Below are 72,089 nucleotides of genomic sequence, written 5' to 3' on the forward strand. Positions count from 1 at the left end.
CGAAACATATATCATTTGGTCATTCAAATGTATCAAATAGATGACAGTTCATCATTAACATTAACATGTTACTTGGTACTTTCAATTATTTGATACATTTGAATGCCTAAACAATATCTAATTCACTACTACAAAAGGGACTTATAGTGTCAGTGGGTGGTGTCGGTTTAATATAATGTAGTGGCGCATAAGAGAGTTGCGACACTAATTGAACATGACGTCGGATTTAGTGTCGCTTATAAGCGAGATTAAATGTCTACATCGCTTTTAAACCGACGTAAACATTTAATGTCGCTTATAACCGACATATAATTTAATAATTTTAAATATTGGTGTCGCTTTAAATAAAACAGTGTCGCTTTTAAGCGACATAAAGTATTGGTGTCGCTTCTAGGTGACACTAATTAATTTAATAATTTTATAACCCTAAAAAAATACTATAATGATTATATATATTAATTTAACAATTTTATACCCCTAAAAATTATAATAATTATATATATATTAAATTAAATACTAAAAATTGGTGACCATTGGATCGGCTTAAATATACATATCATTCAAGTTGATGAGATATGAATTCTACGAAACTAATTTCAACAATCAAACTGTCAAACTTGTTTGTATATGCTTCGAGATTGCATCAGCCAAAAATCGAAAAAAAAAAAAAACATTCAGAGATCAAGTAACGAGACAAAACTTTTCGACGGTTATCAACGAAAAATCACGATTTAATGGCTATTTTAACTTCGATTTTGATGATTTTTTACAGCTACACTCCTTGACCTTATATGAATATAATGAATCAACTCGATCTTCAATTTCAAATATATACACCAGTGGATACCAATAAATCTTATGTTATACTTAATAAAAGTATGAATAAACTCTTAAGTGTTAGTGAATCTATTGTTTTGATGGGATATGCATTCTACGAATCTAGTTTCAACGATCCAACCGTCAAACATATTTGTATATATTTTAAGATCGCATACGCAAAAAATTACAAAAAACAAACATTCAGAGATCAAGTAACGGGATAAAACTTTTTGACGATTATCAACGAAAAATCATGATTTAACGGTTATTTTAACTCCGATTTGATGATTTTTTTACAGCTACACTCCTTGACCATATATGAATACAATGAATTAACTCGATCTTCAATTTCAAATATTTACACTAGTAGATACCAATAAATCTTATGTTATACTTAATAAAAGTATGAATAAACTCTTAAGTGTTAGTGAATCTATTGTTTTGATGGGATACGCATTTTACGAAACTAGTTTCAACGATCCAACCGTCAAACATATTTGTATATACTTCAAGATCGCATACGCCAAAAAATTACAAAAAACAAACATTTAGAGATCAAAGTAACTGGATAAAACTTTTCGACGATTATCAACGAAAAATCATAATTTAACGGTTATTTTAACTCCGATTTTGATAATTTTTTTACAGCTACACTCCTTGACTATATATGAATACAATGAATTAACTCGATCTTCAATTTCAAATATTTACACTAGTGGATACCAATAAATCTTATGTTATACTTAATGAAAGTATGAATAAACTCTTAAGTGTTAGTGAATCTATTGTTTTGATGGGATACGCATTCTACGAAACTAATTTCAACGATCAAACTGTCAAACTTGTTTGTATATGCTTCGAGATTGCATCAGCCAAAAATCGAAAAAAAAAAAAACATTCAGAGATCAAGTAACGGGACAAAACTTTTCGACGGTTATCAACGAAAAATCACGATTTAATGGCTATTTTAACTTCGATTTTGATGATTTTTTACAGCTACACTCCTTGACCTTATATGAATATAATGAATTAACTCGATCTTCAATTTCAAATATTTACACCAGTGGATACCAATAAATCTTATGTTATACTTAATAAAAGTATGAATAAACTCTTAAGTGTTAGTGAATCTATTGTTTTGATGGGATATGCATTCTACGAATCTAGTTTCAACGATCCAACCATCAAACATATTTGTATATACTTTAAGATCGCATACGCAAAAAATTACAAAAAACAAACATTCAGAGATCAAGTAACGGGATAAAACTTTTCGACGATTATCAACGAAAAATCATGATTTAACGGTTATTTTAACTCCGATTTGATGATTTTTTACAGCTACACTCCTTGACCATATATGAATACAATGAATTAACTCGATCTTCAATTTCAAATATTTACACTAGTAGATACCAATAAATCTTATGTTATACTTAATAAAAGTATGAATAAACTCTTAAGTGTTAGTGAATCTATTGTTTTGATGGGATACGCATTTTACGAAACTAGTTTCAACGATCAAACCGTCAAACATATTTGTATATACTTCAAGATCGCATACGCCAAAAAATTACAAAAAACAAACATTTAGAGATCAAAGTAACTAGATAAAACTTTTCGACGATTATCAACGAAAAATCATAATTTAACGGTTATTTTAACTCCGATTTTGATGATTTTTTACAGCTACACTCCTTGACCATATATGAATACAATGAATTAACTCGATCTTCAATTTCAAATATTTACACTAGTGGATACCAATAAATCTTATGTTATACTTAATGAAAGTATGAATAAACTCTTAAGTGTTAGTGAATCTATTGTTTTGATGGGATACGCATTCTACGAAACTAATTTCAACGATCAAACTGTCAAACTTGTTTGTATATGCTTCGAGATTGCATCAGCCAAAAATCGAAAAAAAAAAAAACATTCAGAGATCAAGTAACGGGACAAAACTTTTCGACGGTTATCAACGAAAAATCACGATTTAATGGCTATTTTAACTTCGATTTTGATGATTTTTTACAGCTACACTCCTTGACCTTATATGAATATAATGAATTAACTCGATCTTCAATTTCAAATATTTACACCAGTGGATACCAATAAATCTTATGTTATACTTAATAAAAGTATGAATAAACTCTTAAGTGTTAGTGAATCTATTGTTTTGATGGGATATGCATTCTACGAATCTAGTTTCAACGATCCAACCGTCAAACATATTTGTATATACTTTAAGATCGCATACGCAAAAAATTACAAAAAACAAACATTCAGAGATCAAGTAACGGGATAAAACTTTTCGACGATTATCAACGAAAAATCATGATTTAACGGTTATTTTAACTCCGATTTGATGATTTTTTTACAGCTACACTCCTTGACCATATATGAATACAATGAATTAACTCGATCTTCAATTTCAAATATTTACACTAGTAGATACCAATAAATCTTATGTTATACTTAATAAAAGTATGAATAAACTCTTAAGTGTTAGTGAATCTATTGTTTTGATGGGATACGCATTTTACGAAACTAGTTTCAACGATCCAACCGTCAAACATATTTGTATATACTTCAAGATCGCATACGCCAAAAAATTACAAAAAACAAACATTTAGAGATCAAAGTAACTGGATAAAACTTTTCGACGATTATCAACGAAAAATCATAATTTAACGGTTATTTTAACTCCGATTTTGATGATTTTTTACAACTACACTCCTTGACCATATATGAATACAATGAATTAACTCGATCTTCAATTTCAAATATTTACACTAGTGGATACCAATAAATCTTATGTTATACTTAATGAAAGTATGAATAAACTCTTAAGTGTTAGTGAATCTATTGTTTTGATGGGATATGCATTCTACGAAACTAATTTCAACGATCAAACTGTCAAACTTGTTTGTATATGCTTCGAGATTGCATCAGCCAAAAATCGAAAAAAAAAAAAACATTCAGAGATCAAGTAACGGGACAAAACTTTTCGACGGTTATCAACGAAAAATCACGATTTAATGGCTATTTTAACTTCGATTTTGATGATTTTTTACAGCTACACTCCTTGACCTTATATGAATATAATGAATTAACTCGATCTTCAATTTCAAATATTTACACCAGTGGATACCAATAAATCTTATGTTATACTTAATAAAAGTATGAATAAACTCTTAAGTGTTAGTGAATCTATTGTTTTGATGGGATATGCATTCTACGAATCTAGTTTCAACGATCCAACCGTCAAACATATTTGTATATACTTTAAGATCGCATACGCAAAAAATTACAAAAAACAAACATTCAGAGATCAAGTAACGGGATAAAACTTTTCGACGATTATCAATGAAAAATCATGATTTAACGGTTATTTTAACTCCGATTTGATGATTTTTTTACAGCTACACTCCTTGACTATATATGAATACAATGAATTAACTCGATCTTCCATTTCAAATATTTACACTAGTAGATACCAATAAATCTTATGTTATACTTAATAAAAGTATGAATAAACTCTTAAGTGTTAGTGAATCTATTGTTTTGATAGGATACGCATTTTACGAAACTTGTTTCAACGATCCAACCGTCAAACATATTTGTATATACTTAAAGATCGCATACGCCAAAAAATTACAAAAAACAAACATTTAGAGATCAAAGTAACTGGATAAAACTTTTCGACGATTATCAACGAAAAATCATAATTTAACTGTTATTTTAACTCCGATTTTGATGATTTTTTACAGCTACACTCCTTGACCATATATGAATACAATGAATTAACTCGATCTTCAATTTCAAATATTTACACTAGTGGATACCAATAAATCTTATGTTATACTTAATGAAAGTATGAATAAACTCTTAAGTGTTAGTGAATCTATTGTTTTGATGGGATACGCATTCTACGAAACTAGTTTCAACGATCCAACCGTCAAACATGTTTGTATAAACTTCGAGATCGCATACGCCAGAAATTACAAAAAACAAACATTCAGAGATCAAGTAACGGGATAAAACTTTTCGACGGTTATCAATGAAAAATCACGATTTAACGGTTATTTTAACTCCGATTTTGATGATTTTTTACAGCTACACTCCTTGACCCTATATGAATACAATGAATGAATTCGATCTTCAATTTAAAATATTTACACAAGTGGATACCAATAAATCTTATGTTATACTTAATGAAAATATGAATAAATTCTAAAGTGTTAGTGAATCTATTGTTTTGATGGGATACGCATTCTATGAAACTAGTTTCAACGATCCAACCGTCAAACATGTTTGTATATACTTCGAGATCGCATACGCCAAAAATTACAAAAAACAAACATTCAGAGATCAAGTAATGAGATAAAACTTTTCGATGGTTATCAACGAAAAATCATGATTTAATGGTTATTTTAACTTCGATTTTGATGATTTTTTACAGCTACACTCCTTGACCCTATATGAATACAATGAATGAATTTGATCTTCAATTTAAAATATTTACACTAGTGGGTATGAAGGAGCAAAGACTGCCGTAAGAACTCATGAAGGACAAACCAAAAGTTTTCCCATAACTGTAGGATTACATCAAGGCTCATCCTTAAGTCCTTACCTTTTTGCGTTGGTAATGGATGAGTTAATAGGACATATTCAAGATGATATTCCTTGGTGTATGCTTTTCGCAGATGATATAATGTTGATAGATGAAACTCAGGAAGGGGTAAATGCAAAGCTTAACCTTTGGAGAGATTTGTTGGAATCTAAAGGTCTTCGCCTAAGCCGATCAAAGACAGAATATATGGAGTGCAAGTTCAGTGCAAATGGAGGCCAAAACGAGTTAGGGGTGAGGATCGGAGATCAAGAAATACCAAAGAGCGACTATTTTCGTTACCTAGGATCTATCTTGCAAAAGAACGGAGAATTAGATGAAGATCTCAACCATAGAATACAAGCTGGATGGATGAAGTGGAAGAGTGCATCCGGCGTGTTGTGTGACCGCCGTATGCCACTGAAGCTCAAGGGAAAATTTTATAGGACGACAATAAGGCCGGCGATGCTGTATGGCACAGAATGTTGGGCGGTGAAGCATCAACACGTACACAAAATGGGTGTAGCGGAGATGAGGATGCTTTGTTAGATGTGTGGGCACACGAGAAAGGATAAGATTAGGAATGAGGATATCCGGGGTAAAGTAGGAGTAGCCGAAATTAAAGGAAAGATGAGAGAAAATCGGTTACAGTGGTTTGGACATGTGCAAAGAAGGCCTACTGACGCTCCGATTAGAAGATGCGACTATAGGACAGAGGTTTTGGGCCGAAGGGGTAGAGGAAGACCTAGGAAAACTTTGGAAGAGACCCTAAGAAAAGACTTAGAGTACTTGGATCTAACGGAGGACATGACACATGACAGAACACAATGGCGTTCTAAGATTCATATAGCCGATCCCACTCAGTGACTTGGATTTTCCAAGTCTCCAACCGAGAAGTTTTCCTCACTCGGGAAATTAAGGGAACACTACCTCAACCTACATGCTCCACTCACAAAGCTTCAACATACAAGCTTCAACAAAAGAAAATTCAAAGAATTTAGCGAAGAAGGCTTTGGTGTATTTAACACAATACGTTGAAATGAAGGAAAGCTTATTTATTGATATCCCCGATAAGTTACAAATATGTACATATACTTGAGTCAAAATAAACAAATAAGAGGGAGTCATCACAAAGGTTGCTTAGGAGAAGTCTCAGCAGTCGGTAGAGCCTCAGAAAGAGAAGGCACCGGAGGGGGATCATTCGGAGCCTCAGTACTGGACAAAACCCTAGAAGGATGAGGCATCAGAGGTTGATCATTTGGAGCTTCATTACGCGGTACAGCCCCAGAAGACGAAGGCAATAAATGCCTTTGGAACAAACCCACAAATCTCTGATGATCAAGTAAAACCTGACCATCAGATTCCTTCATCTGGTCAAGCTTCCTCTTCATGTTTGTAGCATAGTCATGTGCGAGCCGGTGCAACTGTTTATTCTCATGCTTGAGCCCTCTAATCTCTTGTTTGAGACTCATCACTTCAGCCGCCAATGATTCAACTTGGCGGGTTCGAGCAAATAGGCGTTGGGCCATATTAGACACAGAACCTGCACACTGAACACTGAGAGCCAGAGAATCCTTAACAGCCAACTCATCAGACCGTTTGGAAAGTAGTCTGTTATCTTTGGGAGTGAGAAGGTTCCTGGCCACTACCGCAGCGGTCGTATCATTTTTCATCACGGAATCCCCAACGGTAAGAGGACCAGTAGGGGAGACGAAGGATGGGCGCCATATGTTGTCTGGAGAAGGCGGGGCTGCCTCTTCAACAAGGTTCAAGTCAAAACGACGGTCGGAGGGGCCAGACATTTTCAAAGGTGTTGAAGAGAGAAGAGGTCGGACAAATCAAGATCTTAGAAGTGCAAGAATGGAGCTTCTACTGGTGGATATTCAAGTGTGCTTTGGAACTTAATGTCAGCCCCTATAAAAATCTGCACTTGACGAAGCTTCAGAAATCGAAGAGGCGCCTGCTCAGAAATCAAAGAGGCGTTTGCTTTCTCAAAAGCTGGGCTGCTCAGAGACCACGAGGGTCGATCTCAGAAATCGAAGAGGCGTTTGCTTTCTCAAAAGCTGGGCTGCTCAAAGACCACGAAGGCCGATCTCAGAAATCGAAGAGGCTTGCTTTCTCAAAAGCTGGGCTGCTAAGAGACCACGAGGGCCGATCTCAGAAATCGAAGAGGCACCTACTTTTCAAGCCTTGTCAGCACCTGTCACACGCACACTCAACTTTGCGGAAATTATGGGCATTCTGTCGCAGATTTCTAGCGAAGTAGAAAGCACATGAATTGTACTGTTCAATCACCCACTTCCCACACGCAACAGTAACTCATGGGTACCACAGATAACTTTGCCAAAGTTCTCTGACAAAGTTGAGACACGTGAAGCTTGCAGCTCCCGCTACATCGCTCTGACCAAGAAGGGTAAAAGAATTGCAAAGAAACAACACTAACAAAGTTTAGACACATAAATTTTGAAGGTCTAGCTACCATATTATTACCCACAAGGGTAAAGGAACAGTACCACTGCTGGATAATTGGAAAGTCCCGGTGTGTCAACCTCTGTGCTTCGTGGCAAGGTAGACTAGCAAACATGCCCAACCTTTACTCACATTCGAGAAAACACTCCCAACATGATTGATTGCTCCAAAATCGAAGAGGCACCGCCCTCCGAATCTCGAAAGCCAGACTCCCAACATGATTACTTTCTCAAAAATCGAAGAGAGGGTAAAGGAACAGTACCACTGCTGGATAATTGGAAAGTCCCTGTGTGTCAACCTTTGTGCTTCGTGGCAAGGTAGACTAGCAAACATGCCCAACCTTTACTCACATTCGAGAAAACACTCCCAACAAGATTGCTTGCTCCAAAATCGAAGAGGCACCGCCCTCCGAATCTCGAGAGCCAGACTCCCAACATGATTACTTTCTCAAAAATCGAAGAGAGGGTAAAGGAACAGTACCACTGCTGGATAATTGGAAAGTCCCTGTGTGTCAACCTCTGTGCTTCGTGGCAAGGTAGAATAGCAAACATGCCCAACCTTTACTCACATTCGAGAAAACACTCCCAACAAGATTGCTTGTTCCAAAATCGAAGAGGCACCGCCCTCCGAATCTCGAGAGCCAGACTCCCAACATGATTACTTTCTCAAAAATCGAAGAGACACCGCTCTCCGAATCTCGAGAGCCAGACCCCCAGCAGGATTGCTTTCTTAAAAATCGAAGAGGCATCGTTATCCGAATCTCGAGAGCCAGATCCCCGACATGATTGCTTGTTCGAAAACCGAAGAGGCACCACTTTCCCAACTTCAAGAGCTGGATCTCCTTGGATAAATCTTGTCTGTAATCTTCACACGCAACATCAGCTTTCCAGATACCACATACCACTTTTCCAAAGTGCTCCGACAGAGTTAAAACATGTGAAGCTGGCAGCTCCCACTACCGTGCTTTGACCAAGCAGGGTAAAGGAATAGCATTATTACTTGATGTTAGGGAGACTCCTATATATGTCGACCTCCATCCCTAACGGACAGGCAGACCTGCAAAAATGCTCAACCCTTTCTCTTATCTGAGAGGGCACTCCCAACGAAGCCTTTCGAAATATTCAGCTTTCTTTCCCCCCGATAATACCTCTGTAAACAAGCTATACTAGAGCAAGAATATCTCATATCATCAGGGTTAAAAGCAAGAGTATCCCATATCATGCTTTTTCCCTGTCTTTTCCTTTGGCCTTGTTCTTACCTGCAAGACAAGGAGAAAGAGAGCAATCAGTCAGCACTTGGAATCAAGCTTCCAACCAGGAACTGACTGCCTGGAACCCCTTACCTGATTACTTACCTGGCATTGCTCTCGAGTACTCATCTTCAACATCTTATGCTTCCAAGGAAGATACCGCATCTACCTGAGGAACAGATAGGGCAAGTGAGAAGGATACAAGGAAGCATGTGGAGACAAGCGTAACAGCACACGTGCCGATACATCCACTACTCTGTCAAAAGCAAAAGTATCCCATATCAGCAGGGTCGAACGTACTCTAGATTTGATGGACTTGTTTTGACCCTCAAATTCTTCAGTCGGCCTTTACTCTGGAGGAAACCAGAAAACCCTCCAGCCCGGTTCAAGAATAAGCCTGTGGAAAGTTACTTCTGCAAAAGCAAAAGTATCCCATATCATCTCTTCTCATTTTTCTTCTCTTTATCCTTCATGCTGCCTGCAAGATAGGGAGAATGTGAACAATCAGCCGGAGCTCTGATTGCTTACCTTGTCTGTCACCTCTTTCAGCAAATCCCCTAGCCCGGCGACTTGGGGGACTCCTACTACATGGTTTGTATCGCGCTTGACCAAGCCTGAAACTACAAGTAAGCTTCAAGTGAAATTGATACATTACCTTGTGCATCTCCACCAGTTACAGATACCACCCCTAGATGGAGGAAAAGTACTTCCAGAGAAGATGCCACATCTACCTATGAGACAGATAAGGCAAGTCAAGACGATACCATACTCCGGTACTTAGAAGTTTCGTGGTTACGAGATCATTCTCCCACAATATTTCCTAATGTCATTTATACTAAATCATTCACTTGTACTCACTAAATGAGAGCTTGAACCTATGTACTTGTGTAAACCCTTCACAATTAATGAGAACTCCTCTATTCCGTGGACGTAGCCAATCTGGGTGAACCACGTACATCTTGTGTTTGCTTTCCTATCTCTATCCATTTATATACTTATCCACACTAATGACCGGAGCAATCTAGCGAAGATCACAAAAAGTGACCGTTTTCGCTACCTAGGATCTATCTTGCAAGAGAACGGAGAATTAGATGGAGATCTCAACCATAGAATACAAGCTGGATGGATGAAGTGTAAGAGTGCATCTGGCGTGTTGTGTGACCGTCGTAGGCCACTGAAGCTCAAGGGAAAATTTTATAGGACGGCAATAAGGCCAGCGATGTTGTATGGCACAGAATGTTGGGCGGTGAAGCATCAACACGTACACAAAATGGGTGTAGCGGAGATGAGGATGCTTTGTGGGATGTATGGGCACACGATAAAGGATAAGATTGGGAATGAGGATATCCGAGGTAAAGTAGGAGTAGCCAAAATTGAAGGAAATATGAGAGAAAATCGGTTCCGGTGGTTTGGACATGTGCAAAGAAGGCCTACTGACGCTCCGGTTCGAAAATGTGACTACAGGACAGAGGTTCAGGGCCGAAGGGGTAGAGGAAGACCTAGGAAAACTTTGGAAGAGACCCTAAGAAAAGACTTGAGTACTTGGATCTAACGGAGGACATGACACAAAACCGAGCGCAATGGCGTTCTAGGATTCATATAGCCGACCCCACTTAGTGGGAAAAGGCTTTGTTGTTGTTGTTGTTGTAGTGGATAAACGATAGATTCACTAACACTTAGAGTTTATTTATACTTTCATTAAGTATAACAAATATTTTGTGGTATCCACTAGTGTAAATATTTTAAATTGAAGATCGAATTCATTCATTGTATTCATATAGGGTAAAGGAGTGTAGCTGTAAAAAATAATCAAAATCGGAGTTAAAATAACCGTTAAATCGTGATTTTTCATTTTATAACCGTCGGAAAGTTTTGTCCCGAAACTCGTTATTTTTTTTGTATGGTGACATTTTTTTTTTTACAAAACTATTTTTCTGTCAGCTAATTTGAAATACGGTAGGCGGGAACTTTCCCGCTTGTTCTGATATGGTGTCAGTTTGAATCGACACAAGGGTTAACTAAACTGACGTCATTTGAATTAAAAAAAACTATGTCAGAAAGTGGTTGTTTGATTTAATGTATCAATAAAGTGTGTCAGTGGTGGTATCGGTTTAAACCGACACCAACTTTAACGAAACCGACGCTACGTTTGGTCCAATAAATGTTGTCATAAAGTGGGTGGATTTAATTGGACGTAATGCATGTCAGAAGTGGGTGGCGGTTTTAACCGACACTAAGCCTCACTTATTGCAACGCCAGTGTATTTTAATACGACGTTAGGAACTTAATGTCGATTTAAACCGACGCTAACTCAGCATCCCTAATTAAACCCCTTTTTCCCCCATTTCATCCGAGCTTTCATTTTTTTTCCCTAATTTCAATCTCTCATTCTCCTTCCCAATTTCGTCCGTACTTCCATTTCATCTCTCTTTCACTTTTTAGTTTTGTTCTTCTTCTTGCAGATTGTTTTGCTATGGATCATATGAAAATGAGCATGCTGACGAAATCCAATTCGAAGAGGAAGAAGTCGAAGGTGGTCGATTTTTAATTTATTATGGTTATTAGTTGAGTAATCAAACTATAAGATTGAGAGTTCTTTTTTCTCTTGCATTAGAGTGAACGAATAGTGGTTTTGTAATTTTACTTTCGTTGTTGTTGTTGTTCTGTTGACCTGAAATTTTACTGCTCATGTTCTTTGACAAAGCGGCGGTGGAGGTACAAGGTGACCAGATAAAGAACTCGAAAAGCCCATGGAAACTCAGTACAGTTACCCAAGTAGAGGAGCTAAAATCAATCATAAGGCTGCTTCCCATATGGGCCACTGGTATCATCTTTGTTGTAGTCTACAGTCAGAGAAGCAACTTCTTTGTGTTGCAAGGCACCCTCATGGATATTCATGTCGGCCGCTCTATCTTTGAAATCCCGGCAGCATCTCTTTAAATCTTTGACACCCTAAGTGTCATTTTTTGGGTCCCAATATACGATTGAATCATTGTGCTAGCAGCTAGAAAATACACCGATCACAAGAATGGCCTAACTACACTCCAAAGGATGGGCATTGGCCTCTTCATCTCCATATTTTCCATGGTCTGTGCTGCAATTTTGGAACTCATCATGATGGTGCAAAAGAAAAATTCCACACAACTAGTGCAAAACCACACAACTATAAAAATATTGTTGAAATTATTTTTATATAATTTTTTTAAATATTATTAACTAAAAACTGAGGAAGTTTTATTAGAATTTATTATTTTTAATATATCTGGTGTCGCTTATGGACGACATTAGTGTAATTATTTAATATTGAAGACATTAGTTAATGTCGGTTAAGACCGACAGTAGCTTGAGTATTTTATTTATTTAACGTACTTGATGTCGGTTTGGACCGACAGAAAGTGTGATATTTTATTGTTTATTTCTTACATAATGTCGGTTTTAAGCGACAGAAAGTGTGATATTTTTATTGTTTATTTCTTATGTAATGTCGGTCTTCATGTCGCTTATAAGCGACGTAAGAGCCAATGTCCCTTTTAAGCAACGCTGTTGTTCATTTATATTTTATATTACTTTGCTTCTTGGTGGCGGATTAAGGGGGTTAAGCGACGCCATTACCCTTTTGTGACGGTAGTATTGATGTCGGTTTTTCTATGCGACATTGCACGATTTAATGTTGGATTTTTACCAAAAATCCGACATTAATGGGTGTTTCTTGTCGGTTTTTCACCGCCACTAATGTGCCATTTTGTAGTAGTGATTCGAATGATTTTTTGTTGGTACGATCTCCATTGAAGATTAAGAAATAGAATTTGTTCCGAACAATAGAGTAGTGTTTTATTCATGATCAACATAAACAATTACAAGCGTCAATTGGGCACATTGTTACAGTGATCAATAAATTGATTTGGAGTGAATTTGCATAGACAAACAAATCGAGTAAAACTCTTATATGACAATCACAAGCACAACCCATACAATTGGCACCACTACAAATTTTGTCACAAATTGTAGACACACATCGGTCATCGCTGAATAGCGAGGCTACATAAAGCAAGACAACACACAATCATCGCAAAAAAGCTAGACCATATACAATCATTGCAAAAGCATGACAATACAAATAAAACTACATTAATCTGAGAACGGAACCACTGGGTGGCTAATCATTGTGGAGGACACCTTATCCAACACCATTTGCAACTACATGGCTCTGAAGGCATCCATAGCTTCTACGAGTCAAGGTGGACCCATCATTTCTAGGTCGTGGAGACACAATAACTTGACGCATAAGGCAGCAGCTGGAACCATTACATCTGTGCACATCAGTCAGAACAGCCATAAAATTATTGGAGAAATGTATCACCACCATGGATTCAAGCTGGCGTATATGGATCTGACCCACCAACAACCATGAATCTCACCCACACCCTCAAATCTAATGTTAAATCTAAAGAAAGACCTTGAGATGAGGCATGGCTCAAGTCTGGGTATGAGGCACCAAAGCCAAAAGATAAGTTACTCGCAAAATGGTGGGACATAAGCAATTAATATATGAGAGGAGAAGGGGGCGCGACCGTGCAAGCCAAGATAGGGGTGGCAGCGGAGCGGAGGGGATGTGGTATGAGAAGAAAAGAAAGGAAAGTACGCAGTGGGGGATGGGGAGGAAGACGGACTAGAAGGGAGAGGTTTGTCGCCGACCGCAAGCTGAAGAAAAGGGCCAACGACTAAAAATTGGGGAATTTAGGGTTTTTGGGTTTTGGGAGAGATAGTTGGGGAGAGAGAAAGTTAAGATTATGATTTTTTTATATTTTTATAATGAACATACTTTATTTGTAAATAAGGTAATGAGCTCATTAAAAAAAAGGTGCTGAATATTTGTAGCATTACCTTTTTCTTGTACCATACACAACACAATAAATTTGGGCAAAGCCACAGAATGTTTGGCCACGCCTAGTAATTCGCTTCTTTTACTTACTAGCCATGGACACGGTCCTCGCCTCACTACCCAATTACAAACGTCAATTGGGCACATTGCTACAGTGATCAATAAATTGATTTGGAGTGAATTTGCATAGACAAACAAATTGAGTAAAACTCTTATATGACAACCACAAACACAACCATATAATTGGCACCACTACATATTTCATCACAAATTGTAGACACACATCAGTCATTGTTGAATAGTGAGGCTACATATAGCGAGACAACACACAATCATCACAAAAAAGCTAGACCACATCCAATCATTAGAAAAGTATGACAATACAACTAAAACTACATTAATTTGAGAACGGAACCATCGGGCGGCTAATCATTGTGGAGGACACCCTATCCAACACCACTTGTAACTACATAGCTCTAATGACATTGTTGACCCTAAAAACTATCAAGCCTACGTGGCGTGCAAGTCAAGTAGCTAATGAGCTAACTATATCCTTCGGTTGATGTGGGGTGTGCCAACTCGTGTGCCGAGCTCGGTCGAGGATTAAAATGTGTTGATGTTGCGTTGAGTGCGCGACTAACTTCTCGATCTTGCGACTGCGGCCGAGGAAGGAACACATCTCGTCCTTTGGGTTTTAGAGCTTGAAGACAAGGCTGCTAACTTTGTGAAGTTCACAAATTGTCGGCACCGGATTCGGTCACAGTGATTATATTTGTAAGGGTATAAGCACGTCAAATTGACACCAAAGTATATGGGCACAGATACTTAAAATATATATATGTCTTGATGGTAAATATGGTTCGGCGCCAAACTCTAAAGCTTACCTGTGAGTATCCAATCATAAAACAACTTGGCATTCAATGTGCCGAGCCCTAGTAAGCTGTAACACCTCACCTCGTCGAAAAGGCTAATGAGATGACCTCTGCCAATAAAGACCCGAAAGTCTTTCTCGACCGAGACTTGGATAGATAACCAGTCGACCTTAAAGCAATGTTGTTTATCCAAACTGAAGATGTGTTGGCGAAAAAGAAAAAAAAATCTCAAGGTTGTTGAGAGGTTTCGCGTAGAACGAGGGTTTGCACAGAGCAGTTTGTACGTTGAATTGGAGGGGGCTTGAGTGATGCACTCCACCCTTTATTTACAGTAGCAAACTTGCTTCTGATCGAACCAAAACTATACTTGGATTAGGACTCCTTACCTCGATCCAATCTTATCTCGGCCAGTCCTACTCCTATTAGGACTTTGAACTCAACCCCTTATCAAGCTGTATTCATTCCCAAGTTTTAGCATCCTTATCCTGCCGGGACTCCTTATTGTATCAGGATTCAACTACCCCATCCTGATAGGACACGACCGGCCCCTGAGCAACATTTTTGGGCCGAGAACAATTTTAAACTCGGCCCAAACCAATATTTTGGGCCCAAACAGACATCTATAGCTTCTGCGAGTCAAGGCGGAAACACAATAACTTGACGCATAAGGCAGCGGTTAGAGCCATTAGATTTGTACACATCAGTGAGAACAACCATAAAATTGTTGGAGGAATGTAACACCACCATGGATTTAAGCAGACGTATGTGGATCTGACCCACCAACAACCATGAATCTCACCCAAACCCTCAGATCTAACGTTAAATCTAGAGAAAGACCTTGAGATGAGGCATGGCTCAGGTCTGGGTATGAGGCACCAAAGCCAAAGGATAGGTTACTCACAAAATGGTGGGAGATAAGCAATGAATGGATGAGAGGAGAAGGGGGCGCGGCCATGTAAGCCAAGAGAGGGGTGGCAGGGGAGCGGAGGGGACATGGTATGAGAAGAAAAGAATGGGGGAGGGGGAGGAAGACGGACTATAAGGGAAAGGTTTGTCGCCGACCCCTAGCTGGAGAAAATGGCTAGAGGCTAAAATTGCGGAATTTAAGGTTTCTGGGTTTTGGGAGAGATAGTTGGGGAGAGAGAAAGTTAAGATTATGATTTTTTTTTAATGAAGATACGTTTTTTTGTAAATAGGATAATGAGCTCATCCCAAACAAAAAAAAATGCTAATTATTTGTATCATTACCATTTTCTTGTACCATACATACACACCACAATAAATTTGGGCAAAGCCACGAAATGTTTGGTAACGCCTAGTAACTTGCTTCTTTTACTTACTAGCCACGGCCTCGGGCGACGCATCACTACCCAAAAAAATGTTTTATTCTGTTACAAAATAATTAATCCACGAAAAAAAATACCAAGACATATATGCACTTGGTACAACTACAAAATACCAAGTACCTCTTGTTATTCGTAAATATTATTATTCCTCTTGGCATATAATTAACTTTTTTTTGGTAAAGGGCATATAATTAACTAGGACCCAAGCTTTATATAGCTATAAAGGAATTAGAGGGACTTCATCATCACAGGCAGTAATTTCTTGAGCCCTTGACCTTTCTTGGACACAAATTTGACTGCATTAGCATGTTGAGCAGCAGTTTTTTCACTTGGATATGAAGATGGACTTGGAGAAGGAGAAAAAGCGGGAGCAATATAAAGAGCAATCTTTTGACCTTTGGTGCAGTGGCCGGCGAAGGTGCAGGTCAAATAATATGTGTCCGACTGAACAAACTGAAACTCTCCGCCTTCTTGGAATACAAATAAGGGGTTGTCCGTGTTGCAGGCGTCGTAATCCTCCTTGGTTACTATAGCCAAGTCTTGTTCTCCAACTTTAAAGTTGAAGTCTGCACAAGCAAATCATATCATCAATATCATCATCATGCATGATCATTATCATCATAGCCGTCATCATGATGATCAGTTACGGACCGGTTTGATAACAATATTTGTGAAAAATAAAGACTGAAATTAGTTACTAAATAAGTTTTCAATTTAAAAAAAAAATACATAAAATTAAAACTGAAAATGAAATGATTATCAAACGGCTCCTAAAATTAAATAATAAGTGGAAAGTAAAGAGAAGCTCACTTATAAAATCAGTAACGGACAATCTATGCTTGGCAGCCCATGCTTCGTACGTAGCAGCGCCACCAGGAGGAATAGTCCAACCCAACTCATCTCCCACTGTATATTCTCCAGCTTCTGCTCCAAGTAGCGATGTTGTGGTAATCACTGCTAGAACAAGGACAACCACATTACTCACATTCATGATTTTAACCATCTTTTAATTCTCGTGTTCGTGTTGTTTCTTGTACGAAGGAATTTAGCAGTGTGGTATTGGGATGTTGGAGGTCTGAATTTATACTGGGGACACTTCTCGGATTTTAGGAAGCGGTTGAGGGCGGCCGGCCAAAATGCATTGTATATGACATCCGGAAATTGCAAGCTAGCTACCCTATGTGAGGTGCAGTACAAATCACTAATTAACTGGTACGTACGTCCGAAGATCCGTATAGGGATATTTCAATGAGCAGGCGTCGATGTTAATTATGTTTGGACTAGAAACATTTTTTGTGAATTTTGAGTTCTATATAAAACACAAACCTGCAGGCCATGGCATTGCTGATTCCCTTGCACAGAATTGTGACAAATATAACATTGGCCACCTCATTCAATTAAGAAATAGGGCATTTTAAATGGTAATTCTGGGTCAGTTGTCGACCCTCTATGTTCCCAATTTTATAAGTTCAGGTCCAATAACTTTTAAAAATGAGGTTGAAATAGAAAAGTTGAACCCTAACGCATAAGCTAATCAAAGTTCGAAGAGTACTTCTTTTAAATTAACTCCAAATTAATTACCACAATTTACATGTAAATGTCCATTTTCATCATAAAAGTTTAGGCCAAAGTTCTAAAAGACGTTAGGCGCTAGTCGGGCGGCGAGCTGGGGCCTAGTGCCTAGGCGGACTAGGCGGATTTAAGTAAATCTATTATATTTTGTGTAAATAAGTGTCTGTTTATACTTAAAATATATATAATTACTTCATAAATTACAAAATTGAATGACATATATATTATGAAGTATTGAAACATAATGAAAACATGGGGAACAAGCATATAATGTGTGTTCATTTAAGTATTCAACAACTCTCTTACAATTTATAAAAAAAAAAAATAATGCAAGATGAAAGTTATCTATTTTTTGTTTAAGTGAGTCGCAACCTAGGCGGGTCTGGACGGGCTAGGCGAGCGCCTTAACAGGTCTAGGCACCCTTTCTAAATTTTCAACGCCTAGGCATTAATTGGGACGGTGGTTAACCGCCTAGAGCCTAGGCGGGGCCTAAGAGGCGCTAAGTGGGGCCTAGACGGCGCTAGTCGGGGATTTTTAGAATAGTGGTTTAGACAGTGATCATCGATATTTTATCATAATAGATCCATGAGGAATATGAACACGATTTGATTCCTCGCCTAAGTAAAAAATTGGGTAAAGTACAAAAAACTACCTCAACTATTGGTGTCACGACACTTTCATTTCTCATCTTTTAAAGTTGACAATGTCATACCTCATCTTTAGAATTTGGTCAAATATTATACCTTCCGTTAGTCTGGCCATTAATTTGTTAGTTAAATGCTGACGTGGTTTGATCCAGACCCCACTTTCTATTAATAAATTAAAAAAAATTAAAAAAACTAAAAAAAAATCATTTAATATTTTTTAAACATTAAAATAATAAAGAAAAGTTAAAAACAAAAAACAAAAAGAAAACCTGCTCGTCCCTTCCCCTCCCTCCCTCCCTCCCTCCTTCCCTCCTCTCCTCTTTCCCCCATCTACCTGCTGCAACCCAGAAAAAAAAAGAACAAGAAAAAAAAAACTGTCCCTTCCCCCCTCCCCCCTCCCCCGCGTCCTTCTCTCTTCTTCCCCATCCCCCCCAACCCCCTTTTCTCCCCCACCCGAGCCCCTACCTGCGACCAAAAAAAAAAAAAAAATCCCAGTTCGTCTTCCCCTCACATCCACCCTCCGCACCTACCCAACCTCACACCCACCCCCCATGGAATCGGCCTGGCGAACGGGATCTGGGTTTTATTCTGGGTTTTTTTTCCCCTTCTCTATCTTCTTCTTCAGGTTGGGTGGGGGGGGGGGTTGGGTTTTTTTTTTTGTTTTCTGGGTCACAGGTAGGGGCTCGGGTGGGGGAGAACAGGTGGTGGGGGGGTATGAGGGAGAAGAGACAAGGACCGGGGGGGGGGGAAGAGAGAGTTTTTTTTTTTTTTTTTCGGGGTCCTAGATAGGGGCTCGGGTGGGGGGGGGGGATGGGGGAGAAGAGAGAAGGACGCGGCGCGGGGGGGGGGGAGGACAATTTTGTTTTTTCTTTTTCTTCTTCTTTTTTCTGGGTTGTAGTAGGTAGATGTGGGAAAGAGGATAGGAGGGAGGGAGGGGAAGGGAAGAACAGGTTTTGTTTATTTTTTTTTATTTTTATTTTATTTTTAACTTTCTTTATTATTTTAATGTTTAAAAAATATTAAATGATTTTTTTTAGTTTTTTTAATATTTTTTAAATTTTTTAATAGAAAGTGGGGTCTAGATCAAGCTACGTCAGCATTTAACTGACAAATTAACGGCCAGGCTAACAGAAGGTATACCATTGGACCAAATTCTAAAGACGAGGTATGACATTGTCAATTTTAAAAGATGAGGTATGAAAGTGTCGTGACACCAATAATTGAGGTAGTTTTTTTGTACTTTACCCTAAAAAATTCTTCTAGAGAAGCAATTCAAAATGCATAGAAGCCATGTTCTTCATATATATATTAATGGCCCCCCTCCAATATATATGATAACTCAAATTCTCTTAATTTTTTTAATCAGAGCATAAATTGGGTAGCAATGTGTATAGATATTGACCCTAATGTCAAAACTATAATTTGGGAAACAATAATTTTATTTAGACACACAAAACTAATACACTCACTTGTACAGATAGACCTTATCAATATTTTTTAGGATCCCTCTATATTAGAAAGTGTCAGTAAGTGTTTCAATTATGTGTTTTAAAAAATATTAACCAAGAAAGTGAAGAACGTTGGCATTTAAGTCAATAGATAGTTCTAATTGCTGTGAAAAAATAATTTACTAATGCTCAAGCCCAAGTCAAGATGATTGAGTTGACCAAGTGCATTACACGTATTCCCTGAATAATGTTTGGAACTTTGGGTTAAGTATTACTGCAGACAATTGTAATTTCTCTGTTGCATATATGGAGTATAAACAACACAAAAGATCAAATTAAAATCATCATGAATATTGGATCGATGGAAGTCTTGTTGAAAATACAGTATGAAGCATTCAACTCGCAATGTTCAGACAAAATTAACACTCAATACTCAAGAACACGAGTACTAGAAGAGGTAGAAAAGAGCAATGGGAATGGACACGAAAACAGTAGAAAAAGTAGAAGCAAGGGAAGAAGCGTCAGAAGGAGGAGGCGCCGTCGTGGTTGGTGGTGACATAGGAGTTTCAGTGTCAGAAGGAAGAGGTGGCGACACAGGAGCCGTAGTGTCAGACGGAGGAGGGGCAGGGCTCTGGGAAGGTGGTTGGGCAGGGCGATGAGAAGGAGGTTTGGCAGGGCTATGAGAAGGTGGTGGGGCAGGGCCATGAGAAGGAGGTTGGGCAGGGCTAGCTGTCACTTTGATGCTCAACTTCTGACCATCGTTACAGTGGCCGGAGATGGCGCAGATGAAGTAGTAATTGCCGGTTTCGTTGAGGATGTAACTGGCAGGTCCTTGGTCTAGTACGCCCAAGGGATCGGTGGTGCTGCATTCATCATACGCTTTCTTTGTAAGTGTGGCTACATCATGTCGTCCAGTTAGGAACTGGAACACTGCCAAAACACACCAAATTAAGATCATATTGCATTTGTACGAATAGTAAAAAGTAGCATTTTCACACTTCTGCTTCAGTCATCTGCCCTTCAACTGCATATTTTACGATTTCTCGGCTCTCACAAAAGCAGTAGAAGAAACTAAAGAATGAGTGTTGAAATCAACCGTCAGATCGTTTAACAACTATTTCATCAAGCCAATTTTTCAAAAAGTCACCAAAGTAGCATTTAATTTTTGGTTTTCAAAACAAAAAAATGAAATGGTTATCACAGGACTCATAAACTAATCAGAAAAGGTTAATACAAAAGGTAAGTTTTGGGTTACCTAGAGTGTCGCCAACTTTGAAGGTGTGATTAGCTGCCCAGGAAGAATAAGTGTTGGAATCAACAATGTTGGTCCAACCAAGATCATCACCAACTGTGTATGATTCAGCTTCTGCTCTTTCTATGACCAGTACTGCTGCAGCTAACGCAACAAAAACTGTCACATAACCAAGCATTTTGTGCGCCATCTCTCCAACTCTGTGGGATCTGTGTTCACAGGTTGCCCCCGCTTATCAAGCTACCTGTTTGGTGTGTTTTGGCATTTCTGCTTCTCTTTCAATATATAGACATAGAGAGGGACAAACCTTGCTTGCACCATTTGGCAATTGGATGGTGGTTGCAATGGGGTTGTTAATATGACATTATCAGCATGTGAAGCCAAAGTCATGATTGGAAACATGTGGGAAAAGTCAACGATAATCATATGGGGAGGATGATTAATTCCTGACTGACTCGGCAGCTTCACGTCCCATGAGGCATATAAATTTACTGGGAAGAACTCTTACCATTCTGAAATTGTAATAATAACTTGTTTATAAAATGTAAATTAGTATTATCATGTGACGGTAAAGGGTAAATTTTCAATTGTTTGGATTCCTAAGTTGTTCGGCTTTATATGCATTAGATTGACAAGTAAGCAAAAATAGTATTTTCTTAATTACATTCCAACAGTTTATTCCTTGTACTATTGAGTGGTCCGGACTATTAAAAAAAATTAGATAGGATGATCTTAACTTTAAAAAAATTTCTCCAACTCCATCTTTATGTTTTTAATCTTAGCATTACGTGTCTTTTAGTTAATAATTCACAAAGGCGAAGCCACTCATAGACCAAGGTGGGCACTAGCTTAGTGAACAATTTGGGTATACGAAATTTTTGGTGCTAATTCTCACAAGTTCATCTACGTGGTGAAAATTACCCCACCCCAAACAACTAAAAATGGGACCACCAACTTAACAGCTCATATTAGAGGGGAGAAAAAATTATAGCCGCCTTCTTATGTGAAAATGCCAGACTCCGATATTTATTAATTACTAATTACACGTTGGTTGATAATCAAATGGGAGACTTTGAAAGGTAGGCAAAATTTGTTTTATTACAAATAGATAGTGTGTGAGACCAAATCAATAAGAATCTTGTGTTGCCAGCCTCCCTATAATATGAGCCAATGTATATACTCCCTTTGAGCATATTAAATTTGTAATGTGAAAGAAATTGGAAGTTTTTTTATTGTTTATCTCCTCCTTTTGCGTGACTCATTTGTTGGCAACTTTATATTATTTTGTCATCATTAATTTTGTATGACTTTTTCGTTTCAAGACAAGCAGATTTTTAATTACTATTATTATACTTTAATATGTCGTGGCTGCCATTAGTGTTTTGATTAATACGACGAACATTATGATTACGAATGAACAATGGAAGTCTTCCTTGTAATCCATAATGAGTGACAAAATTTTCTCCTGCTTTGATTAATACGAACATTATGACTCCGTAGACATTCTTTTTCCCATCATTTATCCAACGATACTTCTTCGGGATGTGATTTTCATAAACCATTTTTCTCCTCATGCACACAAATTGACAGAAATAAACAACCGTCTGTAGAAGGAGAAAATGTGCTTTAAATTCATTTCTCTCCTTATCTTCCAGTTTTTCCATCTTAGAAACAATAATTAATCCTAGCTTCGGTAGCTTAAACAGTTCTTCCATCATAAAATGTAAACCCCAAGAACCTTTGAGGTAATGGAAGAATAGTGATTTGTAAGAAGCAAAACTGATATACATTTCCTCATAAGGATATACTTAATAAGCAATAGCTAGCTGCTAGCACATAATTTACGAAACTTAAGAATCGGTTCTGTTATGGTGTTTGTACTCCGACTGCTGCTGCCCGCTTTGCTCAATCATTACCTAAAAACAGAAGCAATGCTGCAGAAGAAATTGATAGTATCAAGAATTGCAACCGAGGCCAACCTTGAGCTCCAATGTCCTGTAACATAGCGTACATAAAGAAACCAATGAGACGAGGAAGCTCTTCCAATAATATAGTAACTCAGGTAATAAAAATCGTTGAAATTGTTTAGCAAGATCACAACGGCTGAAATTCAAAAATGTTACACAAGGCAAAAAGCTTTCGTGATGAAAATCTCATAAATTCTTTTATATTTTAGAGGATCACAAAGGCGCACATCTTCATATCGAGGTCGATATCCTACTGTTCAGTTTATTAGGCACCTTTCGTTATGGTGTTTGTACTCCTATTTCAATTCTAAACCGAAATGCTTTTATATGTTTCCTATGCATCTAATCTAACCCTATTTCTAAAGGCAAAGACAAAAACATTGCAATGACAATCTAAGGAAAAGCAATGGAATTTGAATTTAATCATTGTTTCTTCAAACCATATTTCATTTAGTTTTAGGGAAAACCCAAAACAAGCAACCCAATCTTCAAGACATTAGCATTCAGATGATTTAGTTGATTGGAGGTAAGAAAATTTGTACCTTTGAAGATAACCGCAACGAATCTGCAGATGATGATACAAGTCCACGATACCCAATATCATAAGCAATCGTCCCATCAGGCTTGAACAGTCCAAAATTTCTCTCAGAAGTTGGTCCCGGTTTCAAGTCTTCATTAAAAATGGCAAAAATGTATGCCTTCACTACAAATTTTGGCCGCATAGGGGTCCCTTTTTTCTTTGCTAGCCTTTTACGTAGATTATAATTGTATGTCCTTGCATTATTTACAGTAGCGGCAGCTTCATTGTCATCTCCACGTGAAGCCCATCCTGTCTCTGTAATAATAACTTCCATCTTTTTGAACCCAGCATCTTCCAATGCTGCATAGGCTGCATCAATCTGAGCATCGAGCATGTTATCATAATGAAGGTCAGTTTTTGGATCGTAAATTCCTTGAGTTTTCTGGAACAGAGCATAATTAATATCAATATTCTCCGGATCACTCATGTAGGCAAGGAATGGGTAAGCATTTAAACAGAAGGGAGACCCAATTTCTGAGAAGAACTCCAGAAGCGGCTTCATGTACTGCTGCTTAATATTATCTTTAAATATACACGAAGAGGGAGGATAAGAATTAGCAAAAACGGCCTGTGAATGTGCAGTAGTAATCTGAACTACATCAGTTAATCCTAGTTTCTTTATCGCATTATAGATGTTTTTGACTGCACCCAAAAGAGCTGCCCACAATTCATAATCAACCCCACCTAAAACTTCATTACCCACAGCAATCCCACAGATATGCGTGTCGGGAAGGAACGCCTGCACATTCTCTTTAACCCAATCCATTGCATGATCTTCATTGGCACTCATGTCTTTCAGGTACCCATTTGGAAGCCCTACCACTAACTCAAGCCCAGTCCCGCTAAAAGCCTTGAGAACACTGTGATCAGCATCATATATCCTGACATTCTTTATCTTTGCTGCTCTGAGAAGAGTAGCAACTTTATCAGGAGAAGGGATGTTATCTGCAATTCTTCCGTAATTTATTCCATATGCTCCAGTGAATGCTTGCACCGCCACAGAGGCTGGGAAATAACAGAGACAGCACCATCAATCATGTGGTCATGTGGTAATGAAAAACGATGAAAAGGTATTAAGTTCCATGTTTTACACTCAAACTAATATAACTATTTTCTGTAGTAAACCACGCAGATATTTACAGAACCAATTTCAGCATATTACACTACAATTTTTCGAAAGCACACCACTTTAAATGGAACCATTAAACTAAAAATTTTCAATTTTTCCTGAAACGATAAAAATAGTAGATTTTACTTTATTTTTCTTCTTCAAGATTCTAACAAGTTGTAAAGACTGTACGTATCGTGTGCATTTAACTTTGAAAAGGAGAAGTACACCAACTGGGGAATTATCAGATTGCTCATAACCGCTACTAGTTGACGAGAAGCTTCAATACATAATACAACTTATGAAAAGGTCATCAACCAATCCCTCTAAATGGTTTAGAAAAAACTTGTTAATAAATAAGACATCTTTGGCCAACCTGTATAATAAAGAAAAAAAAAGGGTAAAATATGGCAGTGAGCCACAGAAACGTTGATCTTGTACATAATCCCCCACCACAGATGATGATATACATACGAAATAAGCCGAAGACTTCCATTAATATGTTTCAAGTTGTCATGCTATCAAATCAATACAAGAACAAGGCTTTACAATATTGTTTGTTTTCTTAATTATGAAACAAATTAAAACCAAACAAAAAAACAGAAACCCAGAAGTTTAAATATTTTTCACTGAGGAAACTGCAAAAAACAACGTCAGATAACCAATAAACGAGAAAGCCAATCAATCCTCACTTACAAAGACACAGATATAGGCCCAATTATCAAGATTTACCAATATTTTCAACAGAAAGCAATCGATACAATAAGAACCTATCATCGAGCAATCGAAGTCAAGAATCACCAAAATACTCAAACCCAATTTCCAAAGATAAAACTTTTCCACTATAAACAATCACACACACACACACACACGCACTCTACTGTTCTACAACCATCCAATTCATCAAATTGCAGCAGATAACGGTCAAAAATCAATACCAACTCCACAAATCAATTAAAAATCAACAATCTATGATCAAATTCAAACCAAAGAAAGAAATTTACCAATTGGAGGGAAGAACACCAGGAAGACGAGAACAAACTGAGCAAAAAACCAGAAGCTTTTCATGGTCCCAGAAAAAAACCCAGCAAGAAAAGATTCAAGCTTCGGCAAAGATCCAAAAGTAGGGACCCTTCAAATTCAATGCAGTGCTTCTTCTTCCCCTGGCATGCCATAAGACATCAATGCCTATATACCCTTTACTCTTTTCCCTCCATCCTTGCCTTCCTCTTGCAGAAAGGAAGCTCCTTTGATGAGGAAAGTAAGATTGGAGAAGGAGAAGATGAACAGAACGGGGGTTTTGGCGACCGTTTTGGGAGGATCAAAGAGGTAAGGGGTTGGGTTTTGGGGCGTTTTGCTGCTTTTATTGAGTTCCCTGAGAGTGTAGGAGTGTTTGCTTACGACTCATGCTCTAATTGGTTTGGTTTTTTTGGTTTTCTGGTTGCTACTTGGTTTGGGCGGAATTTTGCTTGACTACTTTTCTGCTCCCAGTTGAGAAAAGTTAGGTTTGGGAGGCTAAATTTTTAAATTAAAATTTTGTGAATTAAATAATGTAGATGTTAATAATGAGATTATTAATTTATTAATATGCTTATTTTTTTATGATATATTATTTAATTTACAAATTTAGTATAAAAATTTAATCTTTTTAGTATTACCCATTGAAACATAAGAGGATGTCACGTTAGAATCAACTTGTTTGTTTGTGCAATCTCACACGCTTGCTTTAAGAAAACTTTTACTTGAGTATGATGTGTAAGTTACTTATTATGTAATTTATTATTGATAAACACATCAAATTATATTGATAATTAATGATAAGACATTTTGATTGTTAATAATGTGTCCATATAGTTACTTAGTATTACGGTGTAATGATACTCATACTCACTTGTAAGTGAGATATTTTAAATTTAATTATTGCAAAAGACGAATTCAAACCATATTATTGGTAGCCCATTATGATGCTAAATTGATCCCCCTTAGTGTAAAAAGATCGCTTTTAAAAAATAAAATAAAATAATGTGTCTATATATTTCTTAAAATTGAATGATCAAATCAGTCACTGGTTAGACGGGTTTCTCATAGGATGATCCTATTTACCTAACTAATCAATTTAATCAGCCTTTTCTTTATAAGGTTTTGCTTATCTAAGAAACATGGCTTATCCTTCTTCCCTTCGTAGACCCACAACACCGACCTTGGTCGTCAGAAGACTCAGCACCATACATGATCAGTGGCATTGGTGATAAGACTCATTTTAAATCTTAATTTAGATATTTTCTGATAATCTAGTTGAGAAAATAATTGGATTTAAACAAAATCAATCACCCATTGATGAATTATAGTTTTAGTCAATGGGTTAGGTTTATAGCAAGTTGGAGTTGTTTGGCAAGGAAAACTATGGATATATATCAACACAATGAAATTGACAGGTAAGTAATATTAACACTTCAAAATTCTCGTTTTATGCTCGTTATTCTAACTCTACGAGAGAGTTCGACTCAACAATTGAGCATTGATGAACATGATGTCCAGAAAAAACATGAATGATTTAAAAGTGACATAATAGGACAAATAAAAGGAAAAGAAAAAGTTTATTCATTGATTTCTATGATCCAACAGCAAATATATAGTTTAAGAACTTTTTAAGGGCGCGTCGAAAATCATCTGTCCTATATTGGAACATGTATGAGAGAAGATATCCTTTCCGAATCTTTTCGCTATGTATGGGACCAGTTTCTTGTCCTTTGGTCCTGTATATTGAAGAAATTTTTATTCTATTAAGAACACGGGTGACCATCATGTGTCATTATATATATAGAGGGAGATATTTTTTATTTTTTATTTTTTTATGAAGTTGTTAATTTTTTAACACAAGTATTTCATCATTTGTATAGTGACACGTGTACCACTCCGTGTTCTTAGCACACTAAAGATTTTCTCTGCATATTGTTGCGTAGCCTCAATTACATGTGGGAAGAAAATGAAATATTGAAGAACATTTGGCGGTTTGATCACCATCTTGTTTTCAAATTTAAAAAAAATAAATAAAAATTGAAATCTTTTTTGATAATTAACTCTTTAGTGTGCATTTAGACTGTTTTCTATTTGGCTTTTATCCTTCTGTTATTGCATGTTCCTTATTGAAATAGAAAACTTCCTTTGTATGTTTTCAATTGTATTAACTGAATAATGAAATGTACACATTGAAGATATATATAGGCTTTGCCTATTTACATAGATACCCCTAATTGCCTTAGCTGATCTCATAACTACTCTAACTAATCACAACCATTAGCACAACTAATTACATTTACCTTTAACACACTCTTTAACTGTAACTAAAATGGATGACTTGTCATTCTCCCTAATACACCCCCTCAAGCGAAAAGGGGAATCAGAACTGGTTCCAATTGGAAGCTTGGAACACAGATAAGTGAATTTGCTTTTAGAGAATGACTTGGTGTGAAGATCAGCTAATTGGTCTTTACTTCAAACAAACAGCACTTTAAGGAGATTAGCCAAAACCAAATCATAAATATAGTGGTAGTCTATTTCAACATGCTTTGTTCTAGCATAAAAGACATGATTAGATGCTAAGGATATTGCTAAGATGTTGTCACACCAAAGTGTAGGCAGTGCAGGTAGAGGAAAATGAAGATCTCTAAGAATTTTGCAAACCCAAGTGATTTCAGTAGCTGTGTAAGCTAAAGAGCGATATTCAGCTTCTGTAGATGATCGAGCAATAGTACTTTGTTTCTTGGCACTCTAGCTAAAGAGATTAGAGCCTAGGAACACACAATAGCCACTAGTAGAATGCCTGTCAAATATGCAGCCAACCCAATCAGCATTAGAGTATGCTGAAAAGTGGACTGGACTCTTGGTGAACCACAAACCATGTGAAATAGAGCCTTTGAGAAACCTGAGAACTCTTTTAGCTGCCTGAAGATGTTGTTTCTTAGAAGCATGCATGAATTGGTAGATCTGGTTCACAGCAAAGGCAAGGTTCAGTCTAGTCCAAGTTAGATATTGTAAATCACCTACAATGGAACAATATTCAGTGGGATTGGACAAGAGAGGCCCACTGTAATCTAATTTCTTGGAACCAAGAGGTGTGCAACAAGGTTTTGCACTCTCCATGTTTGTTTTCTTGAGAATATCAAGTAAGTACTTGGTTTAATGAAGAAATATGCCCTGTGAGGATCTGTGTACCTCTAAGCCTAAGAAATAGTGTAAGGGACTAAGATCTTTCATTGGAAACCGAGAACTGAGTTGTTGAATAGAATGTTGACAGAGTTGAGAGTTTGGACCAGTGACTAGGATATCATCAACATACATAAGGACAATAACCAAGTGAGAGCCATTAAGAACAAACAAGGAAGCATCATAGGAAGATTGTTTGAATCCAAGAGAATGAAAGGCTTGAAACAGTTTATCAAACCAAGCTCAATGAGCTTGTTTGAGTCCAGATAAAGATTTTCTCAACTTGCAAATATAACTAGGAAAGTTAGGAGCAATAAAAATTGAAGGTTGTTGCATGTAGACATCCTCATTTAAGTCTCTATGAAGGAAGTCATTACTTATATCCAATTGGTTGAGAAACCAATTATATTGAACAACAAGGGTAAGAAGAATTCGAATTGTAATTGGCTTGGCAACTGGACTAAAAGTCTCTTGGATATCAATGCCTTCTTGTTGATGGAAGCCATTTGCCACAAGACGGGCTTTATATTTTTCAACAGTGCCATTGGGCTTTTTCTTAACCCGAAACACCCACTTACATCCAACTATATTTGGGAAAGATGAGGGGGGACTAGAGACCAAGTACCAGTATAGATCAAAGCATTGTATTCATCTTGCATTGCAGCTCGCCAGTGAGCATGCTTAGAAGCTTGCAAGTAGGTACTAAGAACATATTCAAGATCAACTGGAAGAGGATGCTTTGTTGCTACATAAACCTGAGACTTAGACTTGCATATGCCAGCCTTAGATCTTGTAATCATGGGATGGGATTTAATAGTGATAGAAGGATGACTTGGCTGACTTGGTGGCAAAGTTGAGGGTTTTGAAACAGAAACAGAACTGGAAGAAGTAGGTATTGAGATGGTGCCAGTAGATGATGAACTCGGAGGAATTGAAATAAGGGCAAAGATATATGGTGGTGTTGGTGATGCACTAGTAGTGGGGATATTAGGAATATATTTGCCAAAATGAAGATCCATAGATGGAGAACTTTCTGAAGACAAAGCATCTTGGTTTGAACTTTGAGATTGCAGTGACTGAAATGGATAGGCAGTTTCATCAAATACAACATGCCTAGAGATGTAAATTATATTTGTGAGGGGATCAAGACACCTATAGCCTTTATGTTGAAGACTATATCCCAAAAATACACAACCTTTTCTCTTGGCATCCAATTTATTTTGAACATAAGGTTTGAGCCAAGGAAAGCATTCGTAACCAAACACTTTGAGTGTAAAGTAGTGTGGAGAGTGATTGAATAACAATTCCCATGGTGACTTTGAAATACCAGAGATGGGAAGTCGATTAATCAGATACATGGCAGTGGAGAATTCTTCAAACCAGAATATATGAGGAACATGAGAAGCAACAAGTAAAGTTCGAGCTATCTCAACAAGGTGCATGTGCTTTCTCTCGGCACAACCATTTTGTTCAGGGGTATGGGGACAACTGAAATGATGTAAAATGCCATGTTTACTGAGAAATGATGCAAAAGAGTGACTGGTAAATTCACCCCCTAAATCTGAAGGCAAAATTTTGATTTTATTTCCAAGTAAATTTTCTACATAGGATTTGAAGACAACTAATGCAGAAGATACATCTGACTTGGATTTCAATGGAAATAACCAGCTATATATGCCAAAGTCATCAACAAGAAGCAAATAGTACTTGAAACCACTATTGGTTATAACAGATGTTGGACCCCACAGATCATAGTGCAAAAGTTGAAGACTTTGAGTTGTTGTTGAAGAAGCTACTCCAAAAGGAAGTTTATGATTCTTTGCAAGTGCACAATCTGAGCAGAAAAAATCAACAGTGGACTTGCCTTGTAATGCAAGTTTATTAGTAAATATTACCCTTCTAAAAATAAAGGAGGAAGGATGACCCAAACGCTTGTGCCAAACTTTAACATGAGCTTTAAGACTGAGCAAAGCTGAATGTGATGGAATAGAAGAGTTGTTGGAACCTTGAAGAGGATAAAATCTCTAATCGGTCCCTGCAAAAACATCTTCCCTGAAATACGATCCTTGACAGTGGATCCATAAGAGTCAAATGTCAATGAACAATTATTATCCTTAAGAAACTGATACGTAGACGAGATTATTTTTCATGTAAGGAACATGTAAAACATTTCGCAGCTGAAAAGAAGTGTGAGGAGTGTGCAAGGATGATGAACCAATATGATGAATAGAAATGCCTTTACCATCGTCAATATACAATTTATCCTCGCCAGTATAGGAAGTAGGAGAAGAAATATTGGCAACATCGTTGGTGATGTGAGAGGTGGCACCTAAGTCAATTAACCAAGACTGAGATGGTTTTGCAGAGTGATGTGCACACATGGTAGCGAGTTTGGTTAGAGGAATTCGACCACAGATGTCCGGATTCATGCGATCAAAGCAATCAATCGCCTCGAGAAGATGAAGCCCCAACCGTAAAGGGGATAATTTCTTCAGAAAGCGTGGAATTGAGCCAGATCAAAAGATTTTGATCTTTTCATACCATTCCTCAAAGGCAGGGTTTATGGTACGATCGGGCAAAAATGACGGTGGACAAACTTCAATATCATTAATGATACCAAGAAGCTTATAACGCCTGAAGATCGAACCAAACAGCACGCGTTATGGCAGATAATTTGATCTTTTTAGCTTAATTGGCACCATGCTGCCAATGTTGTGAATCATAAGAGAGGTGTAGGAATTCAGAGGACTTAGATTGCAAGAGGAATTAGGGTTTTGGATCGATGGAAAAGACGATCCAATTGGTGGCGAAGACGATTGAGCCGCCATATCTAGTAGAAATCGAGATGCAAGAGAGGTCGGAGATGAAGAATCGAAGAATCAAAGAAGAAGAAGAACAAGAATTGATCGAGTGGAAAGAAGGATGGATCGATGCTGTTAAGCAAAATGGCAAGATACCATATTGAAACAGAAAACTTCCTCTATAAGTTTTCAATTGTATTAACTGAATAATGAATTGAACATTGTGAAGATATATATAGGCTTTGCCTATTTACATAGATACCCCTAACTGCCTTAGCTAATCTCATAACAACTAATCACAACCATTAGCACAATTAATTACATTTAGCTTTAACACACTCTTTAACAATAACTGAAATGGATGACTTGTCATTCTCCCTAATACTCTTCACAAATGATGCAATTTTTAGAGACCAAGAATTTTATTCTTATTAGAATAAGTGTACACCAATCTTTGACACGACATGCCCACCTGCATGAGTGTCCACCTGTGTGATAAACTTGAGCAAGGGTGATTGATCACACCGTCATTTGTGTGGCAGTTCATAAAAAGATAGAACTCTTGTATGTATTTTAGTTTCACTCATTTCATGCTGGTATAAGAGTTGTTCTAATCATATAAATTTGTTAAAATTTCTATCAACGTATAGCATAGGTTAAAAGTATCTTTTCATTATATATTAAACAAAAGCATTATTTTTCTTTGTGACTTGTCGAAACTTTTTTTCCAACCTAATGATTTTTGTTTTCTTTCTCAAATGTTTTCACAGTGAATTGAGCATATAGAGATGAAAGAAAGTATACGAAGATTCTTATATATGGAAGTTGAAGGATCGCAATCTCATGCACTTCATTTTTCCTACCTATGCCACAAGATAAGAGAGAGAAAATGCTATTGGCTTATTGCTTAACGAATATATGATATCTGTCAACTTCAATGATTGGCCACAAAAACTACAAAAGCTATAACCATGTATCAAATTGTTCTTTTTTTATTCCTCATTCGTTTTCTTTTCTTTTCTAATATTGACGTTAGGTAGTCGATGGTCAGTATTTCGTTTTCACGCCTGTAATATTAGAAGTGAATAATTGGAAGCAACACAACGTTTTAAAGTCCAGCATATTTTATTGTTGTTTAATGCTTTATCATGTACTGAAATGGGATGAATGGAACTTTAGTTAATTAAGTGTTGATGTAGTGGGATCAACTCAACTAAGTAAGGATTTGCATATGAAAAACTTTACTGCAGAATGTTCTAATTAATTTAATTTAACATGTTGGGGCCCTAAATTTGATAATTAATTTTCCATAATAAGAAATTTCGGTGGAATCCAAGTTGCTATCAATTTTCTTCAGATTTATGGTGTGATATAACAAGGTTGAAATTCTAAAAGGTGTTTTGTGCTTTTTTTCTTCTTCAAGTTTTAAGACAATTAGAACCTGATTTCATATTCTTCTTCCCCACAATTATTCTTCACATGCATTTTACATGCAGAAAAAGCAACATTATATATGATATTCTCTTAGCAATTTAACATGTGACAATTTTAGATATTTCTAACTTTTTGTCCCATCCAAATACCAAATCATCAGTACTAGTAAGTGAAAATTTTAGATTCAACTCTCATAAATAGTGAATTCAATATCAAATTATTACGGCTTAATCCAACTTCCCCGCCTCATTGTGGAAAATATCACTATTGTGTAACAAAAATACTAGCCTATAATATTTGTCTGCTAAATATTTGAACTTTTGCATGAATTATTTGATGTAGTAGTAGCACACTACAATCTAAAAGCTAACTGATGTTCTGGAAAGAAGCAAATGATGGTTATCTTAGAGGACAAGAGACCTTGTAGCCTTCCTCGGCTAGCACTTTGTCTTTTTAGTTTTTGTTTTTCTCATATGCTTTTTTAAGAAAGAATGATTTAATTAAACGCGTATGTTGCTATATGATCCCACTAATTAATAAAGCTCAGTTGATTACAGACGGACAATGAAAGTTATCAGTCACAAACAATCGCGGTGGAGGTGGGAGACACTTTAGTTTATTTGTTGGAATATATGCTCATAAAGTGTGGAAAAAGCTGAGAGTTCTAAAGAAAGTAAGAGGTAGAGACTTTTTTGTAGTGTTTGATGTACTTCTCCAAGAAAAATATTAGCGGCCTTCTAGGTCGTAAGTGTAACTAGTATCCGATTTAAAATTGGATTTTGGTGATGTTAGGGCTTGTAGCTCGAGTGAATAGTAATATTCATCTTTGAGTTCATGATAGGGCATGTGCTCGATTTCTCCTCCCCAACAGCCCTTGTTCATATCAGAATAAATGAGTTTGGCGATGAGTGAGATGTTTTAATGCATCTGGAATCTAATTCAAATCTGATTAGTTATTGGATCTGATGACATGAGCGGGTTGTCTTTTGAGCTGGTTTAAAGAGAGATCATTTGGTCAACATACTATGGTAAAGGGTTTTTTTTAAGGAAAATTAATAAAAAATTCAATTTTTTTTTTTTAGTTTTAATGAAAAATGACAAATAAAGATGTAGTGAATAGTATTAGGGAAAGGTAAAAATGTGGTTTTTGGTTAAAAGTGAACAATATCAAAAGTTTTTCGTTAAAACTCTTTTTATTTTATTTTTTTTATCCCAGATGATTCATGTTTTGCTAACTCATCAGTTTCGTCTTTTATGTTTCAAACTCATCAATTTCATCCCTTATCTATTTTTCCATTCATCAATGTAGTCCTTGCCGTCAAACTCCATTAAATAATATATGCCATGTGGATGAAATAAAAGAAATCAGTTTTAAGAAGAGTGCCTTTTAAACTTTGAAAAAAAAATAGAGAGAGAATAAATTATTAATAAAAGGAACGATGTGGGAGGGATATGGGAAATCTGGGCTGGGTGTGGGAGGTATGCCACGGTGCGGTGGAGGGAGAGAAAGGGCCGGGGACATCTGGGTGGGCCGTAGGGGTGGGCATTTGGAATTGAAAATCGAAAACGAAACACGAATTGAATCGGACTGCATCGAATGGTTTGGTTTTGTGGTTTTGAAACTGAACCGCGACAAAGAAAACGGTTTGGTTTTGGGTTTTCAAAACCGCACCGAAATAGAAACCGAAACCAAAATTGAAACTGCAACATATATTGAATGTTATGTTTTAATTAGTTCAACTGCACTAGTCATCCAATTTTGCACTACTATTCGAGTCCATACATGATACATCAGTCTATCTCTCTCTTTCTTAAAACTTATCTTCATCTCTCTCTCAAAACTCATCTTTATCTTTTCCACAGTTGACATCAGTGCCCTCAGTGCTTGCATCTCTATGACCTGGCTGCTTGCATCTCTGCGACCTGACTTCTTGCATCTCTGTGACCTCACTGCTTGCACCAGATCCCCTTCATCCGCAAGCCCTGAACTCTGCAAATCAAAAGCTCTGCAAAACAGACTTGGCAAATCATTCACTTGCTCTTCGTTCCAGCTAATATGGTAAAAACTTAGAACTTGTATTAGTTAGTTTAGTTAATAATTTGTAATTAAATTAATTTTAGAGTTAGGGTTCATTTGAATCAAAGATTCAAAAGGGGAATTGGGTTAGGGTTTATAATTAATTTTAGGGATAGGGTTTGTGAATCAAAAGGGGAACTAGATTAGGAACCACCCAAGTATCAATTTAAGTTCTAAATTATTAATTTTTTTAGGAACCACCTTGTTTTCACCTACTTCTTTTTGGATTTTGTTTTCTTTATTTACTCACATCCTCATACCAGTTCGTATTTTACTATATTGCCTTGATTTGGTTCAAAATTGTCTTGTTTGGAGTTTACCAAGTATCGTAATTAAAATTTAGTAAATTTAAAATCTGCAAGTATTCTAAAACACATGATAGAATCTGTATGAGTGCATGACCAGTCAATAATTTAAGGAAATAGATGTGCTAGGAGCTTAACAATGCTTATCTTGATATATAACTTAAACAAATTGTGCATTATGAAAGATGTATACATATATACTTTCTTTAATGCTTGTGTGTTGTAGATTGGTGCTACTGTTGCATATGGTTAGACAAATCTATCTATCTCTGACTTCCTTTGCATATGGTCAGAAGGGCTCATTTTTTAATTTGTTTTCTTCTGCAACATCTGAGCATTTGATTCATTTTAATTGATTTTCTTCATCAATATCTGAGATTCTGTGCATTCCATTCATTTAAGATAATGAGCATTTTGTATTTTATTTCAGTCAAGATATGAAGAATCCAGCAAGCATAGTGGGATTGGTCACTCTTCTACGGGGGACTCCCCTTAGAAACCGGAAGACGAGGCAATAGAAATTGACTCAGAAAATGAAATAGACATTGAAGGTGACCCTGAAAATGACGGCGAAGAATCTGAGGGCGAAGATGAAAAAGTAAGTAACTTTGATTCAAGAAAATGTAGATGGGTTTATGATCATTTTACAACATATTATGTGATCGAAAAAAATTGCAAATCAACGAAAAAGGGGAGAAATACTTGGCCGAAGTAAAACTTAGGAGAGCTAAATGTAATTATTGCCCAAAACAGAGCTGTTTGTACCATACTTGACCAATCCCGAAACTACTGAGCACCGATCAACGTTATACCATCAAGGACCCATAAGAGTTTCCCTCCAACCAGGAGGCCAATCACAACATGACACGTGTCGACATCAGAAGCCAATCATAGCGCGACACATGTCAACATCAGAAGCCAATCACAATACGACACGTGTCAATGTCAGAATGAAACTAGAAACTCTCTTCTATAAATAGAGATCATTCTCTCACAATATTTCCTAATGTCATTTGTACTAAATCATTCACTAGTACTCACAAAAGGAGAGCTTGAACCTATGTACTTGTGTAAACCCTTCACAATTAATGAGAACTCATCTACTCCGTGGACGTAGCCAATTTGGGTGAACCACGTACATCTTGTGTTTGCTTCCCTGTCTCTATCCATTTACATACTTATCCACACTAGTGACCAGAGCAATCTAGCGAAGGTCACAAACTTAACATTTTCTGTTGTACCAAAGTCCTCACTGATTTTGTGCATCAACATTTGGCCCCGTCTGTGGGAACGACACTTATTCCCACTCTCTTCAGCTTTGCCAAGCTGGTTTCCACCATTTGTACACTCTCTTTTGACCAGGCATCCCTCTCAAACATGGGGAGCGAAGGAAGCCACAACACACAGAATGACACCCTTCATGCACCTAGTGCGAACCAACGAAAGAAGGAAGGAAAAAAGGGTTGCTCTTAAAGTTAAAGTCGGTAAGCTAGAAGCTCAGAACAATAAGATAGCAATAAAGAATGAGGTCCTCCAGGAGTAGTATGAGAAGCTCTTTGAGACGCTCCATGAAACTAGGCGTATTCAAACATGCGAGCTTGTTGCCCCTGTGGACATCAACCATCATCTGGGTACCTCCCAACACGGAGGGTCACCTCATTTTGACATGGGTATCCCTAATGAGGAGCGAGCTAATCACTAAAATATTGATAAACATGAGACTTTTCTCAACCCAGATGCTTCGACCCGAAGCAGGAGAAGTGGAGGAAGACACCTCATTGCAGAAGGGTTGGAAGGATCGAAAGCCGTTTATTGTGACTGCCGAGACTTCTTAAAGCAGCGTCGAGAGAATCCCCTCCACATATGCTTGAAGATCAATGACCCAAGGGTTTCTGAAAGACTCGGTCCCCTCCCACGACCCAGGCCCGCTGCCAATCTAGGGAAGGAACAACAGGTCCCAGAGGAACATGAAGGTACATGGGACTCTGAGATATTCCGACAGACTCGCCCTAGAAGTCAGTACGGTGAGTCCAAGAAAAAACCACACGCCCTTGCTCAAAATTTCCTATTTCCAAGAGGCGATGGAGACTTACGAAAGAAAATTCTAGTGGTATATAACTCCACTCAGGACCCCTTTGTCCTACAGCTCCTTGAAAAAGTAAACAAGTTGAAGGCCGAACGTCAAGCCGAGATACCTGACTGGAACCAACCCAGGTCTGGCCTTCTCACAAGGAGGATCCTCGACACCTACCTTCAAGCGAAGACAAAACAAAAACTTGGTTTACAACTATATACTGGAAGGGAGGACCTAATTGAACACCTTAACCTCTTTAAGTCCATCATGGCATATCGGATGCACACCGACGAAGAGTGATGTCTTCTCTTCCCTTCCACCCTCACTGGCGGAGCTCTAAACTGGTATTGCCGTCTTCCACCTGAGACAGTAGACTCATTTAAGGAACTGAGGAAACTGTTTGTTTCTCAACACATCTTCTAGACCGATCGCTTACATTCTACAGATGACTTGTACACTATTCACCAGAAATCGGACGAGTCACTACGAGAGTATATCGGTCGTTTCAGCCATGAGTATTCTCGTTGCGCTGAGGCAGATGACAAGACCGCCCTTAAGGCCTTCATGGCAGACCTACGTGATTGTTTCTTCAAGTACATGATCAATGCCAACACTTGGAAGACTTACTCTAAGGTGATGGCACAGGCTTACAACCACGCATCCGCCGAAGCAAGGACATACCAAGGGAACCCCTATATGGTCAACACTTATCAACAAGTGGGAAGTGGAAGTCAAGTTCTACCAAGTGAGGAGATCTTGGCCATTCAGACACCCATTGCATTATCTCCTGCCTCATTTAGCTACTCGCTAAGTCACCAAACGTATCTGTCTCTTAGTAAAAGGAATGATTTTTACTCTTAGCAAGCCCATTACAACAAGAGGGATAAAAGTTCATATCAAGATAACTATGGGTGAACGTACCGTCGACTATTATGACTATAGGGTCAAGCCTCACTCTTTCAAAGTGAAGGACTATGTACTGAAGGAAATGTTATTATAAAAAGGCATACACATTACAAATGTTTTGACTCTCAACCGTTTGAGATTTTTTGTCACATAAGTCATTCGGTAAATATTTAAAGAAGAGGAATTCAGACAACTTCTTCTGAGTCTTTTGCGTTCCTAGCACTGGAATACTTGGTCTACACTGACCTACCCTTATACTCTAACTCAGAACTTCAACATGCGTACTTTGACACAAAGTATGTGATACTAAGTGTTACAACCAACATGGTTCACATATCAAAAGCATGGATCCCTTCATGCATAGCAAAACATTCATAAGCATCACTCATATCAATCAACATAAACATCATACGTTCCAACACATTCATACATAAATATTATACATTCCAACACATTCATACATAAACATCATACATTCCAACACATCTATACATAAGCCAATTGTGCTTCGAAAGGGTTTAACATACTTTGTGTCTTCGACACTTGCTATAATATGCCTCGACACCTTACCCTTATTCTCACCAACCAGGTGATGAAATGTGAAAAAGGAACTCATCTTCATGCCACCAACCAGGTGATGAAATGTACAACCCGTACTCTCCTTTATGCCACAAACTAGGTGATGAAATGTACAACACGTACTCTAATATCATTTGGCAACTTGCCACTCATGCCACCAACCAGGTGAAGAAGGAACTCATCTTCATGCCACCAACCAGGTGATGAAATGTACAACCCGTACTCTTCTTCATGCCACCAACCAGGTGATGAAATGTACAACCCGTACTCTCCTTCATGCCATCAACCAGGTGATGAAATGTACAACTCGTACTCTAATATCATTTGGCAACTTGTCACTCATGCCACCAACCAGGTGAAGAAGGAACTCATCTTCATGCCACCAACCAGGTGATGAAATGTACAACCCGTACTCTAATATCATTTGGCAACTTGCCATTCATGCCACCAACCAGGGGAAGAAGGAACTCACATTCGTACCACCAACCAAGTGATGAAAACAACTCACCATTCATTCCACCTACCAGAAGACGAGTGGTACAACTTGTACATGTGAACTCCTAGCATTCACAAATAATCAAAAACCCTCAAGCTTGACAACTCAACTAGGGGATCACTTATGCCCAACAAGAGTTATAGTCACCGACAAAGTCTTATTACAAGCCAACAACAACTTCAGTGCATGGCATACAAGGATCAAGCTATTCAGCCATCTTGCATCTGCTTCAAATATTTCTCCTCTGTAACAATGCAAACACTATAATTTGTAGAAAGCTTCACACACTTTTGATCAAGACAATGTGAAGCAAAACCAATTTATGGTGCCAACAAGAGCTTCATCAATGGAGGGCAACCACAATTCTCAAAAGCTTATCATACTTTTGATCAAGACAGTATGAAGCAAAACCAATTTATGGTGCCAACAAGAGCTTCATCAAAGGAGTTCAACCACAATTCTCAAAAACTTCACATACTCTTGATCAAGACAATGTGAAGCAAAACCAATTTATGGTACCAACAAGAGCTTTATCAATGGAGGGCAACCACAATTCTCAAAAGTTTTACACACTCTTGATCAAGACAGTGTGAAGCAAAACCAATTTATGGTGCCAACAAGAGCTTCATCAATGGAGGGCAACCACAATTCTCAAAAGCTTCACACACTCTTGATCAAGACAGCATGAAGCAAAACCAATTTATGGTGCCAACAAAAGCTTCATCAAAGGAGTTCAACCACAATTCTCAAAAGCTTCACACACTCTTAATTAAGATAGTGTGAAGCAAAACCAATTTATGGTGCCAACAAAAGCTTCATCAATGTAGGGCAACTACAATTCTCAAACCTTCGAAGGAAATTCAAGACTGTTGGAAGCAAATTCAATTTATATGGTTCATCCAAACCTTCGACTACTACAAGATGTGGCTTGCATCACAATCTCTTGCTCAACAGTGTGGAAGCAAAATTTGTATATGTTGTCTCTCCCACTTTTTCAAATTTTTAGTTTCCCAAAAAAAAAAAGGGAAATTCAACAAAGTTTCATCAATGGAGGACAACTACAAATTCACAAAAGCTTCACACTATCTTGATCAAGATAGTGTGAAGCAAAATCAATTTGTGGTACCCAACAAAGCTTCACCAACAAAAGCTTCATCAATGGTGGACAACTACAAATGCTCAAAAACTTCACACTATCTTGATCAAGATAGTGTGAAGCAAAATCAATTCATGGTACCCAACAAAAGATTCAACTCCAAAGTTTCACCTACAAAAGCTTCACCAAGAATAGCTTCACCTACAAAAGCTTCACCTATAAAAGCTTCACCCATAAAAGCTTCACCCATAAAAGCTTCACCAACAAAAGCTTCACCCACCACAAAAGCTTCACCCGCAAAAGCTTCGCCCACCACAAAAGCTTCATCCATAAAAGCTTCATCCATAAAAGCTTCACCAACAAAAGCTTGACCCATAAAAGCTTGACCTGTAAAAGCTTCACCCACAAAAGCTTCACTCACAAAAGCTTTACCCACAAAAGCTTGACTTACAAAAACTTCACCTACAAAAGCCTCACCCACAAAAGCTTCACCCACAAAAGCTTCACTCACAAAAGCTTTACCCACAAAAGCTTGACTTACAAAAACTTCACCTACAAAAGCCTCACCCACAAAAGCTTCACCCACAAAAGCTTCACCCACAAAAGCTTCATCCACAAAAGCTTCACCTACAAAGCTTCAACACAAAAGCTTCACCTACAAAAGCTTCACACTATCTTGATCAAGAGCTTCACACTATCTTGATCAAGATAGTGTGAAGCAAAATCAATTCATAGTGCCCAACAAAGCTTCAACCTCAAAGCTTCACCTACAAAGCTTCAACACCAAAGCTTAAATATATATATATATATATATATATATTTTCGGAAATTTGAAAATTTGAAAATTCGAAAAATAAAATTTCCTAGGCCTCATCTTCTTTGGGCCTAACAATTTTCATAACAAATATATATGAAGGAGGAGTTTTGGGCTACCACTTAGAAAGGAAATGCCTCATTCGTCAACCCCCTCGACTGGAGACTTGGGGGACTCCTACCATATGCTACTGCACCTTGATACTCAGAAGTCTCACGACCATTCAGTGACTTAGATTTTTCAAGTCTCCAACCGAGAAGTTTTCCTCACTCGAGAAATTAAGGGAGCACTACCTCAACATACATGCTTCACTCTCAAAGCTTCAACATACAAGCTTCAACAAACGAAAAAATTCAAAGAACTTAGCGAAAAAGGTCTTGGTGTATTTAACACAATACGTTGAAATGAAGCAAAGCTTGTTTATTGATATCTCCGATAAGTTACAAATATGTACATATACATGAATCAAAATAAACAAACAAGAGGGAGCCTTCACAAAGATTGCTCATGAGAAGTCTCAGCAGTCGGCAGAGCCCCAGAAAAAGTAGGCACCGGAGGGTGATCATTTGGAGCCTCAGTAATGGGCAGAACCCTAGAAGGAGGAGGCACCGAAGGTTGATCATTTGGAGCTTTATTACGCGGTACAGCCCTAGAAGACGAAGGCAATAAATGCCTTTGGAACAAATCCACAAACCTCTAATGATCAAGTAAAATCTGACCATCAGATTCCTGCAACTGGTCAAGCTTCATCTTCATGTTTGTAGCATAGTCATGTGCGAGCCTGTGCAACTGCTTATTCTCATGCTTGAGCCCTCTGATCTCCTGTTTGAGACTTATCACTTCAGCCGCCAATGATTCAACTTGGCGGGTTCGAGCAAATAGGCGTTGGGCCATATTAGACACAGAACCTGCACATTGAACACTGAAAGCCAGATAATCCTTAACAGCCACCTCATCAGATTGTTTGGAAAGTAGTCTGTTATCTTTAGGAGTGAGAAGGTTCCTGGCCACCACCGCAGCGGTCATATCATTCTTCATCACATAGTCCCTAACGGTAAGAAGACCAGTAGGGGATAAGAAGGATGGGCACCATATGTCGTATTGAGAAGGCATGGCTGCCTCTTCACCAAAGTTCAAGTCAAAACGACGATCGGATGGGCCAAACATTCTCAGAAATGATGAAGGAGAAATGAGGTGCAATAAATCTCTTAAGTATAAAAATAAGGGGAAAATTCCTACAAGCAATAACTCTCTGAATGTACTTATTGGACACAATTGGTGCCCTTATAAAAGAAATGGTAACATGGCTGTTGGTGCAAAAATCGAAGAGGCACCACTCTTTGGATTTCGAAAAGGCACCACTCTCTACACACAACATCAACTCCTCGGGTACCACAGATAACTTTGCCAAAGATCTCTGACAAAGTTTAGACATATAAATTTTGAAGGTCCAGCTACCCTACTATTACCCACAAGGGTAAAGGAACAGCACCACTACTTGATAACTGAAAAGTCCTTATGTGTGTCAACCTCCGTGCTTCGTGGCAAGGTAGACTGGCAAAAATGCCCAACCTTTACTCACATTCAAGAAAACACTACCAACAAGATTGCTTGCTTAAAAATCAAAGAGGCACCATTATCCGAATCTCGAGAGCCAGACTCCCAACAGGATTACTTGCTCAAAAATCGAAGAGGCATCGCCTCCGAATCTCGAGAGCCAAATTCCAAATAGGATTACTTTCTCAAAAATCGAAGAGGCACCGCTCTTCGAATCTCGAGAACCAGACTCCTAACATGATTACTTTCTCAAAAATCGAAGAGGCACCACTCTCCGAATCTCAAGAGCCAGACTTTTAACATGATTGCTTTCTCAAAAATCGAAGAGGCACCGTTCTCTGAATCTCGAGAGCCAGATCCCCGACAGGATTGCTTGTTCGAAAACTGAAGAGACATCGCTCTCTGAACTTCGAGAGCCAGATTTCCTTAGATAAAGCTTGTCTGCAATCTTCACACACAACATCAGCTTTCCAGATACCACATACCACTTTTTCAAAGTGCCCTGACAAAGTTAAAACATGTGAAGTTTGCAGCTCCCACTACGTTGCTACGACCAAGAAGGCTAAAGGAATAACATTACTACTTGTTGTTAGGGAGACTCCTATATATGTCGACCTTTATCCTTCACGGACAGGCAGACCTGCAAAAATGCTCAACCCTTCCTCATATTTGAGAGGGCACTCCCAACGAAGCGTCTCAAAATACTCAGCTTTCTTCCTCCCTAATAATACCTATGCAAACCAGCCACACCAGAGCAAGAGTATCTCATATCATTAGGGTCAAAAGCAAGAGAATCCTATATCATGTTTTTTCTCTGTCTTTTCCTTTGCCCTTATTCTTACCTGCAAGACAAAGAGAAAGAGAGCAATCAATCAGCACTTAGAATCAAGCTTTCAGTCAGGAACCCCTTACCTGATTACTTACCTGGCATTGTTTTCGAGTACTCATCTTTAACATCTTGTGCTTCCAGAAAAGATACCACATCTGTCTAAGGAACAGATAGGGCAAGTGAGAATGATACAAGGAAGCATGTGGAGACAAGCGCAACAGAACATGTGTCGATTCATTTATTACTTCGTCAACAACAAAAGTATCCCATATCATCAAGGTCGAACGCACTCTTGATTTGATGGACTTATTTTGACCCTCAAATTCTTGAGTCGGCCTTATACTCTGGAGGAAACCAGAAAACCCTCAAGCCCAGTTCAAGAATAAGCCTGTGGAAAGTTACTTCTTCAAAAGCAAAAGTATCTCATATCATCTCTTCTCCATTTGCTTCTCCTTATCCTTGTTGCTGTTTACTACATAAGGAGAATGAGAACAATCAACCGAAAGCCGAAGTCGAACCTCCGATCCAGGTTGCTTGCTTGGAAGTCTGATTGCTTACCTTGTCTGTTACCTCTTTTGGCAAATCTCCTAGCTCGGCGACTTGGGGGACTCCTACTATAGGGTTTTGTATCGCACTTGACCAAGCCTGAAAATACAAGTAAGCTTCAAGTGAAATTGATACATTACCTTGTGCATCTTCATCGGTTAAAGATACCACCCCTGGATGGAGGAAAAGTAGTTCCAGAGAAGATGCCACATCTACGTATGAGATAGATAAGGCAAGTGAAAATGATACCACACTTCGATACTTAGAAGTTTCGTGATTACTCAATGGTTTGGATCTTGCAAGTCCCCAATCGAGGAGCTTCCCTCACTTGGGAACTTAGGGGAGCACTGTTTGTACCATACTTGACCAATCCTGAAACTATTGAGCACCGATCAACGTTATACCGTCAAGGACCTATAAGAGTTTCCCTCCAACCAGGAGGCCAATCACAGGGTGACACGTGTCGACATCAGAAGCCAATCATAACGTGACACATGTCAACATCAGAAGCTAATCATAATACGACATGTATCAATGTCAGAATGAAACTAGAAACTCTTTTCTATAAATAGAGATCATTCTCTCACAATATTTCCTAATGTCATTTGTACTAAATCATTCACTAGTATTCACAAAAGGAGAGCTTAAACCTATGTACTTGTGTAAACCCTTCACAATTAATGAGAACTCCTCTACTCCGTGGGCATAGCCAATCTGGGTGAACCACGTACATCTTGTGTTTGCTTCCCTGTCTCTATCCATTTACATACTTATCCACACTAGTGACCGGAGTAATCTAGCGAAGGTCACAAACTTAACACTTTTTGTTGCACCAAAGTCCTCGTTGATTTTGTGCATCAATAAGAGCAGTATGGGTGACTATGCAGTTGAACCAAAAGTTAATGGCACCACAAACATAAGACACCACATTGAAAGATATTGTAAATTTAACCAAGAGAATATAAGTAAAAACCAAAAAGTTTTGGTTGGGGATAAAAGTAAAGGTAACAATCTGGTTGCTGTTGGATTTTCACAAGAGAGTGTTAGAAGCATGTGTCAAGATGGTAGTCATAGATGAGATGCCATTTAGTACCGTTGATAAGATAGGGTTTCGGCTTTTTGTGTTGTTGGTATTCCATTGTTTAAAGTGCCTTCTAGAAAAACTCTTATGATGCTTCTGCAAATAAAGTTGCTTTGTATCAACTTGTGACGAAAATGAATAGGTGGGAAAATTCACAAGTTATTCTAGGTGGCAAGTATTTACATGTGAGATGCATCGCTCATATAACCAACATAATTGTGAGTCATGGGATGAAGCGGCTAAATAATGGTCTTTTAGCTATAAGAAATTATGTGAGGTTTGTGAGGAGCTCTCTACAAAGATTGGAGCTTTTTAGGCAAGCCATGAATAGGGTGAAATTGACGTGCAAAGTAACGGTTTGCCTTGATTGCTCTACTTGGTGGAATTCTACATTTGTGATGTTGGATGTAGCCTTGAAATTTAAGAAGACCTTTGCTACAATGGCAAAGGATGAAACAAGTCCCTTATTGGCTTACTTTAAAGAAGTTGAAGATGAAAAAGATGAAGATGGTGTGATTATTATTTGCCAAACTAAAGGGAGGAAAAGGGTTGAACCACCAATGAAAGAAGATTGGTCCAAGGCAAAGGTTTTTGTCAAGCTTTTACGGGTGTTCTATGATGTAACCTTAAGGATGAGTGCTTTTACACATCCCATGATTCATACCAGCCTTCATGATGTCATAAAGTGGAGACTGCCATCAATAACTTGGAATCCCGAGCCAACATGCAAGTGGGTTTACTGTCGGAGCAATTATTGAAGGTAATGACATATGATATAAGATCAAAATATGAAAAATATTTTGACTCATACCATGAATTAAACCCTCTTATTGTGATTGGACTTGTTTTAGATCCGAGTTTCAAGTTAAGGCATGTCACACAACTCTTTAAAAAGAAACTTTCTGACATTGAGGCAAATTGTGAAAACTGAAGAAATAAAAAATCTATTGCGTGCCCTTTATGATGAATATGCTCCCAATGTTGAAGGTGGAAAATATATGAAGAAATTGGAAAATTTACAAGCACAACCTTCTTCTACCTCATCTAATGTGGTTATGACAGAAGATGATCTTATTGATGAATGGATGCATTTTGTTGAAGATAGTGATGAGAAAGTGGTGAAAGATGAGGTGGATTCTTATTTTTTAATCCCTTGGTACAAATTACAAAAGAGGAGTCCACAAAATATTTTAACATTCTCCTATGGTGGAAGGTGAATGGTAACAAGTATTCTTTCTTGGCCGCAATTGCGAATGATAATCTTGTAATTCAAGTTTCGACTGTGGCATCGGAAAGTGCCTTTAGCACCGGTGGTCATGTGATTTCGGGTTTTAGGAGTTTTTAACTCCTAAATCAGTGGAGGCCTTGATATGCATGCAAAATTGGTTGATGGGCGATAACATTATTACTTTGGAGGATGATGCACCTTCGATTGACCACAATGAGTTATATGGAAGTATTGAATCGAGTAAGTATATCATTTGAAGTAAAAGAACTTTCTTCGTTTTCTTTTTTCAACTAAACATCAATTATATATTTTATGTTTTGTATTGTGTAGAGTTGGCCAAATAGGCTTCAAGCATTGCCTCTCTTACTCTTGATCCACAACCACAACAAACTCTAAAGCAATCTCAAGGTTCTAGTTCACGAGAACCTCCCTTTTTGCGTTTACAAGGTGCAAGGTCTTCTCAAGTATTGCCTTCTCAAGCCCATTCACAAGCTAAAAGGCCTCCTAAACCTTCGAAAAATAAGTGTCCAATAGGAAAAGGAAAGGCAAAGGTTTGAAACTTGAATGATGCATAGTAAGTTGAAAACCAAGACTTTGTTGAATTCCTTGAACCATTTATTTTTTTGGTTGTACTAATGCCATAAGACATTTTGACATTGAACTTTGTTTGAAACTTTGAAGTTTGAACTTTAGTTGTATTATGGCAAACTTAACTTTTCAATTGGATTGAAGTAAAGTATTGTGATTGGTGATCAAGTTGAATTTTAGTAGATGTGATGCGTAAGGATTTAAGCCTATTGACGCATTGGATGTTATCTCAATTTTAGTAGTTGTCATTTGCTGCAATTTTGGTACAGGTTTGGTACAAGTTTGCTGTTGTTTTTTGCTGCAGTTTTTTTGTTGCTGTTTTTCTACTGTTTTACTGCATTTTTTTTTGGGCAGTTTTGCTACTTTTTTTTTTTTTTTTTTTTTTGCAGTTTTACCGCTGGTTTTTGCTACATTGTTGTTGCTGTTTTTGCTGCAGGTTCATTAATTAATATATGAGGAAAATAAGATCGTCTTATGCGTAAATATGTGTATATTTTAAATTGTACATTTTTTCTCAAAAATCGAACTGAAACCGTTTGAAACCGCACCACAAAAAGTTTCAATTTCGATTGCTATTTTACTTGAAACCGCACCGAATCGCACCACAATTTTTTTTTGATTTCGGTTGCTGTTTTACTCGAAACCGCACCACGTTCACCCCTAATGAGGCGAGAAGTGGGGGAGGAGGTAAGTAAAGACGAAGAGAGAGTATTATTTTCTTTTTCTTTTTAGTTTTTTGTTGTTTTAAAATTTTAAAAGTATTTTAAAAAATTGGTTTAGTCCATGTGGCATCTCGCATGATTGGCTTTATAGGCCACATACGGGTACCACATCAACAAAACAATATATTTTTTAACGGAATTAGACGGTAATGACCATATTAATTAATGGAGCAATATATAATAGAAGAAATTGATAAATTTAAAATATAAAGAATCAAATTGATGAATTAGCAAAACATAAATATAAATGTGAAACGACAAAAGTTATGGAGCAAACGATGGTTATAAAATGCAGAAAAATAAAAGTTGCTTTAGCCTTTAGGCATATCAATTGATATGATCCACGTATATGGGAATCTACTTTTAAATCCACTGTTCGTTGAATTTATAATAGTCATAAGAGCATGGAGGAAGCCATCATTTTTCTCCTAGTTTAGAACCGGGAAAGCCTTCCATCCAGGGACCCAATTACAACATTCCCCTTCATCCCCGATTGGTAAACCTGCAATGTGCCAAAATTCGAACCCCACACCCCCATTGTCTAGACTTTATGATTCTTTAATTTTAGTTACATGCAATAGACATCAGTTGGGCTAATTTGTTATGATTGGTTAGGATAGTTGCCCGTCTTCTTACATTCAAATTCAAATTCTCATTTGCGTAAATTAGAATAGTTTAGATTATTATCATATTTGTAGTGGATGAAGTAATGTTTCTTGTGATTGGACATAGTTTGGAGTACTAAACTTAAGAAAGAAGGAAAAATGTTCCTTTCAGATTATGATAAGAGACAGAATTAATGAACCATTTTCAAATGCTGAGTTGGCTTTGATATTGGTTACAGTTTGGGTCTAAATATTGTTTAATTGCAGATAACAAGAATGTTTAAGCATTAGAAAAAATGACTCAGAAATTTCCCCACCAAAATAACAGAAAATAAGGTAAAAGAATGAGAAAAGGAAATGGCTAGACAATCTCTCTACTGACTATTGTTGCCTGGTTTGCTCAACCATCATCTTAAAAGCAGAAGCGGTGCAGCAGCGGAGATCGGTAGCAAAAAGTGTCGCCACCAGAACCAACTTGGAGCTCCGATATTTCTGTAAGATGTACATAAAGAAACCAATGAGATAGAGGAAGAACTTCCAATAATATACCAGTTCAGATAATAATTATATTTTGATGGTTTAACAAGAACACCAAAATGCTGAAATTAGATTCCGAGTGCAGTGACTTACAGTCAATGGGGAGGTAAGAAAACATTTACCTTTAAAGAAAAAAAGCAACGCGTCTGTAGACGATGGAATTAGGGACGATGCAACTGCGTGTCCATCCTCTACGAAGAAAACATCATTTGCGGGTTCTACATCTCCAGGCAATGAAATTCCACGGAACCCAATATCATATGCAATGCTCCCATTAGCCTTGAACAGTCCAAAATTTCTCTCAGAAGTTGGTCCCGGTTTCAAGTTCTCGTTAAACATGGCAAAAACGTACACCTTCACTACAATTTTGGGCCGGAGAGGGGCCCTTTTCGGCTTTTCCCTTGCTAGCAGTTGGCGTAGATTATAATATTTATCTTCGCATTATTTACCGTAGCTGCAGTTTCAATGGCATAATTATATACCTTCGCATTATTTACCGTAACTGCAGTTTCAATGTCATCTCCAATTGGTTATCATAATGAAGTTCAGTATTAGGATCGTAAATTCCCTTAGAATCCAGGAAAATAGCATAATTAAGATTAACACCCTTCGGATTAGCCATGTAGACGAGGAACGGGTTGATAAAATTTGTTTGTTTGGATGATTTTTGGTTATAGTTTGAACCGGTTTTTTTAAGCAGAGAATGGAGAGGACTTGGAGATGTGATTGACTGCTTGATTGGCTGTGCAAAATGCAGCAGCTCAGATTTCATTAAGTAGAGGAGTGATTGAAGGGTATGGTGCATTGCCATAACCCATACTCTTTTAGAGAGTGATTGACAAGAGACTTAAACAAGCATTTCTACCTTACTTCTCCAGATTTAATCTTATCCCTTCATTTGGGTTTAAGTAATTTAATCTGGAGTGTACACTTGTCACTCACACACTCACACATTCATTCAAATTGAAACTAGCCGTTAGAGACTAAAACCCTTAATTTCTTCTTTCTTCTTTGATGCAAACCGAAGCCAAGCCCGGGAGTTCCTTGATGCCTTCGATCCCTCGACTTCAGAAGGTTGTTTAGCTTCCAACACTCCCTTCTAAACTGCTTCTGGGAGTCAATCCAAGCAATTCCCTTAGGTAATTGAATCTCTCATTTGGTAATGCTTTTGTGAAAATGTCTGCGATCTGATCTTCTGTGCTGCAATAGATTAACTTGATTGTGTTGTCCTCTAATGCTTCTCTGATGAAATGATATCTTCTTTTGATGTGCTTTGTTCTCTGATGAAATACTGGGTTGTTGGTCATGGCGATTGCAGATGTGTTGTCACACAGTAGTGGTGTGGCATCAACATGCAGCTCCCCGAAGTCTTTAAGTATGAACTTTAGCCAAATAGCTTGAGCTATAGCTTCTGATGCACTTACATACTTTGCCTCAGCTGTGGACAGTGCAACACTTTGTTGTTTCATCGAGGCCCATGAGAAAACCCCTGAACCAAAAGTGAAAGCATAGCTCGATATGCTTCTGCTATCATCTTCATTGCCACCTCAGTCAACCTGCAGCTCCCCGAAGTTTTTAACTATGAACCTTAGCCAAATAGCTTGAGCCATAGCTTCTGATGCACTCATATACTCTGCCTCGACTGTGGACAGTGCAACGCTTTGTTGTTTCATCGAGGCCCACGAGAAAACCCCTGAACCAAAAGTGAAAGCATAGCTCGATGTGCTTCTGCTATCATCTTCATTGCCACCCTAATCACTGTCACAAAATCCAATTAGGATAGTTGACTTCCCCCTTTCATACTTGATGCCATAATCAAGTGTTCCTTGCACATATCTTAGAACTCTCTTTGCTGTCCCCATATGTATCTTGCTAGGATTCTGCATAAACCTAGAAAGTAGGCTTGCTGAGAACATTAGATCCGGCCTTGTTGCAGTTAGGTACAATAGACTGCCAACAATGCTTTTGTAGAGACTAGCATCTGCAGGTTCACCTCCATCATCCTTCTTAAACTTCTCATTTGCAATTAGGGGTGTAGAGACTGGTTTGCAACCCTTCAAACCAAACCTTTCAATAAGGTTTCAACATACTTTCTTTGATGAATGAAGATGCTATTTGCCTCTTGTATTACCCCAATGCCAAGAAAATGATGCAAGAGGCCTAGGTCAGTCATTTCATACATCTTCATCATCTCTCCCTTGAATTCTTTAATCATTGCAGCATCATTTCCAGTGTAGACAACATCATCCACATAGATTGAGACAATGAGTGTCTTGTTGTTTTCTGTCTTGGTGTAGAGTGTAACTTCACTAAGACTTTTTTGAAATCTTTTCTCAGTGAAATAAGAATCAATCTCACTGTACCAAGCTCTTGGAGCTTGCTTTAGGCCGTAGAGAGCATTCCTTAACTTGTACACCTTTTCTGGAAACTCTTGACTTGTGAACCCTTAAGGTTGTTCCACAAACACCTCATCCTCTAACACTCCATTTAGAAATGCAGATTGGACATCCAATTGATGCAGCTTCCAACCTTTTTTTGCTGCTAGGGCTATCAAGGTCCTTATGGTGTCTAACCTTGCTACTGGAGCAAAGGTTTCATTGAAGTCTACACCAGGCTTCTGTGAGTAGCCTTTAGTAATCAATCTTGCTTTATTCTTATGCACAAAACCATCTAGGTTGAGCTTCACTTTGTACACCCATTTCACTCCAATCACCGGCTTGTCACTTGGTCAATTTACAATTTTCCATGTGTCATTCTTCTCAGTCATTTCAAGCTCTTCCTTCATTGCTTTCTTGCAAGCCTTGTCTTTCTCAGCTTCTTCATATGTTTCTGGTTCTACTACACAGTAGTTACATGTAGAATGGATCTCATCCATGCTTCTCAACCTCACTGGAGTTGAACTTGGAGTTGTTATTTGTGATTGAGTTGGTTGTGGACTCATGCTTGCTTGCCATGGAATCCCTTATATGTCATCATGCTCTGTGACTTCTTCTTGAATTGAGGTCTCTATAGGCTCACTTGTTTGTCTTTTGTTAAGATCAAGTTGTAGAGAGACGTTGTCTTTCTCTTCTACACTTGTTCCCCAATTCCATGTTGAGTCTTCATCAAAGATAACCTACAAAAACACCCTTGTTGCTTGATTTCTCCAACTTGTGTCTTAGTTGTTGAAGAATGTGGGTGTAGCACACTAAGCCAAACACTCTTAGATGCTTTATAGAAGGTTTCCTTCCACTGAACACTTCAAATGGAGTCTTCTTATCCAATGTTTTAGTAGGGCACCTATTCAATAGGTACAACGAGGTGTTTATAGCTTCACCCCAAAATGTATAGGGCATGTTCTTGTCATGCAACATAGACTTAGCCATTTCGACTATAGTCCTATTCTTCATTTCTGCAATCCCATTATGTTGTGGTGAATATGCCACTGTGAGTTGCTTCTCTAATCCCACATCTTCACAGAATGCATTGAACTCATGTGAGGTATACTCACCTCTTTTATCACTTCTCAGTCTTTTGATTTAGTATCCATTTTGCAATTCCACCATTGCCTTGAACTTTTTGAATATTATGAATACCTCAGACTTGAACCTCATGAAATACACCCAACACATCCGTGAGTAGTCATTAATGAAGGTTTGGAAATACTTGTTTCCACTGATTGTTGTTGTTTGCATTGGTCCACACACATCCGTGTGAATCAATTCGAGTGGCTTTGTTGCCCTCTAAGCCTTTCCAGCTTCAAATGGATCTCTATGATGCTTTCCAAACACACACCTTTCACAGGTTTCACTGCATTGATCCATCTTTGGTATCCCTTGCACCATTTCATGCTTTTGCAGATTTTCCAAACTTGTCATTTTAAGTGACCAAGCCCCTTATGCATAGCTTTATAGAACCTGTCACACTTGTTTTCCTTGCCACCTCTTTTAAGTATTTCAACATAAGTGGAAAGCTTCTGTTTTTCACTTCCACTCTAGTCACTAGATTTGATAGGGACCTGTCATCATATATCTCGACCATAGTTCCCCCAAAGAGTAGGAAATAGCCATGCTCCATCATTTGACCCACACTAAGTAGATTCTCATCCAAACCAGGCACTAGCATCACTTCCCTTATGCATCTTCTTCCTTTCTTGGTGTTAATGACCAGAGTTTCTCTTCCGATGGCTTTGACAATGTTTCCATCTCCCATTTTCACTTTTCCAGTGAAGTTTGTGTCAAGGTTAATGAGTAATGACTCATGTGCAGTCATATGGTTGCTGCAGCCACTGTCAATGTAGCATACTTCATTGTTTTTCTCGACTTTTGCATTGAAAGCACAGAACACATTTGCTTCTTCTTCCACTTGATTTGCACAATTCACTTGCTGCACATTCTTTGATCTACAATCCCTTATGATGTGCCTGAACTTGTTACATTTGTGACATTTAGGCTAGTCCTTGAACCAACACTTCCCAAGAATAAATTTGTCACAATGCTTGCATTGTTGCTTGGTTCTTGGACCTTCATTTGAGTTGCTACCTTGGTTAGGTCTAGGGTTTTGATACCCATTTCCTTCCCTTTCTTGTTCTTGCCCTTCCACTGTGGTTTCTGTTTGCTTGCATTTGCTTGACTACTAGATCCAACAAAGAGTGATTAAAATGCTTTCTCAGTGGCATAATCTGCGTGCCTCTCAAGCCTTTGGTAAAAAACTCTTACGGATGCCATCACATCTTACACACTAAGAGTTTCAATGTCTTTGGTTTCTTCAATAACACTCACTATTGAATCATAGGGCTTAGTCAAACTGATCAACATTTTCTGGACAACTTTCTCATTTGGTAGTTCCTCACCATGTGTTTTCATCTTATTTACAACATCAAATAGCCTAGTAATCTTTCAACAACTCATTTTCCCTCATTCTTGTATACTCGAAATCTCTCCTAAGGGATTGAAGTTTTACCTTTCTGACTTTGGTGTCTCATTTGTACTCTTGCTGTAAAACTTCCCAAGCTTCCTTTGCAGTTTCTTCATTTGTTATCCTCGAGAAAATGGTGTCTGAGACAGTACCTTGGATGATTCCAAGTGCTCTAGCATCCTCCATCCGATTTTGCTTTAGTGTTTTGAGTTGTGTTTCTATGAGGTCGTCCTCTAGAGCATCAACCTTCATCTCAGGTAGTTCATACCCGTGTTGAACCATATCCCATAGATCATAGGACTTGAAAATGGTTGTCATTCTTATTGTCCAAAAATCATAGTTCTCCCCATCAAAGACTGGAGCTTTTAGCTCACTGCTACTGCTTGATCCCTTCATTTGCAGGGTTGTTTTGTTTGGTTGTTGTTGAGGGCACTACGTAGGTGCTCCCAAAGATCTCAACTTGCACAGATTATGCCCAGAAAGTTGTAAGATCAAAACTAGGCTCTGATACCATGATAAAATTTGTTTGTTTGGATGATTTTTTGTTATAGTTTGAATTGGTTTTTTTTTTTAGCAGAGAATGGAGAGGACTTGGAGATGTGATTGACTGCTTGATTGGCTGTGCAAAATGCAGCAGCTCAGATTTCATTAAGTAGATGAGTGATTAAAGGGTATGGTGCATTGCCATAACTCATACTCTTTTAGAGAGTGATTGACAAGAGACTTAAACAAGTATTTCTACCTTACTTCTCTAGATTTAATCCTATCCCTTCATTTGGGTTTGAGTGATTTAATCTGAAGTGTACACTTGTCATTCACACACTCACACATTCATTCAAATTGAAACTAGCCGTTGGAGACTAAAACCCTTCATTTCTTCTTTCTTCTTTGATACAGACCTAATCCAAGCCTGGGAGTTCCTTGCTGCCTTCGTCCTTCAACTTTAGAAGTTGTTTAGCTTCCAACACGGATAAGCATTTAAACAGAAGGGAAACCCGATTTCTCTAAATAACTCCAAAAACAGCTTCATGTACTTCTGCTTAACATTTTTTTTAAGCATGCATAAAGAGGGAAGAAATGACTGCACATTGTCTATAACCCAAGTCACTGCATGATCTTCATTGAGACTCATATCTGACAGCATTGCATTTGGAAGTGCTACCACTACTTCAAGCCCTGTCCCTCTAAAAACGTTAAGAACATCTTAATCGGTATCGTATATCTAGACATTTTTATCTTTGCTGCTTTGATAAGAGCAGCAACTTTCTCAGGTGAAGGAAGGTTATCTGCAATTCTTCCATATTCCATGCATTCCAGTGAATGCTTGCACCGCCACAGAGGCTGGGAAAAAACACAATTAACACCATCAACCATTTGTTCATGTTGGAATGAAGGACAATGGGAACATACTAAAGCACCAGATTTTACACTCAAATTAACATAACAGTGTTATGCTCGTAAATTGGCAGCAGTAACCACCAAAACAGAGAAAGAACAACCCACGGCAGAAGGGAGAAAAAGGAAGGACCAGAGCACCGTTCTGCAATTTGTCATCGAAGAGTTTCTTCTTCTCCTTTTTCTTTCTGTTTTGTTTGTCTTTTCTGCCCATTTACACTATGAGCAACTAAATTTCATAGTTGGGACTTGGTTGAAGTCCTAATCATGTTTCCTTGAGTATTTTAGATACACTTTTGTTACGAGACAATTTGTTGATGCTTTAGTGATTTATTCTAGTTTTAATTCCAATCTTATTGAGTTATTTTATGATTGATCACCATAGAATAGCTTTGTAATTGAGTTTGTTACATGGGCAAAATTTGGATGATTGAGTCTTTTACCTATGCCGAGTCATAAGAGAACTAGTTACGGTTCTTGGAATTAATTATCAAGAATAACCGGAATAGATACCATGTTCTATGATTCGTGTGTTTGTCGATTTCCATTGTATTATGCTTTCTTGGAGTGCAACTTAGTAGATACCATGCTAAATACTTCAAGAATGAAAAGAGTTAGTGTAGACACTCATGCCTAATTCGTTGTTTAGGGAAATCAATAGTTTAAGGAGTAGATATCATGCCTTTAGGTTGACAAACGTAAAGCATCAACAATCTGTTTTGTATCATAGTGTGTATCGGTTGCTTAGGTGAAAAAGGTTAGAGATGGAAGTCAAAGTCCTAACCGTTCAAACATCGTTTTCAAAATCCTTATTGCCAATTACTTTTATTTGCCTATGTTCTTTGTATTGTGTTTTAATACTTAAACTTAAGACATCTCAAACTATTTTGTTAAACATTTGAGTGCATAGTTTTGTGAATTAATTAATTTAAATTGTTAGGAATCATACTCTAGATACATATTAGTGCAATCCTCGTGGGAATGATCTCATACTTACTTTCTATACTATATGTTTGATCTTGTGCACTTGCAAGTTTAAAACGTGCGATTAGTAGCTTAATATTTAGGTTACTAAATGCATAACAAACAGTTTACCTCAGTCTCGAACAAAAACAAAATTGCTCAGGGAACAAAAAAAAAAAAAAAAAAATCTGCATCAATGTATGCAATGCATTGCATTATGGGATCCTTTAGACCATCAGATATGATGGTTTCATCTAAAACATTCAATTTGCAAATTGGAGGACGTCATTTGTAAGGTATTATTTCAAAGAATAATTTGTATGAAATGGGAATGACGATATTTCAAGTAAGCACTTTTTTTTGGTGAACAAGTCAAGCACTTATTATCGTATTAAAAAGTGAGAATTTACGTTCTTTTCTTACTTATCGCATGACTTGTTTAGATAAAACCACAAATTTCAGAAGTATATCCCTCATGTTGTTTTGACAAAAACTTACTTATCCAGGATTATATCCATCGTTTCCTCTACCGCTCCTCAAGGGAGAAGACGGGACGGGAAGAGATGGAATGGGACTGAAACTTATGTTTAGTATGCACAGGACGAAACGGGACAATTGTTCTATTTTGTGTTTGGTAAGCGCATGATGGCACCGAACCAAAAGATTAAATGACTAATTTACCCCTGTTCCGCCTGTTGTTTGACACAATGTTTATTCGTGGAATAGAACGGGACAATTTTCCACAAATCTAATTAAATATTTCCATGTAGATTTAAAATATTTAATAATAAAAAATAATTTTTATTTTTATATAATTAAAACTTAAAAAAGAAAAAAGAAAAAGAAGAAGATGAACTGTTCATCTTCTTCTTCCCTACCCCGTCTTCTTCCCCATTAAAACTTAAAACTTAAATATATCAAACTTGATTTTGTTGCTCTAGCAAACCCCCATCAAAACAAAAGTTTCCTAAAATCTCTATCTCACTAAGTTTTTCAAACCCAACAGCAAATAAGCAAAGATTTTTTGTCCAACAGGTTGAGATTTTGTTTTATGGGTTGCAAGATTTTTCACTCATTCCCCAGGAAAAAAAAACCATATATACTAAGAACCCAACTGCAATTCAAAGTTGATAAATATGGGTTCAAAGCCAAAGTTGTCGTCGAGTACATTGCCGTTGTCGGTCACTGGCAGCAATCGACTCGCCGAAAACTTGTTGCTCGAATTGAACTCGGGAGTACCCATCTGAGAGTGAGAAAGATGAAGCAGGGTTTGGGAGAGAGGAGAAGCAAGGTTTGGGAGGTAAAAACTGTAATGACAATGCGACCGGAGTGGGAAGCCCAGTGGGCGGCGGAAGGAGCGTTGAGGTCGACGAAGATGCAGCTAGGTTTGTGGTGGAGGAGGAGGAGGCTACATGAGAAAGGGAGGGTAGAAGAGATGTAGGTTACGGGAGAGAGAGGGAGGGTAGATAGTGGAATTAATGAAAAAGATGAGGGGTATTGTTGTAAAAAAAATTATAATTTTGTGTTCCACAGGTGTGAAACGAGTGGTTCTAGGGGGTAAGGTGAAACGAAAAAGTAACCAAATTTGGTTCTGTGGGACAGCGTGTTCCACTGTTTTTGGCGCACCAAACGTGGGACGGAACGCCTCGTCCCACTGCGTTCTGTCCCGTCCCGCGTACTAAACGGTACCTTTGGTATCGTTTGGTATGTAGACGAGACAGGACGGAACGAAACAGAATGGGACGGGACTGTTTGTATTCAAAATATACCCATTTTTACTTATTTGGGCAATTTGGGTAAAATATGGCATTTGGAGGATTAATATGCAAGAAAGCTAACTTGGAAAGATATTTAGATGCAAGTGGAAGGGTTTGACATTATAATATTGTTTCTCCTATTTGTTTGGGTGGTGGAGGTTTGTCTAGCCTTTGTTTAATCAAGATACATGCATGTATTGCAAGTAGATGGAAAGGCACCAGCAAGCTTTCGGGCAAGGAACATGTGAAAAAAGCCAACTTGCTTCTTTTAAATGTTAGTTTATTACAAGTGGGAAAACATGTGATGAAAGCATATGGTGGAAATGCAAGTTCCCCTTTTAATATTATTTCTCCATGCAAGTTGGCAAGTGAAATACAAGCTGCCCAAGCAATGGAATACAAACTGCCCAAGTTTCTTTCGGGCAGGTGCAATGTCCTCAGCAGGAGACCAAACACAAGGATTATGGACACTCAAACAAACAAACAAAAGCACAAACTCTGCTCAAACCAGATTTGCCAAAAGCCTTCTTTTATCTAGTTTATTAGCTCTGCTGCTCACTTGCAGTATCGATCTTATTTGTAGCTTTTATGTACTCATTTCCAGTTATATAAATTACAAGCAATCTGCAATATTAGTCACTTTCCTCTGTCATTTATATTTCGAAGCAACCTTTTCATTTACATATTGTTCTATCTCTCCATATAAGTAAAGTCCTTATTTTTAAGGCAAACAAAGAACCTTAATTTGAGCAACTCCCACTCAAATGGCACAATCTCTTAGTTCGAAGTCAAACTCAGGCGCAACCTCAATCATTCAAATCCCGTCTACTAGCGGCATCTAGTAGTGGCACGCCCGCACCCACCAATCTCGTATGTGCAGTAAATCCCCGGCTTGCCCGCAAGGCCCATGGCGGATTTAGGGAGCAAACAGGGACAAAACGGAACAGAGAGGGAGCAAAGATGCACTCGGATGGAAACAAGGAGGAAGAAGAAGCAGATGGAGAGGTTATAATTTTGTGTTCTACGGATGTAGAACGAGTCGTTCTAGGGGGTGAGGTGGAACGAAAATTCACCAAAAACTCGTTCCGTGAAACAGCGCGTTCCATCCGTTTTAGGCACACCAAACGTGGAACGGAAAGTCCTGTCCCACTCCGTTCCGTCTCATCCCACGTACCAAACCGTACCTTCAGGAACACTAACATTTTGCAGGTTGAATGTAGTCAACTTGTTAAGGTCGCATAATTTCTCTTCTCCCCGCTAATAAACAAGTTTAATTTTGTGATTTGTCCTTGCATATTACGTATATACCCTTAAGCGCTAGGAAAAAACTGACAGGATATCAGATGGACAGAATCCTGCAACCTTATCCTCAAAAGTTCTAACATGTCAATTCAATACCTCTGAATTTTCCCACCAAAAAAATCATCAGAAAAAATAAGGTAAAAAAAAACAATCAAAGAAGATGGCCACAGCCATTCTCTCCACTGCAAAATCCTTCCTCCCTCCAACCCTTTCCTCCTCAGCATCTTCTGTTACTTCTTCTTCTTCACTGACAACACCACCAACATTAATCCATGTCCAAAAAACAAGTACAAGGGGAGGATTGACTATTTGTAAGGCCCTGAGTGAAGAGCCACGCTCACCTGCTCCAATCCTCACCAAAAGAAGCCTGTCCATCTGCTTTCTCAACAGCTTTGCCTTCTCATTGGTTGGCAAAGATTTCAGCAGTTCTAATGCAGCAATTCTGGAAGCTGATGATGATGAGGAGCTGTTGGAGAAGGTTAAGAAGGACAGGAAGAAGAGGCTTGAAAGGCAAGGAGTACTCAGCTCATCAAAGAAAGAAACAGGTTTTTGTTTTATCCCTTTGACTTTGTTTTAATTCACTTCAAAATCCCAAATTAAATGCTTAATTTTTTTTCTTGTTGTTTAATTTGAATTTCAACATAAATTATCAATTCCCCTGATAGAATATGTTGAATTATCTTTTTGATGAATAATATTTATGTGTTTAGTCCAAAATAATGTTCTCAAACTATTCTTGTTAGGGAATGTGAAAGTTCGACTACTAATTGTATCGAGTCCTTCTGTCTTAAAATTTTATACCTGTAGTATGTGAATGTGGTTAAGTTGGGGACATTATCAGTGTTGATTAGTATTGGGCTGCCATGCCAGTCAATCTCTATGAAATCTTAACATTCAAATCGAACTAGTGCAATTTTGAGACTGCTTTTGTTTCAATTTTCAGTAACTGGAAACTATGCAGCTTCTAGACCTAAATATTTGCATTCTAGTTATATTTCTATTATTTCTTGACAAAAATCAAATAGTGTGTAATCCACTGGTCTATGAGAAATCTGTTTATTTGGTTGTGTTCACATGACCTTCTCAAATTCATCCACAACGATGCTTCGCTTCTGTGACATGCGTGAGCCTTACCAGAATAGTATTGATCTGCTGCAGGATATCTGCAGGAACTTGTGTACCGGCTAAGCAAAGCAGGCCAGGCCATTGAAAGTAACGATTTGCCTGCAGCCAGTTCGGTTCTTGGAGTCAGCACTGACACAGATTGGGTTCAGAAGGCGAACCTCGCTTTGAATAAGGTCACTACTCATCCTGGTTTATAACATTAGCACACACTACACACAATGTGAGCCTTCTCACGAAAAAAACTTAAATATTGAAAACTTGTAGTATCATGTACCATCATGTTTGCGGTTTTCAAATGGCCATTCGTTGTGTATTGTTTCCGAAAATTACATTCCGCAGTTAGAGTCTCGGTTTCATGAAGAGTCATAGCATCTTCTATTTGTTATGTTGGCGTACATTGCCTAGCTTTCCGACTTTTTTTCGTCTACTTTCTCAACAGCTAAGCTCTAGCCGTGAAGAGAAGACTGAGGTGGATACATTCAACTCCTCACTAGCTTCATTGATATCATCAGGTGAGTTACTCCATCACATTGAACTTCAATGCCTCACTTACATTACAGAAAATCGTATGTTATTTGACTGGAAAATCATCGGTTAAACATACCTTTCCGTGGATCCATTTTGTTTTGCAGTTACGCGGAATGATGTAGAGTCCTCCAAGCTAGCATTTGTGTCTTCTGCCAGTGCAATTGAGAAATGGACAACATTAACCGGGCTCATTGACCAGCTTAAGGGACTTTAAAACACAGAAGATTACTCATTTGATCACTACATTTATTTATTTATTTATTTTCTGAGAGGAAGGCGCTTAATTCCAATAATTCTCTGAATCAGTATTACAAATATGAGTTCCAGAGTCTCCATTGATTTCCGGCTACCACAGTTTTCGCTAGAAACTACAGATTTAGTTTCATTGTTCAACCATACAATTGAATTGAATGAAGGAAGCTTTTCGTTTTCATGTGCTTGACATCCTGTGCACAACACGACCGGCTATGTATGTTTCAGGCTTTCAGCATTTTACGATCTCAAATCTTTGTTCATTCGATAAAACACAGACTAAACCAGACCGGTGGCAACCAACATCTAGATCGTGCGAAAAGACAAGGTTATCACTACAATAGTACAGAGCTGCATAATATTAATAATACATCACCAGTATCTTACAACATAATGTTACGGGGGTCACTGCCGCTACTACATTCTCTCTAGTACACAACAAAAGGAAGGTACATTTTATAGGCCTAATCTACCGATTCTATAGACGGATACTTCAATGGACAATCAGAGAGCTAAAACTAACAACACAGAAACTGAGTTTTCTCAGAAATGTGCAAGGTCAGAATGACGGAAGAGAAACGGGTTTTAAACAAATCATCAAGGATCGACCTTAGCAGCCTCATTGCCGGGGCTGCCATTCTCTTCGACCTTCTTGCCTGCTTCATGAACACCTGAACTATCATGTTCCTCTTCGTTCCCTTTTTCCTCTACTTCTCCTTCATCTTTGTCCGCACCTCCAATAGCTATACCGGCTTTGCCCTGATACCCAGTCACTTCCTCTTTCCCTACCCCAACTGGTGGTTGCTCAACCTTTTCTTCTTCTTTTTCCCCATCAATGGATGCGGTTGAATCTCCCAGAGCCGGAGCATCGCCAGGTATGTTAGCTTCTTGTTGAACTTTGGCTTCTTTGGGAGGAGCTGGTGATTTTTCCACATCTTGGTTTTCCTTCACATCAACCTTTTCCATCTCAGTATCTGCATCTTTCTCAGCTTTTTCAGCATCTTGCACGTCACTACTTTTCGTCTCCTCGGCTCCTTCAGGAGCAGCTTCCTTTTCTTTGTCCTCCTTCTTTGCCGAAGTTGATTTTCTGCTTCGCTTTTTTGGGGGCTCACTTTCTGGTGGCGGAGTTGCTTTTGCCTTCTCACTAATCCTTGCTGACCGCCTTGGTGTCTCACCAGTGCCCCAATCAAACTCTGATACTGCAGGACCACCAGGGTGTGCTTTCAGGTACTGTTCCAACTGTCTTTTGCTGGTGATCTCCTCTCCTGTTGGAGCTGTAAATACAATCTCATTTTTCTTAGGAGTTCCACTTTGCTTGGGCAGAAACTGCATGTTACACAGACCAACCTCAGTGTGTTAAGTTGACTCAATAAACTGGGAAAAAAATACATAACAAGAAAATATGAATTGTACGAAAAACATTTGAAAGAGGTGCTGTGCGAGGACTTGTGCAAAAACGGAATAAGATATGAACTATTGCACCATGGTCGGCAGATATTGAAAGTGCACTTAAGAGATAAAAGGACAGTGGTCATGCACCTTAAGAAATCAACCAGCACAAAGACCTAATAGTTCATTGGAGTAGTGCACTAAAGTTTTTAAGTAAAGCAACGCAGGAAAGTTAATACGAAGGCTAACAATGGAATCCGCTGGAACTCTAACTCAACAAATATATCTGAACAAAACAAATCAGCAATAAACAGAATAACAGAATATCCCCAAATACAACCACAGAGATTGTAATTGCCTCCACTTTTTATCCAAGTGTCTATATTCCAAACTACATTCTCTATAAAAATATGCAAATCCTCGTACAATTGGGAATGCAGAGTTCCAAGAAACATGTACAAAAATCCCGAAAATTTGCCGAAACCAAACCCTATCAGACCATTTAACCTAACAAACTATAAGCAAAAGCCCCAGAATTTAAGCTCAATTGCTGAAAAACCAACACAAACCCTAAAACAGAACCATTACCAAATCCTCAAATTCTACCACAAAAACCCACCAATTCACAAAACCCCAAAATACCCAATTGAAATTTCCCCAATTGAACATGAATTAAACTAATTTAGCTACCCAAAAATTCAAAATTCCGTAGCTCAGAAAATTATGCGGGCAAAAAAATACAAAATTATGCGGGCAAAAAAATACAGAGCCAATAAAAAAGAGAGAAAGCAAATAAACCTTCTTAACCCAACCAGAAGGAGCTGGAAGTTCCAAGGACACAACCTCCTCCTTCTCCACTGAGCCCGCCATTTCACTTCCCACCTGCAACAAATTCGAACAATTATTTTCCAAAAAAAAATATATATATATATATATAAAAACTCTGTATTTTAATAACCAAATTACACATTAATTAATTGTAAAAAAAATTAATTTTATTGCGAGAAGCAGTAAGCAAAGAGGGAAAGCTCCTTACTTTCTCTGTAAAATTCGAAGAGGCTTTGAAAAATTCGATTGAAGGGGAGGAAGAAAAAAAGAGGGCTAATTAAATATAACAGACACGTTGTTAGTATTTGTGCTGCTGCCCTTTCGAGAGCTCGTCTGTGATTTTTGTGCTGGGTATTTTGGAACTTGACGGCGCGATATGGGGATGGCACGTGGAGCGGATAGGGATTATGGACGGTTGGGATTGTGGGTGATTAAGTAGGTTGGCTTTAACTTCCGAGAGCTGTGAGTCACCGCTCGGGGGGTTGTGTCGGTTGGGTTGTATGTGATTGCTTTGGATTCACAACCATACAATCACTACGGTGGACAAGATACGCAGGATAGGAGCTCGTGTTTTGAATTTCAAATTTATTTATTTTTTGTCTTGGCATCTAATTAAAACAACAAAAAGAATATCCACTTATCCATAATTTTGGAAGTCAAGTAAAATATAAATCAAAGACAAAAATATGTGTTCCTAAATAAGTTTTTATTGATTAAATGTAAAACTCGTTTGGATGTGCTGTTAAAATGATTGAAAACACTTTTAGTGAAAATATTTTAAGAACCAATCTTAAGTCAAAATACAAGTAAATCTTGGAAAAACACTTAAAGTGCTTCTTGAAAGAATTGATGCTTCTTGAAAGAATTGATGCTTCTTGCAGAAAACACTTCAAGTGCTTTTGGAATCCAAAAATAATTTTTTTCTAAAAGCACTTTCAATCATTTTAAAAGCACATCAAAACGAGTCCGTATTGTCATCTCGGCATATCTCATCCAAGTATTTACTCTTATTAAGATGTTTACAAGTTTGCTTAATGTTACAGTTATTATATATTTGTATCATCTCTCTAATAAAAATAAGGTCTGCCAATGCATGTAGATCTCATCTCTATTAAAAGATAATACAAATATATGATAAAAGTAACATTTTTGTATACATCAAAAGGCTACAAATGCTCGTACATGGAGACTTAGAACCTTGTAGATCTTAAGTTAAGATGAAGACCCATATTTGCTAAACCATTATCCTTCATGTATACATGTTTTAGGACACATTTTTAATTACGGTTTATTATAAGAAAAACAAAATGTTATTTATACTAGCAAATGTATACATGTTTTATGTCATACTTTAGATAAGTGGAGCGTTGAATATTCATTAAAAATTCAACGGTTTAAAATTTAAGGACTAAAGATTCATGAGTATAGTCTACGCCGGTACAAACTAAAAGAACTTTGCATTTCAAATTCAGAATCAAAGTCAAGGTAAAAATGAAATTACCACTTGTTTGTGGGATTCACTTTAATTTTGAGACGAGCAAAGAACACATGCAGCCGGTTTCACTTTAAAAAAGTTCGACCGTACGATTGACTTGTAGTTAAGCCACTTGCCACTTGCCACTTGTCACTTGATAGATATAACCTAAGCTAACTGCAATAAAGCGACAGAAAAATTCAGGTTATCCAAAACTGCCTTATCCGGATGGAGCGGATACGAGCCCGACGACACACTTTTTTTTTATTTTTTTTATTTTTATTTTTATTTTTTTGGTCTTTAACAGTTTCAAAATCCATTTTCTTTTCTTTTTAGACACTAGACAGCGACATACAGGATTATTAAAAAAATATTTCTAAAAAAAAAAAAAGAAAAAAGTAAAACCTAAATACGATTGAAAACTTTAGGATCTAGGGAGGTTTTGCTTCTTGGTTTTTTATTTGCTTGTCGGCATAAAAACCTTCAAATATATCTGGACAAATCTCTTAAATCTGGTTCTGGGCCTTCCACTGGACTGTGTGGGTTGAGAAATGGAGACGCGACGAGCCCAAAGCTTGTAGCTGAATAATGCAGACCTTGAGGCCCAATATCATGGGCTGTATTGTACAATGAGGAGAGTCCAAGGAGGCAGCAAGAGGCCGAAGCCCAGATTCTACTTACCCATAGGCTAAGACTTCTTTTATAAATAAATTATTCTGCTTATTTAAAAACAATGGCTTATAGACAAACAGCTTTTAAAAGTAGCTTGTAGATGTTATAAAAAGCTAAGTTGAGTCTTTAATGAACATTTTCAATTCTTGCAATACCATCATTATTTTCTTTTAAATTACATTATTTATCCTTCTACACACATTTTTTTCCATGTGAGAACAAATCGACCACCACCATCTACCACTATAAACACTAACTTTACACTATCACCGCCATTACCACAACCATTGTTGCCACCACCATCACCATAATCGTCACCACTACACGACAACCACAATCGCTACCATAACGATAACCACCACCAACACTATCGCCATTGCCACCACCATTGTTGCATCCCCACCACTATCACCATCACTGCTGCTACGTCTGCCCTTACCACTATTGTTACCTTTGCACCCCAACCACCACACCAACTATTGACACCACCACTATACCTATACCGCTGTTGCTACCATCACCACCACCACCGTTACTACTACTATTTTAATTTTCCCCATTATATACAATTATATCACTTTTTCATAACAAATTTGCCAAATACTTTACACTGTTTTTCTACTCCCAACACTCTTAAAAGTACAATTTATCAAACACATCTGCTTTGTTTTACAGTTGTTTATTCTTAAAGAACATCAAAATAAATTAAAATAAAAAAAATAGTAAAAAATCTCCCAAGATGACCCTAAATATGTAAATTTCACAACAAAAATATTAAATAATTGATAATTTGCAAGATTTTGGTACTCCCCAAAATCTTGCAAATTATGTATGATTTTTTAGGGTGCTATTACTGGAATCACAAAATATTAATTAGGGACTACAAATTTTCTATATTACAGAGAAAAATATTTTTAAATAGTACACTAATTGTATTTTTTTTTTAATTCTAATAACAGCTTCCTTTTTTTAATTTCAGGGCTTCTTCGTTGTAAATAGGTTGTTTTATACTTTTTATTTTGAGAAAATTAGAATCCCTTATATTTTTTCAGTACTTTTTAAATCAAACATTGGTTCTATTTTAAAATTTGATTAAGGCGCCTTAAACAATAGCCACCTCAATATTTTTATATTTATTTAAATACATATCATTATTGTATTTTTGACACACCCCGACCGAGATCAAGGCATGTTGGCCGTCACGTGAGAGTGACGTAGCCATGTGCACAGTGTGGAAGCAATAATGATAAGAATTATACGAATAATTGAAAACCAATTTACTAGAGTGCACTACTAAACAGAAAGTGATAAGAGTTAGTTACAACAGTAAACATTCCTAATCAGAGCATAAAGTCTAGGTACAATCCAGTAGGACAAATACTAGTTATACAGTACCAGGAATGTCCTACTATTATTTATATAAGTCAGAACTACTGACGTCCTCAAGCCACCAACAACAAGCTTACTTAAAACCTGGAGGAGTGCAAAACAGAAAACGTGAGTAGGCAAAAACAAATGTTTTACAAAACCATCTCATTTATCAATATACTAACCCCTCGCTGTAAAACATGTATAATTTTTCCCAGAATCAAGATATAAACATATATATATATATATATATATATATATATATATATATATATATGAAATCATATCAATTCAATTCATGCTTCACATATTCATATTCAAATGTATGCTATGTCAAGATATAACAGAGTAAGCAATTCAGGTAAGAATAAATTCATAGGAATATGATATGTTAGCCGAAACATCTGTGGTAGTCTGTATGGCTGAATTCATTGCTCAAAAGTCAATCTAGCCGGAGTCACTACAATGACCTATACGGCAATGTACTGCGCATAAGTCGGAACCACTAAAAAAGGGTCTGTATGACAAGATTAGGTGTAATATAATTATACTCAATTTTACTCTCTCATAATAGCCGGGCGATAAATAGCTAGTCACCTACGAGTTGGAACCATAAATAAGGTTTGTACGACAAGACTGTGCACTTAAGTTGGATCTAATTTGAGCATGTAGTGCGGGAGGTGACGTAAATAAACAGGCTTGTACTTTATATCTCTGGCTAAATCACAATCACCCTAGGTGCAGTTTTATTAGCTCAACATTATTCAATCACATATCACATTATCGATGATTCACATAACCAAATGTAACTTACCTGAACTTATCTGTGCCTCCACAGCACCACATTTATATATATGCAAACATGAAATGCATATTCAGAATATAAAAGCATTTGACATATTATTTCAAAGCATACTTTCCTAAAAATACATTTCTGGGAAATATATCAAGTATATAAGTATATACTGAAAACAAAAGCCCACTCACTGGTATACCGAAGGGTCGTAGCCCCCGAGTCGCCTGTGGATACGCTCGTTCTCGGGATATGCCTCACCTATATGCGAATTAACTATAAAAACGTTATTTTAAAGCACATAGGAGAAACTAGCTAATAACTTCTCATACATTGCTCAAAATAGGTATATGAATACACTACAATGACCTACACAACCTCAGGACCATCCCTAAATTTTTAGATAAATTTTTCGAGCCCCCACACGCCGCTACGCGCCAATAAGGGCATGGCAAAACGCGCCCCCTAAGCACGGCATCTTCAACCTCCAGACATCGGAATAGTGTCACCGGCGCCGGATTTTAGGCAGACCTGCAACTGCCTATTTCTTGCTCATTTTTACACCATTTTTCACGCAATTTATACCAAAATGAAGCTCTTAACTTATACAACACAATCATACTAATTTAAAGTTCTAAAAGTCATGGGATTTCACAGGAGAATTCCAAGAAAAACTGGCCAAACTTCGTCCATACGATCCTGACGTCTAAAACCTTCAAATGAAGCACTCCGAGCTTCCTTAGGACCTCACTAAGCTTCTTACAAGCTTCAAATTCCCAAAAACATCCATAATTACGTGTGCATGAACAGTGCACAAATCGAGAGTTAGGAAAAACTAGGGTTATCGAAGGTATCCTTACCTGAAATGGGTACCAATCGACTCGACTGAGCTTCACGAACACAATGGTGCCAACTTTGACCACAATTCGTGAAGTTTCAAGGGTTTTGGGTGATTGTCCGTACGAGTTCGAAGGAGAGAGAGAGTGCACGGGAGTGTGAGAGAGAATAGAGGAGTGATGTGTGGTCCAAAATAGTCAATAACTCACAATACACCAAACTCTAATCCTAATTGGTTCCAAACAATTAGGATTTAAGAATATTGGTCCAAAAACACAATTAAACCAATAATACAACTCAACGTCCAAGGGTAATTCCAACTTTTCACACCTCCGATAAATAATTAACGTACATCTCCGGGACGGGCTGTGACAATCTCCCCACCTTATAAAATTTTGTCCTCGAAATTATACACAACCAATACATCCATTAATAATCATAAAACAAGCATGGATATATCTCTCTAATATGATCCTCTGTCTCCCAAGTAGCTTCTTCCACTGAATGATTTCTCCCTAAAACTTTCACCAAGCGTACTATCTTGTTCCTTAAGTTCCTTATCCTTCCAATCCAACAGAGTCACTGGCTCCTCATCATAAGTCAAGTCCGAATTGATTTACAAAGGTTGAGGAAGAATCACATGTGAAGGATCTGAAACATAATGTCGAAGCATCGAAACATGAAATACATCGTGCACTTTGGATAACTCTGGAGGCAACTTAAGCCTGTAAGTAACCTCACCGACTCGCTTGGTGATCATATATGGTCCAATGTACCTAGGACTCAACTTTCCTTTCTTTCCAAATCGTATAACACATTTCCAAGGTGATAGCTTCAGAAATACCCAATCGCCTACATCATACTTCTGATCAGTGGCATGCTTGTCTGCTAAGCTCTTTTGTCGATCTTGGGCCGTTTTCAAGTTAGACTTAATTACCTGAAAATTTTGAGTAGTCACATCCATAATCGCAGGGCTCACTAAAACTCTTTCGCCAACCTCTAACCAACATAGAGGCGTACGACAAGATTTCCCATAAAGTGCCTCAAATGGTGCCATACCAATACTCGAATAATAGCTGTTGTTGTAGGTGAACTCCATCAAATCCAAACAATCATGTCAACTATCTCCAAACTGCAACACTGAAGATCTCAACATATCCTCTAATGTCTGAATAGTTCTCTCAGATTGTCCATATGTCTGAGGGTGATATGCCGTACTATAAAGCAATCTTGTACCAAGAGCTTCCTGGAATGCTATCCAGAACTTGGAAGTAAATCTGGGATCCCGATCCGAGATAATATTAACTGGCACACCATGATACTTCACAATCTGTGATATAAATAACTTAGTTAATCGGCTTAACGAATACTTCTCCCTCACTGGAATAAAATGTGCTGACTTCGTAAGCCGATCAACTACCACCCAAATACCATAATAACCATTCTATGTACGAGGGAGCTTGTACACAAAATCCATAGTAATATTTTCCCATTTCCACTGTGGAACGGGAAGTGGCTGCATCAACCCAAACGGCTTTTTTTTTTTTTTTTCAGCTTTAACCTGTTGGCAAATGGCACACCTACTCACATATTCAGCAATTTCCCTTTTCATACCTGGCCAATAATAAAATGGTCTAATGGTATAATACATCTTAGTGCTTCCTGGATGCATTGCATATGCCGAAATATATGCTTCATCCAAAATTTCTTTCTTTAACTCTACATTATTCGGCACATACATTCTGCTTTCCTGCATAAGCATGCCATCAGTTTCTCGAATTTCGAAATCTTTCTTTTTGCCTTGATTTCTTGCTTGAATTATTTCCTGGGTCTCTTCATCATTCATCTGAGCTTCAATCACACAATCAATTAAAACTGGTCTAACCTGGAAATTAGCAAGCAAGGCTTCTTCTCGATCTTCCACTCCTAACTCCACTCCAGTGGACCTCAAATCTGCTAGAAGTGGACCTCAATCACACAATAATATTAACTGGCTACCATAACGATAACCACCACCAACACTATCGCCATTGCCACCACCATTGTTGCAGCCCCACCACTATCACCATCACTGCTGCTACGTCTGCCCTTACCACTATTGTTACCTTTGCACCCCAACCACCACACCAACTATTGAGATCACCACTATACATATACCGCTGTTGCTACCATCACCACCACCACCACCACCGTTACTACTACTATTTTCATTTTCCCCATTATATACAATTATATCACTTTTTCATAACAAATTTGCCAAATACTTTACACTGTTTTTCTACTCCCAACACTCTTAAAAGTACAATTTATCAAACACATCTGCTTTGTTTTACAGTTGTTTATTCTTAAAGAACATCAAAATAAATTAAAATAAAAAAAATAATAAAAACCTCCCAAGATGACCCTAAATATGTAAATTTCACAACAAAAATATTAAATAATTGATAATTTGCAAGATTTTGGTAGTCCCCAAAATCTTGCAAATTATGTATGATTTTTTAGGGTGCTATTACTGGAATCACAAAATATTAATTAGGGACTACAAATTTTCTATATTACAGAGAAAAATATTTTTAAATAGTACACTAATTGTATTTTTTTTTTTAATTCTAATAACAGCTTCCTTTTTTTAATTTCAGGGCTTCTTTGTTGTAAATAGGTTGTTTTATACTTTTTATTTTGAGAAAATTAGAATCCCTTATATTTTTTCAATACTTTTTAAATCAAACATTGGTTCTATTTTAAAATTTGATTAAGGCGCCTTAAACAATAGCCACCTCAATATTTTTATATTTATTTAAATACATGTAATTATTGTATTTTTGACACACCCCGACCGAGATCAAGGCATGTTGGCCGTCACGTGAGAGTGACGTAGCCATGTGCACAGTGTGGAAGCAATAATGATAAGAATTATACGAATAATTGAAAACCAATTTACTAGAGTGCACTACCAAACAGAAAGTGATAAGAGTTAGTTACAACAGTAAACATTCCTAATCAGAGCATAAAGTCTAGGTACAATCCAGTAGGACAAATACTAGTTATACAGTACCAGGAATGTCCTACTATTATTTAGATAAGTCGGAATTACTGACGTCCTCAAGCCACCAACAACAAGCTTACTTAAAACCTGGAGGAGCGCAAAACAGAAAACGTGAGTAGGCAAAAACAAATGTTTTACAAAACCATCTCATTTATCAAT

The 72,089-nt window shown here is 37.7% G+C and overlaps 5 protein-coding genes and 1 pseudogene across 5 annotated transcripts; 1 reads left to right on the plus strand and 5 right to left on the minus strand.

Moving 5' to 3' along the window:
* Positions 1-16,477: 16,477 nt before the first annotated feature.
* LOC126602602 (early nodulin-like protein 1) lies at positions 16,478-17,252 on the minus strand. Its single transcript, XM_050269509.1, has 2 exons — positions 17,060-17,252; positions 16,478-16,815 (listed from the first exon to the last, which is right to left on the minus strand). The coding sequence occupies exons 1-2, from the start codon at positions 17,250-17,252 to the stop codon at positions 16,478-16,480; spliced, it is 531 nt and encodes a 176-aa protein (XP_050125466.1).
* A 2,995-nt stretch (positions 17,253-20,247) lies between these two features.
* Positions 20,248-21,443, minus strand: LOC126602208 (blue copper protein-like). The gene is made up of 2 exons (XM_050269038.1): positions 21,173-21,443; positions 20,248-20,847 (listed from the first exon to the last, which is right to left on the minus strand). Exons 1-2 carry the CDS (start codon positions 21,357-21,359, stop codon positions 20,366-20,368), a joined length of 669 nt encoding a protein of 222 aa, XP_050124995.1. The 5' UTR covers positions 21,360-21,443; the 3' UTR covers positions 20,248-20,365.
* A 1,333-nt stretch (positions 21,444-22,776) lies between these two features.
* LOC126605512 (glucan endo-1,3-beta-glucosidase 14-like) lies at positions 22,777-26,304 on the minus strand. The gene is made up of 3 exons (XM_050272920.1): positions 25,829-26,304; positions 23,679-24,721; positions 22,777-23,164 (listed from the first exon to the last, which is right to left on the minus strand). Exons 1-3 carry the CDS (start codon positions 25,890-25,892, stop codon positions 23,075-23,077), a joined length of 1,197 nt encoding a protein of 398 aa, XP_050128877.1. The 5' UTR covers positions 25,893-26,304; the 3' UTR covers positions 22,777-23,074.
* Positions 26,305-48,910: 22,606 nt separating this feature from the next.
* On the minus strand, positions 48,911-55,546 carry LOC126604094 (glucan endo-1,3-beta-glucosidase 11-like; annotated as a pseudogene).
* A 4,114-nt stretch (positions 55,547-59,660) lies between these two features.
* Positions 59,661-61,704, plus strand: LOC126604093 (thylakoid lumenal 16.5 kDa protein, chloroplastic-like). The gene is made up of 4 exons (XM_050271190.1): positions 59,661-60,163; positions 60,777-60,916; positions 61,183-61,255; positions 61,376-61,704. Exons 1-4 carry the CDS (start codon positions 59,779-59,781, stop codon positions 61,483-61,485), a joined length of 708 nt encoding a protein of 235 aa, XP_050127147.1. The 5' UTR covers positions 59,661-59,778; the 3' UTR covers positions 61,486-61,704.
* A 148-nt stretch (positions 61,705-61,852) lies between these two features.
* Positions 61,853-64,106, minus strand: LOC126604092 (methyl-CpG-binding domain-containing protein 11-like). The gene is made up of 3 exons (XM_050271189.1): positions 63,949-64,106; positions 63,711-63,794; positions 61,853-62,849 (listed from the first exon to the last, which is right to left on the minus strand). Exons 2-3 carry the CDS (start codon positions 63,780-63,782, stop codon positions 62,121-62,123), a joined length of 801 nt encoding a protein of 266 aa, XP_050127146.1. The 5' UTR covers positions 63,783-63,794; positions 63,949-64,106; the 3' UTR covers positions 61,853-62,120.
* Between the last annotated feature and the right edge of the window lie 7,983 nt (positions 64,107-72,089).

Source organism: Malus sylvestris, chromosome 15, assembly GCF_916048215.2.
Source record: "Malus sylvestris chromosome 15, drMalSylv7.2, whole genome shotgun sequence".
In the NCBI taxonomy this organism is placed as follows: Eukaryota; Viridiplantae; Streptophyta; class Magnoliopsida; order Rosales; family Rosaceae; genus Malus; species Malus sylvestris.

Bases quoted from the DNA above. Each gene is read 5' to 3' on its own strand.
- LOC126602602 (XM_050269509.1), bottom strand. From the start codon at position 17,252: ATGGTTAAAATCATGAATGTGAGTAATGTGGTTGTCCTTGTTCTAGCA. The intron at 16,816-17,059 runs GTGAGCTTCTCT...TTGCTTGTGCAG, and splicing joins GTCCGTTACTGATTTTATAA to ACTTCAACTTTAAAGTTGGA.
- LOC126602208 (XM_050269038.1), bottom strand. From the start codon at position 21,359: ATGGCGCACAAAATGCTTGGTTATGTGACAGTTTTTGTTGCGTTAGCT. The intron at 20,848-21,172 runs GTAACCCAAAAC...GTGTTTTGGCAG, and splicing joins CAAAGTTGGCGACACTCTAG to TGTTCCAGTTCCTAACTGGA.
- LOC126604093 (XM_050271190.1), top strand. From the start codon at position 59,779: ATGGCCACAGCCATTCTCTCCACTGCAAAATCCTTCCTCCCTCCAACC. The intron at 60,164-60,776 runs GTTTTTGTTTTA...GATCTGCTGCAG, and splicing joins CTCATCAAAGAAAGAAACAG to GATATCTGCAGGAACTTGTG. The intron at 60,917-61,182 runs GTCACTACTCAT...CTTTCTCAACAG, and splicing joins CGAACCTCGCTTTGAATAAG to CTAAGCTCTAGCCGTGAAGA.
- LOC126605512 (XM_050272920.1), bottom strand. From the start codon at position 25,892: ATGAAAAGCTTCTGGTTTTTTGCTCAGTTTGTTCTCGTCTTCCTGGTG. The intron at 24,722-25,828 runs GTAAATTTCTTT...GTTATTTCCCAG, and splicing joins GGTGTTCTTCCCTCCAATTG to CCTCTGTGGCGGTGCAAGCA. The intron at 23,165-23,678 runs GTACAAATTTTC...GCTATGTTACAG, and splicing joins CGTTGCGGTTATCTTCAAAG to GACATTGGAGCTCAAGGTTG.
- LOC126604092 (XM_050271189.1), bottom strand. From the start codon at position 63,782: ATGGCGGGCTCAGTGGAGAAGGAGGAGGTTGTGTCCTTGGAACTTCCA. The intron at 62,850-63,710 runs GTTTATTTGCTT...TGTAACATGCAG, and splicing joins CTTCTGGTTGGGTTAAGAAG to TTTCTGCCCAAGCAAAGTGG.